The sequence below is a fragment of the Metopolophium dirhodum genome, chromosome 6, assembly GCF_019925205.1.
Source record: "Metopolophium dirhodum isolate CAU chromosome 6, ASM1992520v1, whole genome shotgun sequence".
Lineage (NCBI taxonomy): Eukaryota > Metazoa > Arthropoda > Insecta > Hemiptera > Aphididae > Metopolophium > Metopolophium dirhodum.
In genome coordinates, this window is record NC_083565.1 from 27,096,789 (window position 1) to 27,168,877 (window position 72,089).

At 30.5% G+C, this 72,089-nt stretch overlaps 2 protein-coding genes across 2 annotated transcripts; one reads left to right on the forward strand and one right to left on the reverse strand.

Moving 5' to 3' along the window:
* Positions 1 to 21,780: 21,780 nt before the first annotated feature.
* Positions 21,781 to 27,714, reverse strand: LOC132947917 (uncharacterized). The gene is made up of 5 exons (XM_061018178.1): positions 27,501 to 27,714; positions 24,045 to 24,230; positions 23,103 to 23,965; positions 22,589 to 22,699; positions 21,781 to 22,047 (listed from the first exon to the last, which is right to left on the reverse strand). The coding sequence occupies exons 1-5, from the start codon at positions 27,532 to 27,534 to the stop codon at positions 21,880 to 21,882; spliced, it is 1,362 nt and encodes a 453-aa protein (XP_060874161.1). The 5' UTR covers positions 27,535 to 27,714; the 3' UTR covers positions 21,781 to 21,879.
* On the forward strand, positions 27,635 to 35,406 carry LOC132947609 (H/ACA ribonucleoprotein complex subunit DKC1-like). Its single transcript, XM_061017895.1, has 11 exons — positions 27,635 to 27,698; positions 31,290 to 31,435; positions 31,931 to 32,147; positions 32,936 to 33,051; positions 33,118 to 33,367; positions 33,442 to 33,602; positions 33,668 to 33,788; positions 34,030 to 34,148; positions 34,576 to 34,679; positions 34,745 to 34,790; positions 35,138 to 35,406. Exons 1-11 carry the CDS (start codon positions 27,635 to 27,637, stop codon positions 35,267 to 35,269), a joined length of 1,476 nt encoding a protein of 491 aa, XP_060873878.1. The 3' UTR covers positions 35,270 to 35,406.
* Positions 35,407 to 72,089: the final 36,683 nt, after the last annotated feature.

The following is a 72,089-nucleotide window of genomic DNA, read 5'->3' on the forward strand; positions in this document are numbered from 1 at the left end:
TGTTATTCCCATATTAAAACCGTTTGAAGTAATGACTACAGGGTTATCAGCTAGGAGAAGACTACCCGGCATTGGCAATGGTTATTCCATTAGTGAGAGGTAAGTAAGAAATACAAAGTTTGTATGAATCAATAAATAATTAAACATTTTTTTTTAGGTTTACAACTAGTTCTGATATCAAAATAAATGAGAACACATTTAGATAAGCTACTTCAGAAAAAATTGCTGGAAAACTTAAACAGTCTGTGGTAATGTGAAAATAGGATGTGCATGCAATATATACGTATTTACTATTTATCTCTTTTTACTTGTATATTATTTACTAGTTATATATATATAATTGCGCACACATTCTAAATTACCACCTTCTCATAATATATATATATATTATGTGTGTACACGGATAAGGATATTTATTTATATATATATATATATAGTATATACATATAATGATTTAATTATACAATGAATTAACTTACTCTAATTCGACTACAGGCTTGTTAGGTGTTCGATGAGCGAAGGAAGAATAAATAGGTTTAAGGTTGATTTAATTATAATTATTAGTATTAATCAAGAACACAATTTATTAATATATTAAAGATATTTAAAAAGTACATTTATTATTTAAGACACACATATATTAGGTATACTGAACACATATTATTTCCCTCATCACGTATGACTACCACGGAGGCCATTCGCGGGGAGAGTCCTGTTCTGTGGATCGGATCAATGGTCGATAGGTATCGTCCGAGCTGATGAAACAGTTTATTTTACAAAGAAAAAGGGTATAATAGTATATGAAAACATATTATAATATGAACATCTGTGTGGCTGTATATACATAATACAATATTATAATATAGGTTTATGTTAGGGTTATGATGATGGCACTCTTTTTAGAATAGTATATTTATGAAGAGTGGCTATCACTACAAAACCTGCATACGCACGAATGCGTATCGACAACGATGATTTCACTAATAAATCAATAAATCAAAACACTGATTGCAGCCGGAATAGGAACACAAGATGTTGACACTACTGTCCCCGAGGTACAAGGCTGATTTACAAAAACAAAGATGATAGGAATTTTGGCGGCACGGTACGTGAAGTAGATACGCGTGCGGAAAACGGCGTGCACCAACATGTGCAAACGCGGGAGCGAAAAACAACGGTCGGACGGCCGAACAATAATATTACAAGCTTTATGGTGGGGCGGTCAGTGGCGGTAGGGGAGAGGTCGAAAACTTGATGAACATGACTCTACGTCTCCGAAGGTTTGACAGAAGCAAACCCTGCGTACTACGTTCACCAATGACTTCCAAGCGAACCGTTTGGTACTCTTCCAGGTAGACCTCCGCCGACTAACAGACCGTGGTGCTGCCGGGTTTTCCGGGAATTCTGCAGGTATCGGCGGGACAGTTTTCACGCTGCCGTACTTTGGTGACTGGATTCGCAGTTCGGAAGATGACCGGAAATGTTCGCTCCGCGACTAGGTAGCTGCTGCAGGACAGCCGCGATGGTGATCCTACGGTTATCTTCTGTGCAGCGTGTCCGCGGTGCAGTAGCAGTGACCCGACCGCAGCCGTGATCTTTAGGTTCAATGCCAAATCTAGAGCGTCAACTATGGATCAACCCTCGTTATTGGCGTACAACTGTTGGAATTGTTCAGCTCCCACTGTGGCGTCCATATCTGTGTACGACGCGATAAACGGAAAACGGCGAACAGATAACTATGGACGAGAGCTAAACTCTTTATGACGGGTTTCAAAAAATTATTTGTTTCCTACAATAAATAAACAGCTACGGTAGTAGTATTATTTGGTGGCCAGCATAGTTGCCTTGAAGCCAACTTATAAATTAATAGTAAATAGTTAAAATTAAATCATTTCATATACTTTAACAATAATTTTGATGAATGAAAACTACGAATGTTCTTAAAATGATTCCGATTTCAGCGCAATCGGATTCATATCACATTGTCACGTGAATACATGGTTTAGATTAAATAATAAAGTCTAGATAGTAGATTTAAAATCTACAAATTTTTTTTACTCAATTATATATTGGTTATTTCTAGATTTGAAAGCATATTTACGAGTTATTTTAATACAATATTGCGTTAATTTTAAGTACGCACCTATCTCATCATGTTGAAGTGGAGTGGTCATTTTTAGTTCTAAAATATATAATTGTTGAACCGTCGTATGACTTTTAAATTAGAAAGAAAAAAATTGCAATTCGATGTAATTTTGATATTTACTAAAATCTAAAAAAACATTTTGAAAATATCGATTTAGGTAGGTGGTAATTAAAACTATATATAATTAATAATTACCCGTTTGATGAGGATACGATAGAAAAGGGAGGAGAACTAATGAATTTACTAACTGACGTGATAAGGAAACGTTGGTGTGACCTACTAACAGAAGTATATATGAAAAGGAGTAGTAAGAAAGCATGGAATCTCATTAAGTGCTTAGACAGTAACCCCAGAGAAAAACCAAAGGTACCATCAATAACACCAAACCAAATAGCACACCATCTTCTAATTAATAGTGAAAATAAAATTACGAAACCCAGACCTTGTAAACTGATGATTATACGAACGGAAAACAATGAAACGCATAAACTTGGAAACTCGATCCTAATTACGGAAGTTGAAGATGCTATAGAGACATTAAAGAATGGGAAAGCCGCCAGGTTAGATAACATGTTCTCAGAACAGATAAAACACTTCGGTAGAACCACAAGACTATGGCTGTTAAATCTTTTTAGTAATATCAGAGTTATCCGAAGATTTGGAGGAAGGCGAAAGTAAAAGCTCTGCTGAAGCAGGAAAGGAACCTGATACTCCATCTAGCTACCGGCCAGTCTCCCTATGACATAATATATGTCACACATACAGATTATTTGAAAGAATTCTCCTAAATAGACTATGCCCTGCCATTGACGACCAACTCATAAAGGAACAGGCAGGTTTCCAACCAGGGAAATTATGTACAGAGCAGGTATAAACCTTCCCCGGGTTTGAAGAGAAGAAAGTTACCGGGATATCCTTTATTGATCTTTTGTCCACGTACGACACGGTTAACCATCGCTTATTGCTTTCTAAAGTATATCGGATAACCGGAGACTACAAATTTACGCAAATCATTCAAGCATTATTGAGAAACCGAACATTCTTTGTAACACTAGCCGGGAAAAACAGCAGATGGAGAAACATAAGAAATGGGCCTGCCACAGGGAAGCGTTTTGGCTCTCACGCTTTTTAATATCTATACCCATGGTCAACCTAAGTCAACGGATAAAAAAGAATATAAGGAATACGGCATAAGTCATAAAGAAATATTTACATTATAGGTATTTACAAAGTGTAGAATAAAATAAGTTAGGTAATAGGTATAAAATTAATGTAAGTAGATATTATGTACAATGATAAATTATTAAATATTATTAAGGTCCACATTTTTTGACTTCATCGACTAAATGTAACAACCCATATACATTATAACTAATATTATGACTTCCATAAAAAGACTTAAATGATGTTACAAAATGTGATAGTAATTTCCTAGCATAATTAATGAATTGTGCATTTTTGCAACATATTTCAGTACTTAAAATTGTCATAACGATGTTAAGAGTTAAAAAATTGTTATACACATCTGAACGCAGTAAATTTTGAAATACTACAGGTCTATTATAATTGAGCAAAAGTCGAAATTCTGTGCCTTCCCATTGCCTAAAATATAATAATGATCGTGGTTTTCTTTGGCATTCTAAGAAAACATTATATCTGATGTTTTCAAGGGTGTCCGATATTTGTTTAATACTGTAAAGATAGTAATCAATATCGTACATTACTCCCTACGTTGAGCACGGCTAATATGCTGAGTGTTAGTAATAGTAAATATGTACATCTATGTATGCAATATATATTATGGTGACGCGACGATTAGCACGTGTCGTGTAAATAACCGACCGGAATCCCTGGCAAGGAGATGGTTATGTGGTCGAGAGATATATAGTTGATGAGGTTATGGTGGGCAGTCAATAGTCACAGTGGATAGTCGATGGGAGAGTTTATGATCGGCAGTCAAGAGTCATAGTGGACGGTCGATAGTAGAACTTGAGGGCTGACAACGACCTGAAGAGGACCTGCGGACGACCAACTCAACCCACTTTTGGACATCGGCACCCACGACACACCATGGCCCAATCGGTAACCCGGAGTTATAATTTATAAGTATTGTAGAGTTTTGGAAAGATCTACGTGCCAGACTCGGTCGAAGGCTTTCTCTACGTCAAGAAAGATGGAAGTGGTGTTAACGTTGTTGTTAAAGTTCTGGCTGAGTTGGTGAGTAAATTTGGTCAGTTGAAGAGTGGTAGAGTGTTCTGGCCTGAAGGCAAATTGTTCTGGGCGGATTTTGTCACGGAGATTGTTTTGCAGGTGAGAGAGGATGATTCGTTCGTAAATTTTGGATAGGGAGGAGAGCAAAGCGATTGGTTGGTAGCTTTCAGGTAGTTTGTGGTCTTTGCCTGGCTTGGGAATGGAAATTATTATTGCTTTTTTCCAAGCACGTGGAAAGTAACAAATTCTGAGGGAGCAGTTGATAATTTGTGTTAGGGATTGCCGAATCGATTGACGGTCTGTTGTTGGTCGGACGTTCGGTTAGGTTAGGCAAGTTTGAGAGGAGTGTTTTGTATTTTATCCAGTTTATGAAGCGGTTAGTAATTGGAGGGGATGATGATACCGGAGTACACATGGTCTCAAGAAGAATAGGGTTGTGGTCAGAAGATAGTTCGTTGAGGTTGTCGATTTGGGTAGGGTATGGTAAACGAACGAGAGCGATGTCGAATATGTCGGGTCTGTATCGAGAGTTTGTCGGGAAGTGTGTGGGGGATGAGGGAGCTGTAATGGTATAGTCTGATTGTTGAACGTGGTCAAAGAGGACGCGGCCGGCAGCGTTTGTCGAGTGGCTAAACCACAGAGGGTGTTTGGCGTTGAAATCACCTGCTGAAATTTGCCATTCAGCACTTTGGGTTAGCAAGTCTAAGTCGTGAGTTGTGAGTGTGGCCCCGGGTGGTTTGTATACCGCTGATATAAGTACTTCGTGGCCATTTATTTGGATAAGGACGGAAGAGGTTTGAATGAGTGTGTTAAGGTTGGTAGGTTGGTGAATGATGCGTTGGTGAATTAGGACTGCCGTTCCACCGTGAGCAGGCGAGCCGCGGATGGGTGGCAGATCGTTCCTGTAAGTGAAATAGTTAGGGATATGAAGTTTGGTAGAAGGGGATGGACGAGTTTCGTTAAGTAAGATTATGTCGGATTTGAGTAGAAGTGCGAGGGAACGTAATTCGTTGAGTTTGTGTTTAATACCGTTGGAGTTCCAAAATAGTATTTTTAAGTTATTCATCTTGAGGTGAGAGTATGGACAGGAATGTTTTGATTGTAGTTTCTATAAGTGTTTTCGGATCTTGATTGTTAGATAGTGCAGTCAGTAGGTTGGTGAGCCGGTTGAGAATCATTGGTAAGTTAAATTGGGGGACTGGAGAAACTAAAGAAGTGTGCGCTGATTTAGATGTTGCTGCGGGGTAAGTCGTTGCAGAATTTTGTTGATGGGAAGGTGGTGGTGGTGGAGTGGTCGGGATTGGTTGTGAGGCTTGTTGTTGGACGGAGTTTTGGTTCGGTGATGGAGATACCTGCTGTTTTTGGGCCAAAAATTGTGGGCAGCCTCGAAAGTTTGCCGTGTGTGGACCATCACAGTTGCAGCAAGTCGGAGCTTGTTCGAGGGTTTTGGGGCAGACGTTGGCAGTGTGGTTTCCAGCGCATTTAACACATCGCGGCGGGTGACCACAGTTTCGGGAACCATGGCCAAAGCGTTGACACGAGAAGCACTGGGCAGGGCCGGAGGGTTTCAGAGGTTCAACCGAGATTCCCACGTAAAATAAATTGGTAAGGAGAAAAATGTCTTTAGCAGTAGGGTTGGCGGCGATATGCACAAGACATATTGGCATAGGCTTTTCTGGGGTGCCAAAGCGGCGGACGAATTTGACGGAATAACCCAGGGACTCAAGTTCATTCTTGAGTTCGTCCGGAGTTATGTCGTTCGGAATTCCCTTCAGAACAACCTTGAGGGATCGTTCCTCGGGGAGAGAAAAAGTGTGGAACTCGGTCCCATGTTTCAGTAGGGTGCTTTGGATTAGGCGGAATTGGGTCGCATCGGCGGCCTTTAAGGTTACCCGTTCGCCGGAGGACTTGGCCGACAGGGAGCCCGGTTGCAGGTTGGGTAGGGAGAAGATTGTGGGCGTGACCTTGCGCCAGGAAACGGAACTCAAGATGATCGGTGGTGGTCTTGAGATTGGTAGGGTTTTTAAAGGAGTTTGGGTGTTGGTTACCGCAGAAAGCAATGTGTCTGTTGAGTGCACGGAAGTTAGCGAGGACCGTGAGCGTTGAGTCAAAGCGCTCGAGTCAGAGAAAGAGTCTAAGGTTTCAGAGTCGGATGTTTTTGATAGAGTTGGATAGGGGGGAGCAGAACGTTGACGTGCAATTTTAAGTAGGTGGTTGGTAGGGCGGTTACCCCCTTTGCGTTTTTTGCCTATGTGTTATTGGCGTGGGTGTGTTTTTTGGGAGGTGATGCTGTGGCTATGTGAGGCCCCACGACAGCTAAAATGGAGGGACGTCGCTTCCGCGACGGCTTACTTATGGGCGCTGGTGCCCTGTTGGAGAGTGGTGAAAACGGCTGTTTGAGTAGAAGGTTCGTGGTGTGAACCGTGGGCGCTGTTGCCCTGTTGAAAGCGGTGAGAACGGCTGTTTATGTGGACGGGTTCCCTGGTGTGAGCCGGGGGTGCTGATGCCCTGTTGAGAGCGGTGAGAACGGCTGAATGAAGGAGCTGCTAACGAACGCTGGTTGCGGAGTAGTAGTTGGCAGTAGTAGTTGGCATCTGAATGATGAAAATGATGAAAATGAGAATGATGACTGGTGCATTGGCGTTGGTCGTGCGGCCTTTTATATGCTGTCTATCGGTGATTATTTCAGCCGGTCTCGTGTTCTGTGACGGACTGGCGAGTTACTGGTGCCGTGTTCTGTGACAGAAACCCGAAACCGCAAAAGTGCAATCGCCGATAGACGCATAAATAATAATTATACAATTAGAAAAGGGCGTACTAATACTAATGATAATTTTAATTAGAGTCAAATATAAAAATAAGGTACGATAAGCGTGAGGTGGACAGGAGGGCATTGGTGTGCGTTTTCTTCGCCGTAACTCTGTGTGTGAACAAGTATACTTTCGATGTTGTAACTTGTAGTGGATAATAATAATACATTAATATTCAATAACAGATATACATATATATATATTACGTTGAATACTTTGCTTCACATAAGGTAACCCTGATCCTAGTAATAATATCATACACCGAGGTCGAGTCTCCGAGACCTCGATAATATGAATAGAACGACACCTGAACGGGTAAGAGTTCAGGTGAAGAGGATGCGTTACAATACTATGAGATGACAGTCAAATATTCAGTTCATCAGTATGCCATAAATTTATCATTTTTTTTAACATGCTCTAAGAAATCTATGTCAGTCTTTTTATTACCATTAAGATCGGGAAAACACACTCTATTTCTTATATATTCACCCTCAACATGACATTTAGATCAGCTAGAATAACCACTGTGATGTTTGACATTCATGATAAAAGCTTTTGCAGACGCACTAATTATATATATATATAATTATTCTAGGAACTATAGTATGATAGTTAATGATCTCGTATACTAAGTCTTGCATGCTCTTGTAGTTCATATCGTCATGACGGGTTTAGTTGGTTTCGAATATTTTAAATTAAACATTACGTATATTTCGTTCCCAAAAATTTGCTGAAAAGAAGTTCATTTTAAGACAGCACGAGGGAAATTTTAATTTCCCAATGTTTAAACTCGACCATGTTTATGGAATAATGAACATCCCCAATACAAAGATAGTAAAAAAAAATAAAAATATGGGAAGAAATTGGAAAAGTGATTGAAATGACAGGTATATCAATATATTATGTAATTATAATGTTATATACATATAATATAATAAGGGCTGGACTTAGATATGACCGACGCGTGTAACAGCACAGCATAGATAATATAAGAATACTATGTTAAAATATATTTTACAATTGTCAATTTGTGTTTGTATTTGTATTTGCACTGTTATTTTAAATAGTTTTTAATCATTAATCATTATTATTTATTATAATTTATCATATTAATATTTGCCCCATATAATCTAAAAAATGTATTATTGAATTATCTTTTGATACATCCATATGTCCTACCCATTCTTATAATATTATCTATGCGACACACCCATCTCAGGGAGGTTACCAGAATTAGTATTTTTTTTACGAAAAATCAAGCACACTCACACAGTATTGTGAAGACCAACATTTACAAAACCTTTTGCAATATACTGGACCAATAATTTATTTACCACAAATAATTTAAATGATTTTTGCATAAAAATGAAACATTTTAAATTTTAAACTAATCAAGTAATAGTTTAGAAGCACTTCTTAATGGTGTATTTAAAGCTAAAATCTGTGGTCAATATTTCCAAGTTTCAGGCTTAGAATAAATAATATTGATTATAATAACATGTATAAATTATTTATTAACAAATCTAAATTAGGTATCCATTGCTTACTTTTAATATAAAAAGCTTTATGTAAAAGAACAAAATTTAATTTACAACATAACAATATTATACATTTTTAATATTTAATATTTGTTACAATCAAAACTTAATATTATGTACCGAAGTACAGAAAAAATACAATGAAACAAAAATGTGATTATGTACTGTAAATTGTAATATAATGACTATAATATGATAAAGAAATGTACTTTATCGTGGATTATAACTTATGGATTGAATGTATATACTAAAATATCTACATTCTACATTCTACATTTTATAAATTTCTAAAATAATAAGAACCCGGTTGTCTATTTGATATCTTGAACTATAAAAATAAATTAGATAAAAAACAATTTGTAATAAAAAAACTAACCAAATGAATATAAATGTCCTTTTAAATTATTTTAATATAATATGTAAAACATTATTTTCAATCTGACTCAGGCTGCATATTAATAGGAAATTATTTTTGTTTTAATTATTTAATTATGTTGTACTTTTATACTATCAAGTTTATCAAGAAAATTAAACCAAAAACAAATAATAAATTATATTCCATTGTATGTTCTTTTTCATTTATCTAGTGGCCATGCTGCCATGGTGATATTTATAAAAAAGTTCAGTTTATAAGAAGGTATTTGTTAAATATTAAGACTTTTATAAACCTACGAACCTAAAAATGTAAATAATCTGAAAACAATTAAATCAGTAGTACCTAAGTTTCATTTTATTTAGTACATAATTTTATGCAGTACTTATTTGAAAAATATATAGTTATTAATTTAAAATTATATAACAATGAATAATTTTAATAATAGACACCTTGTGCTCTTTGTTCTATTGACTTATCTTGTAGTTTTCTAAATTCATTGTTTCCCCTTTTCGGAATAAAAAATCATGTATCTTGTAACGTCACGGAATTTTTAGCCTCCTTAATAAATTATAATATTCCCGAGCATACATATTCTAACGTTGTTGACGAGTCAACGCACCTTTATTCTTCCCACCATGGGTAATAAAACTAGATATCACGTGCTAGTGCACTAATGACCGCAGTGTTATGTAATAGTCTATTTCGTCTAAACCTCAATTAATTTATAGTTCAAAACTTATAACATTTTAAATGTCATAACTAAGGCTAGACAATTTAATACACGGTCTTTCATACAAGTAGTTCATACTTTTACCGAAAAATTACAGATAATTTTAGGAAAATTGGTATGCAAATACAATATTTTTTCAAAAATGAATTCATTCTTATAAGAAGTATATGAAATGTACGTTATGCTTACTATAGTTGACAGTTGAAACTTGAAAAATATTTTTTTCTTAAGTAATAATAATGCGGTCGATAGGGGGGGGGGAACTTCAGCCCGTAAGCACCCCCCCCCCATGCGTACGCCCCTGGAGCTCCATTTCGACGGCACCCCCACCTCAGCATTTTGAAATTCAAAGAGAGCTATTCATTTGTGCTTTGTTTGTGCTTGTTTGTGATCTTCATCCCGACGTTTGTGCTTTCACTGTTCCCGAGATATTGAACTTTTCAAGTGGTGGTGCTGGGGACATGTTAAACACCCCCACCTCAATTTTTGAAATTCTAAGTGCGCATTTCTTTTGTGCTTCGTTTGTGCTTGTTTGTGCTTGTTTGTGCTCTTTATCCCGACGTTTGTGCTTTTACAGTTCCCGAGAAATTGAACTTTCCAAGTGGGGATGCCGGGGACATTTTAAGCACTCCTCAGATTATGTTCGGTGAGGTGATGAAAAAAAAGGTTGGTTCGGGGAGAGTAGATTTTTTGGTGGGTTCGGGTGTAGAATTTTCAGTGGGTTTTTTGGGGATTAGGTTAGGTGATGGTAAAAAATTTGGGGGATAGGTTTCTTTTGTGGGGGTAGAGGAAGAACAAAATTTCGGAGTCAGTGGTAGGTGTAGGGGGATAGGTTAGTAGTAAAGGGGCCTTTATTTTTTATAAATAAAATTTCAACAAAGAAAATTTGATAAAAAAATCTATATTCATTAAAAAAAGTATTTAGGAAAAAAAGTATTATTGATAAAAAAAAAGCTAGGTACCTATATTTAATTAAATGTCCTTATTTTATAAATATTTGATATTCAATAAAAAGTATAACGGCCAAAATCCTACGGCAGGCCTGGCCAGTGCTCGCGGGGAACATTACACACGCGTTCAACAACTGCCTTCGTGCAAAAAGGTTCCCGTGCACATGGAAGACGGCCAAGCTGGTCGTGATCAGAAAATCACCGGGCAAGGACCCTTCTGAAGCCAAGTCTTACCGTCCCATAAACCTCCTAGTTAGTAGTCCTCCTAGTACTCTCTAAGGCGCTAGAGCACGTTATAGTAGAGAGAATCCGACGCGACACAGACTCGCACATGTCGAAAAGACAGTTCGGGTTCACTAGGAACCTCTCAACCGTCGACGCTATCCAACACGTACTCGACTGGTCAAAGGCAAGAACGGAAAAGTACGTCCACGCAATCTTCCTGGACATTTCGGGCGCGTTCGACTGCCTTTGGTGGCCGCAACTGGTGATGGACATGAAGGCTGCAGGCTGTTGTGACGGCCTCATAGAGCTCACCAAGAGTTACCTCGATGGTCGCCAAACGGAAATGAAAATTGGCGACCAAGTCATACGGAAAACCCTCACCAAGGGGTGCCCGCAGGGCAGCGAGTACGGCCCTGACCTGTGGAAATACGCAGTAAATCCACTCCTGTCAGAGGTGCTGCCCATAGGTACTGAACTAGTCGCGTACACAGATGATCTCGCACTGCTAATCTCGGGCAAAAATAGAGCCGAACTAACCGCAAGGGCAAACACCTTTCTCGAGAGAGCATCGTTAAGGGCAAATCAGCGCAAACTTACCTTCTCAGCAGCCAAATCACAGACGCTGTGGATAAAAGGCTCACTCTCCAAGCCGCTGGTCCTCCGTCTCGGTAATGATAGAATAAAGCCTACCGAGTCGGCGAAGTACCTCGGCATAACGTTTGACAAAGGCCGAAAGTTCAGCGCCCACCTGACGGAAAAAGCGAAAAACACGAAGGCACTGTTTGGTCACCTGCACGGAGTCGCAAAGACCACCTGGGGACTGAGATCTGGAGCGCCGCTCCAGATCTACAAAACAGTATTCATACCGCAAATGAGCTACGCGGCCTCGGTGTGGGCCATGGACTGCATGTCTCTGGCGCACCATCGGGGCAGAGCGAACTCAACCCAGAGACTACCGTTGCGGGCGATAACAGGTGCTTACAACATGACGTCGACGGTGGCGCTGCAAGTACTAGCGGGGACACCCCCCCCCTGGACTTGAAACTAAAGGAGATGGCTAAGGTTGAGAAGGACAGGATCCTGGTAAGGAAAGGCGCGATGACGGCTGTAGAGGCTGGCCGCAATCTGTCATATTATACAAATGAGACCATCGACCTCTGGCAGCAACGATGGGTCGCTGTAGATAAGGGAAGGTGGACTTACGCCTGGTTCCCAAGCATCCGTCATCGGTTGGAGCGCACTTGGTGCGTCACGGACTATTACACATCGCAACTGATGACGGGACACGGGGACTTCAACGCGAAACTCCACATGTTCAACCTGAGAGGCGATGCAGCTTGCGGGTGCGGGTCTCCGAACCAGACCGCCGAGCATCTGCTGTATGAATGCCCACTTGCTGACCAGGAAAGAAACAAACTCGAGCTCACGGTGCGAGCGGCCGGTGCGGACTGGCCGTGTGAGCCCGAGTTCATGACCAAATCCGAGGTCTTGTTCCAGGCGGTGAAACAGTTTGCACACGCAACACTGAGCCGCTCTGAGGAAGGACGAGCCTGTTAGACGCGACTCGGCGTTAAAGTAAGATTCCGACGAGGGGCCCCTGGCATCACAGTGGACAGAGGCCAGAGGGAAGAGGGATACCTCTCTAATCCGCACGGGGCTCACTCGTCCGAGTGACATATCAGCGTTACGGAAAGTGACGTGGAAAAATGTTGCGACACACCGGTGGAGGCAATTAAGCGGGGGATGTAATGGAAGGGCTGGACCAAAGCAACCGCGGGCAGGCACCTAGAATTTTACCTGCCCGCGGACCTCCAGCCACATGCCGGTACATTCCCCGCCCAACTCCGGCCGAGAGTTCACGGGCCCGGCCAACTCGTGAACGAACACGTGCAAGGCGGAAGTCCGGCTGGGGTACACCCACCGACAAGCACTCAAACCCGAGCATTCGGTACGGACACGGCACCCGGCAAAAGAAAACCGTACCACTCATAAAAGGTCGCACCGAGGCGGCGTAATAACCGCCCCGATGCAGATGCTAGTGGGAAAAGAGTCGTTGTGAGTACTCTGGATAACGGATCCTTAAATCTCATTCCGTGGGTCGATGTGGCGAGCCCTACTGAAAACCCGACATTGCTATAACGCCCGAACGGTATCAGTGCCCATCGAGCTTTGTGGCGTGCGTCCGGCCGTCGCGCGCGGGTTTCCTTCGCGTGCTCGCGCTCGCCGGCCGCGCGCCCGTGACTTATATGGATGGCCTCGCGGAGACTGTGGAAGTAGCGCTTTAGTAGAAAGGGAGAAATTTGACTGGGTCGAATCCAGCGCTCGCCGACGCGGATCAGCGAGACCCAACCAAGGCGTGAAGTAGCCGCCCTCGAGAGAAATGGTTAAAGGTGTAACAACCCCCGGTGGAATGGTCTTATACTCCCCGTCACACAGTGGTTTACAATTCAATAAAAAGTCTGAATCTTAAGAGAAAAATAAAATTTAAATTAAAAAAAAATATTTTAAAACTGATTTTTTATGAAATGAATATTTTGTGAAAATTGTTTTTTATATAATATAGATTTTATTAAACACTGATTCTTTTTATTAATTTAAGTGTTTTTTATACACATTATTTCTTCAAAAATATTATATCTATTAAAAAATGATTATTTATTAACTATGAATGTTTTTTAATCATGGATTTATTTATTAAATTTAGATATTTTATACACATCTTTTATACAATATAGGATATAGAATATCAGTGTTTTGCACCTTAAGAATTTTAAATCAATGGAAGGGGTCAAGATCCAAAACCCTCCTCCCCCTTGGGTATGCCCCTGATATATAGTATTATAATATAATGTGGTTGTACAAAATGTCGATTATATATGACAAAAAAAAATTAATATTTATGACTTAAGATTAGGGCTCAAAATGCCGAAAAAATTCGGGAAAATTTCAGAAAAAAACCATTTTTTTCTCAGAGCCTCGGAAAACGTGAAAAAATTGGAAAATATTAAAATAATACATTTTCAAAAAAAAACCTAAGTTTTCTTAAAATTATAAAAAAACCAAATTTTGGGAAAATTAAAATAATCAATGTAAAAAAAAGCCATTTTAAAAAATAGATAAGGAGACCAGTCATTGTCATTTCACATTTGCCAATATGGTTATCAATATATTAATGTATTACTATTAAAAATATTAATACGGATATTTCAATATGTATTCTAAAAATAATATATAGTTACATATCAAATAGGTATTTATGTGGGAGAGTGTATTTCGCCGAAAATAAATTACCTGTATTTTTAAACTTTGGTAAAAATTAAATAATATTAATAACTATTAAGAAATAACTACATAGTAAATACGTAATAGTTAGTACTTTAGTAGTTAATATTACAAATTATAATTATTTATAAATCAAGTGTAGAATCCTCTAGATTTATCCACTACAGACTTTAAGTTAGGAATATGGTATATTTTATAATGATTATCAACTATCATTATTTATTAGATTGTTTCCACAATACATTTGTAACGTGCCCCAGTCAATGAATAGAAGGATGAAGGTAGAAATGTAGAACTTGAGTTAAAGTATAATATAGTTACGTTTATTTAATTTATTTAACTGTTGTTGATATATAAAAATTATTCTAAGTCCAATTATACGACTAAAATCTAGCGAGATGTGACTATATAGTTCCTGATGACTGTTCCTAAGCTCGTCGGTTGCTCGTCTAATGAAAGCTTGTCCATCAGCTCTCCTCGATGGTTCAGTCCCTGTCCCTACTTTACTCTGGATAACCATATATGGTCATCTCGTTGGATTGGCACGCGCTTCGCCCACGGCAGGAAGTTGAACCTATATATATGTGGTTGTACATGTGTGGCGTTTTTATTCCATACCACACACGATCTATATGGACATTTTATGCGAGTTATTTATATAAGTAGTCATATATATATTGACGCACGCTGTTCATGGTCACGCTCGATATTCGTTGTACTACTACACACGCAACGCATACGCTATTATTATTATAATTATTAATGTTACGCGGAGCGTACTATACACGATTACGTATACACTTTGATCTACTCTTTGATCAACTGCCTAGAAAGGTGTTATATTTTAGGTAATTGGTTAAATAGTCACAGCTCGCTACACATTCCTTTTTTAGTTGTTTAGAAAAAAAACCATTTTTTCATTCAATTTTTCAGGAAAAACACCAGTTTATTTCGTCAAAACCATTTTTTCCGGAAATTTTAAATGAAACCAAATTTTCCCAATTTTTTCGAAAAAACGGGAAAAAACCACGGATTTTTCGGAAAACCTTTTTTTTGGTAATGTTGATCCCTACTTAAGACTAAGGTTAGAGGTTGTTGATCATTGATAACCACTGTGTGGCGGGGAGTATAAGACCATTCCCTCGGAGGTTTTTACACCTTTAGCCATATTATGTCGCGAGGGCGGCTACTTCACGCCTTTGGCGACAAGGTCACATCCCTCCGACGGGTTTTGTCAGGTCCACCGCCGGCTGCTCTCGTTCGAGATAGATCGGTGGGTTTCGTATAACCGCGTAAGCGAGCGCTGGATTCGACCCAGTAAAATTCCTCCCCTTCTACTAAGGCGCTACTCCCGACAGTCTCCGCGAGTCCATCCACATAAGTCGCGAACGCGCGGTCGGACGCACGCCACAAAGCTAGACGGGCACTGATACCGCTCGGGCGTTAGCAATGTCGGGTTTTCAGTGGGGCTTTCCCACTGCCCGTGAAATGAGATTGAAGGATCCGTTATCCGTTAAGTTGTTGATCAATAATATAATACCTGGGCCAACTATGAATAAAAATTGCAATGAGTTCGAGTGCACATCCTGCCACCCCCGATAATATTTTAATTGAACAAATTCTGGTCACTAAATTTGAACTTTTGCGGAACCGTCAATAACTGAACCTTATAACCATCATAACACCGGATTTTCATTTTTGTGGAACTCGGTGCACTCTTATGTTAAATCTGGTATGCAAATCACTGATTTAACCGTGTTTGGAACGGGAATTAAATGCAGTGCAGCAGCGCAATTTTATAAATGATTGTAAATCAAACCAGACTTAAAAAACATCGATTATTACTTATAAATGACATGTATTATACAGTCATCACCGATAATTCGGACCTCAACAGTTCGAAAAATTCCATAAATCAAACTAATATCTTTGTCCCTTGAGTAAACCTCTATAGTTGGAAGAAATACATGTATTTCGGTCCCCTCGACAATTCGAAATGTCTGTCGTTGGTTTTCAACTTGTATCGTATATTTTTACCAACATAATAACCTCTGCAATAATAACCTACAGGCGTTTTTGGTAATCACTACACTTCGATAATCTTTATTCATTCGTTACAAAAGTAAAACAAACTTAATAAACACAATAGAAAAACGTAAATACTAAATACACAAGTTTACAATGCACTGTCTCTTTTCTCACTACCTACTACTATTGCTACTACTATTTCTGACTGCTGCTTCATCTAACACATACTACACACACACTTTACGTATCAAGGTGACATCTAGAATTGTAACCCCACATATATATTAACAAAAAATAATAATACAAATCAACAAACATGCCTGGTTAACCAATAGCAACCAAAATATTATAATACACTATTATTTTTATCAGCAAAAATAATTAAAATAATTAATTATTTTGTTTCTTTTTTTCAGCACCAATGTTGTATTTTTAGTATCTAGATTTCCTACTTTTTCAGTAGATTTTCCTAAAATTGTCTTTCATAAGAATCTTGTCCCGACAGTTACGAACACAATAAAAAAAAAATCAGCCAAATCGGACCAGTCATTCTCGCAATAATTACTATACATTTTTCACACCATTTTTATATATATAGATTATACGATAGTAGGCAGTAAATTTTTCTTTTTTTAATGCCCTGGGGCTTTATTATTTAAACGACCCAAAGGTACATACTAGATATAAATTATATTTATTTTTACACGTTAATGGACTCACTTCCAGTGAGGTGGCTCCTGCCCTAATCTAAAATCTTAAACTAATTTGAATGGTTTCCAAGCCCGGATTAAGGGAGGGGCAAGAGGGCACGGTCCCGGGGATCATTGATTTTCGGGGCCCTTCTTTATCCCCAAAATATATTTTTTCCAATACAGTCCAAACAGTCATACAGTCCAATACAGTTTTGGAAAAAAAAGAATTATTTAAGTAGGTAGGTATAGTAGGTAAATTATTATTAATAATTATAAAATAAAATTGTTCTCAATTTTATATCACGAAAAATTACTATAAATAATCAACTATGTTTGCCAACAATTTTGTTTATGTTTTTTTTTTTCAGCATTTTAGATTACTGATATACCTATTTAAGTATATAAAAAGGTAGCCATAAGAAAAAATTATTAAGCTCTTGTAAATTAGGGATTTTGGTTAAAAGTATTAATGCATATTATACTAAACTTTAGAGGATCATAGTTAATAGCCTAGCGAACCAAAGTTGATCATTTGACAGTCAAAATGTTCAGAAAAAAAGCTTTACCAGAATCCATCAAAAAATATAGTGGTAACCATTTGAAAAATAAAATCGATTTTATAATTGGTATACAACTACGTGTTTAAAAATGTTATAAAAAAATGTCCTGTTAAAAATAAAGAAACGCATCTTTTTTTTGTTTCAACGAAATCCTATATTATCCATCAATAATTGTTAAAAAAACCCTATGTACAATGACATATTATGTAAAAATTTATCTTAATATTTTGGTTATGACCTTATGTCCACTACTCGGTACTCCATTATTAGCATCTATTATAGCCCGCAATTATTGGTTGGTTTATTGAAAAATAAAAATGAATCAGCGTAAGGTATTTATTTTTAGGTAAATAGTAAATACGATGAACTACCACGCTACAACGGGTATTATTTACACCGACGGGCCAAGTTATCGCTGTGATTCTATGAATAAATAAAAATATAATAATAAGAAATAATATTAATAACAATTAGGTATAGGTTAGATTATATGTCAATGGTGAACCCAGGTGGGTGGACCCCCCTTGGCTTATGTCATAGTTTTATTTATATTTTACTATTTTCCCTGAAATGTTCATCGAAACGTATTGATTAAATTGATTATTATATAATATTTACATATCAGATTAATATGAGACAATATGACTATACTATAATTTAATTGGCATAATAATGATAATTAATTGACATTTTAATTTTCAATATTTAGCTATAAAATTTGAACATTTTATACTTTTTTAACTACACAATAACTATTAAATTTTAAATTTGATAAACTTTGTCAAAATTTGAAATATAAATGCTTATAAAAAAAAATTGTGCGTATGTATTTTTAATATTTTTCAACTGCTATCGTAACAATATATCAGGAGCCTTGCATTAAATTTTCACACGTTTCTACGCAACAAATAAAATGTTATTAATATTTATAGAAAAAAAAATAAAAAATTGAAAACTCACAATGCCTATAAACAGCTCAAAAAGTCAAAATATTTTCAAAATTTTACGGTGTATATAAAATGAAAATATAAACATTCAGTAAAATTTCTATGTATCTACAGTCATTCGTTTTTGAATAACATCAAAATAGCAAAATCGCTAAAAGAGAAATCGAGTAAAAAATATCTAATATTGTAAAAATATGAACTTCAAACGCTCATAAAAATGTAATTTGAATTGCTTGTGGACATTCTTTTTTTGTTAAAGGTACCCAACTTATGGATAATATAGTATTTTATTTTCAAATCTTAGATTTTTCTAACAAATAAAATTATGTTAATATCTATAGAAAAAAAACTAAAAAAATTGAAAACTAAAAATGTTCCTAAACAGTTCAAAAAAAAATCAAAATATTTTAAAATTTAATCGTGTATAGAAAATGTGAATATAGAAAACCTGTCAAAATTTAATGTATATACGTTTTTTGGTTTTAGAGTTGTACCAAAAACCAAATTCTATTTTGTCAAAAACCGATATATTGCGTAAAAATTCCCGTTTTTCCTTAATTTTTATGTTATTTTTCCCAGCGGTTTTTTTTTTTATTGGCCTTAAACCCAGTAAATTTTGTTTGTTAAGAAATAACAAAGTATATACTCAGGAAAAGAACAGAAAAACAGTAGTTAAATACATTTTTTTGGACCTTGAATTAATCCTGGTTGCGCAACTGTTATGTGTCGTGTGTGGGATAGGTATACCTACTGAGTAAATTGTTATATTTTTCTTTTATTAATGACGCGGTTACCGCTATAACATTTCCGTCTATAATATAGTTAATAATAATATAGTATTTTCTTTTAATATGCAATATAATAACTTACTATTATTATAAATTATTATTTACTAAAATATATTTAATATTTCGTGTTTTTTCGAGCTTGTCCGATTTTGATCAAATTTTCTGTGTATATTTGGTAGATCTGAGAATACGTTTTAGGCTAATTTAAAAAGGGAATTGATCGACCCCAAAGAGGTGCTTCAAACAGGAATTTTGAGATTAACGATAGAAATTTTTGTTTATCAATGGTTGCTATTAATTATAGGATTTGAGAATAATATTTATTTTATTTATTATTATTACTGTTTATTTATTATCTATTTATTTATGAAATCAAATAAATGCGCGTTCAAATGCTTCAATATCCGTCCGCTGAAACATTCTCAAAACAACTGTTAGATATCGGCGATGGAAAAGTAGTTTTACATGAAAATACTGGATGCATAAAATTGCCAAACAATTTCGGAACAATCATTAATTCACAAAATGATCTCATTGACCTGATATTTCCCTATTTACACACACAATACTTGAACCATCAATGGCTGGCAGAAAAAGCAACTTTAGCAGTAAAAAATGTGGATGTCAATGATTTGAATCTCAAGATCCAACAGTTGTTGCCAGGGGACTTGGTGTCATACAAATCTATTGATTCAGTTTGCGATACCAATGAAACTGTAAATTATCCAGCAGAGTTTTTGAACTCATTGGATTTGCCAGGCATGCCACCACACCATTTACAACTGAAGGTTGGATTTTGTGTTATTACTTCGTAATTTGAACCCACCAAGGCTCTGCAATGGCACATGATTAGTCATTAAAAAATTGATGAAAGACGTTATCGTTACCACCATTTTGAATGGCAAGTTCCGAGGAGAAGATATATTTCTACCGTGAATCCCTTATTATTACCACAGAAGTCCCAATTGATTAATTGAATTCAAACGGGTTCAATTTCCAATTAAATTGGCATTTGTAATGACAATCAATAAGTCTCAAGGCCAAACGATGTCTGTTTGTGGCTTGGATTTATGTACACCGTGTTTTTCACACGGACAATACGTGACATGTTCTCGATGGGGTAAACCATCCAGTTTGTTTGTGTTGGCTAAAGATGGACTCACTAAAAATATCGTACACTCCATTGCACTAAGACACTGATAGTTTTTTTTTAATTTTCATGATATTGTGTAATAGAGATGTAATTTGAAATTTATTAGTTAAGATAATAAAAGTAAAATTAATTCAAAAAAATGAACATTTGGTGTTTTGTTATTGTTCACAGTGCTGCAGTGATCCATTACTCTTTCAGTCATTTACCAGTATAACACATCAACACAAAATTACAATACTTTAGTTATTTTTTATTTGACTACCAAAATATTAATTAGAAATAATTTATACGGAAAAACAATGTTTGTCGGGTCAGCTAGTATAATAGTATATATATTTATATATATTATATATTAAAGGTATATTACTTATTTATTAAATACAAACGAACATAAGTTTATTAAATACATAATATTATAAATAATTTTAAAAAAAATTATTCAGTATTTTATATACCAAATACCCAAGTCTAAATAGTAGTTTATTGTGTTAATACTACTCTGCATTTAATTTAATAACATACAGCCCTGTTATTTATTGCATTATTGATATTGATCAAATAATGAATATTGAAACAATTATTGTAAGGAGTTGAAAATTATTCCACAAATAATAAGTTAAAAAAAAAATAATGTTATTACCAAGTAGGTACTAATTATAAATTCTTTACACACATTTAATTAAAAGAAAAACTACACAAATTTAAATCATCAGCCTACAGAAACTAATATCTAATATAATGGTCAGTAACATTTAAATACAAAACAATTATGTAAAACATAGTCAATACAATTATAATATTATTAATTTAAAGTTTGATCCATAGTATCTTATGTTTATTTATTGGACATTATCTACTTATCTATGTTATACAAACGAACATAAGTATTATACACATAATATTATAAATAATTAAAAAAAAAAAATTATTCTGTATTTTATATACCAAATACCCAAGTCTAAATAGTAATTTATTGTGTTAATACTACTCTGTATTTCTTTTAATAACATACAGCCCCGTTATTTATTGCATTATTGATATTGATCAAATAATAAATATTGAAACAATTATTGTAAGGAGTTGAAAATTATTCCACAAATATTAAGTTAAAAAAAATTAATGTTATTACCAAGTAGGTACTAATTATAAATTCTTTACACACATTTATTTAAAAGAAAAACTACACAAATTTAAATCATCAGCCTACAGATACTAATATCTAATATAATGGTCAGTAACATTTAAATACAAAACAATTATGTAAAACATAGTCAATAAAATTATCGTATTATTAATTTAAAGTTTGATCCATAGTATCTTATGTTTATTTATTGGACATTATTAACTTATCTATGTTATACAAAATTGGCTGAAGTGATGCACATGCTATTTTTGTGAATAAATATAATATACTTGTTTTAAATATAAAGGTACTTATCAATATCAATCAAGACCTGTCAAGTCAATTATTTCATTTGGTGGAGCAATTACAATTGGCCCAACATTATTCAATACTGGTGCCGTATTGGTATGTACGGCAGAACGGACTAAAAGCGATGGTGCAACATGACTCGCAACGTTTCGCAAACTACTACCTTGAGACATAGAACCCTGAAAATCCAATAAAAAAGTAATATACAAAACTGTTGATTTACCAATATTTATTATATAACCCTTAAAGCAGTATTAATAGCAAAGGGGAGCAATTTTATAGTAATAATTAACTCATCTTAAGTTAATTTAAGGTTGGCATTAACTTGTCAAACAATTAAAGTTAAGTTAAAAAGTAATTTTTTGTTTTTAACTTATTTAGTTCAAATTTTTATTGTTGTAACTTAACTTTTTATGGTTAAGTATAATTATCATGCAGTTAAGTTAATTTTATTTTCATATCATACGGAACAATACATGTAATATAAAGAAAATGTAAAAAAAAAACGTTTAATTGTTAAATTATCAACTGAGGAATGAAAAATAGATTGTTTTTATTAAATAAAAATATAAAAAGGTTTTTTCTTTAATGTTGACAGAAATATAAAATCAAAAATAGTTTACAGTGTGAGCTTTGAACTACAGATAATCGGTTAAGTATTTCTATTTGAGGTGTGTAGAGAAAGGAGATAAAAAGTTAAAAAAGTTAAAAAATAAGTACCGTATTATAGCACTGGGGAACAATACTTCGATTTCTTCTTGCAACATAGTAGATACGAACTGCTGATGGAGGCTGAGTCTGAGTCTGAGGCTGATTGGTATATGAATTAATCTATAAAAACATTATTTATTAATTGAGATTACAGGTTTACATATCATAGAAAAAAAATTGGTTTATTGAAATGTAAGTATGACACCATCACCATTGTGAAGTATAATTAAATTAAACAAATAAAAGAAAATTATATTAAATTATATTATATTTTAAAATCCGTTAAACCACTTTCCCTTTTTATATATTATTGTGTAAGGAACAAAATATATAATTATCAATTGATAGAAACTTTTATTTATAGATCCAGTATTTATTAATATTTAATATTTTTATGTACTAAGAACAATTGTAAACATAAAATAAACGATAAATTAGAATACATTGTGAAAGCCCAAGCAAACATTTATTTATAAAACCAAAAATATAAATCAATTTAATATACCAAGTACATAATTCATACCATTTGGTTCACTGGCCTTTTCTTTTGATAGGTGTTCTTGTTCTCTGGAATAGTATGTGGTACTGGTGGTGCTACTTCTATTAATGTACAAGGAATAGTATTTTCAGAAGGTACTACTTCAGGGGGTGCTCTAAACCAGGCACGAGGTGTATTGACACGATTAGATAACTGATTAATATCGGGTTGTATATTAACAAAAGTTGGCCAAAATTCTATAAAATTTGTTTCTGGCGAATAAAAATTCTTAATATCATCAAGATTGAGCATTTCACAAGAGTCACTATCAAGAAACTCATTTTTGATACCCTGAACAACATTACAACAGAACTTGACATAGGCCAAGTTCCAATTTTCTATTTTTACAGCTAGAGACATGAAATGTTTAGTTTGGCCCTCAAAGTAAAATATTGGAACAAATTTTTTACCATCTATAGTACAATATGGTACAACCTCGGGTACAACCGAATCAGAGTTAATATATATAAATCCGCATTTTTCATTATTGTCTGGAGTAATATTGCCCACTATTTTTTTATAACATATGTCCATGAATGTATTAAATTCTTGAACATCTTCTAAAGTGACGATAAAATCTTTTCCTGCGACAAATATTTCTTTTCCATATCCACAGTCAGCATGTTTTTGGTTGATCTCATTTAATAACTTAGCTTCATAATCAGAGATAAAATAACTTTTTATTGCTGTACATTTATACATATTATCTGCATGCAAATAATTTATATATTGGCTGAGTAGCTGAGTTTCAGCCATACGTACGGATACAAACTTCAAATGTTTACCATTAATTATTCGAAAGATATAGGGTATGTAGAATCCTCCAATTTTCATCCAAGCAAAGACACCTATATATTTATAAAAGATCATATTATTTAGTGTTTTCATAGGACATTCCAAAACATGAATTAATTCCTAATAACTTACCTTTTATGCTCTCAATGTATACACAATCTTCAGTTAATATTTCTTGCTTATTTGTTTTATTGATAGCTGGAGGAGCAGCCTTCTGTTTTGCTGCAGCTGTTGCGTTTTGCTTATATTTTTCTTTCAATTTACGAGCCATAGCATCAATTTCAGAATCTTCGTCATCTTCGGTTTTAATAACTACCACTGTAATTTAATTATAAAATTATGTTTTAATATAATACAATTATAGGATATATAATATTTTAGAAAATAGATGACAAGAAAATATTTCTTTTTTTTTTCATACAATTTTGCTGAAATCCATGCTTACTAAAAATCAATAAATATTGAATAAATTGAAAATATCAGTAAACAGCTCAATACGAGTCAAAATATTTTGAAAGTCTAATCAATTATAGAAAATTATAAAATAAACATATTATGCTATAAATTTCATGTATCTTCAGTTATTCTTTTTTGAATAACAACCTTGTATTACATTTTTTGACCTCTAATTAAGTAATTAGGTATCGAGTACTTATCTTGTACACATACATGCTTGTCTATATAAAGTAGTTAGCAATCTAGTTTATTATCAATATAATAAGGGCATGATAAATGTAACCACATGGCATCGTGATAAAGAATACGTATATTTTTGAAAAATAATTATTAATAACTCTTTATCTCGGTACCGATTCAAAGTTAATAACAATAATGCTATAGGTATGCGAGCTGAGCACGGTTCATCGATAGTAAAAACATGGATTGGACATAATATAATATATTATTATAACGACAGATAACAGTTATTGTACGCAATAACCTTGGATAAAATTTTTCTATGGATAGTTGCGGAACACCTAACCTAACCGTCCGGAACTACATTACGGGTCTCGTCAATTTGCTCAACAACATGCACGAACTGCGCCAAAAATCTTATATAGCGTGACTGTCGATCGCTATGTTTGTCAGTCTTTGTCGTAAACATGTACAACAAAGGCTTGTGGTCGGTACAGAGAGTAGTGATCCTGCCCTCGATAGTGTGAAAAAAATGCTTGACTGCTTGGTAGGCCGCATGTAGTTTCCGGTCATAGGTGCTGTAGCGAGTTTGCGTGGGTAATAATTTGCGTGAGAAAAATCCCAACGGTTGCCAGATACTGTCCGAAAGTTGTTCCAAAACCGCTCCCGTCGCCGTACTGGATGCGTCGGTACTTAATCTCAACGGTGTGCTGTGCCTCGGATGTGCAAACGTAACCGTGTCTGCAAGAGCTTTTTTGCACCTCTCGAACGCTTCGCGAGTGTCTTTGTTCCAAACTAGCGGGCCGTCCTTATTTCGTACAGTAGACACGAGCGCGTACAACGGGGCTTGTGCGTGGCGTGCGGAATGAACCGGTGATAAAAGTTGACTGAACCTAACAACTTTTGTAGTCCCTTTTTGGTTGACGGTAGTGGCCACTTATGAATGTCGGACACCAGTTCTGGAAGTGGCTTGTATCCGTGTTGGTTAACCAAGTGACTGAGAAAAGTGAGCTGCGAAACACCAAACACGTACTTGCCCGGATTTATAGTAACACCGGCGCGCTGCAAGCGTTGAAGCGTTTCACGCACGTTGGTCATATGTTCGTCGGCGGTGGCGGAAGCGATTAATACATCGTCGATGTAGGCAAATGCGAAATCCAAACCTTGGATAACGCCATTTATGAAACGCTGGAAAGTTTGTGCCGCGTTTTTGAGTCCAAAACACATTACTGGAAACTCATACAAACCGAACAGCGTCGTGACCGCGGTTTTTGGAATATCGTCCTTAGCAATGGGAATTTGGTTATAAGCGCGTAAAAGGTCTAGTTTTGAAAAAATAGTTCGACCCGCTAAGTTGGTGGCAAAATCGTGAATGTGAAAGTACCTGTCTGGTTTCGTGACCGCGTTCACCCGCCGATAATCGCCACATGGGCGAAAAGTACCGTCCTTCTTGGCCATGAGCAGCAAGGGACTGGCCCAAGGGCGACGGCCGGCATATGCATTTCTGGCACATGTATGCGAACTCATTTTTCGCGATGTTATACTGGTGTGGCGGCAGGCGGCGTGGACGTGCGAATAACGGTGGTCCGGTGGTGTACAACGTCTGCTCCGTAGTGTGAACTTACTCGGGACCGGTGATTCACGCGGAACTGCCGGGAACTCGGCGATAATGTACGTCCAGCGCCGTGGGTGAACTATCGAACAAATATCTGAACCTTGTACATTTGTGATGCTGGTTTTGATAGCAGTGGACGAATCTTGGTCGACTAGACGGCGGTTGCGTACGTCAAGTAACAGACCGTAATACTTTAAAAAATCGGCACCAATAATAGAACGGGAGACGTCCACCATCTCAAAACGCCACGGGAAAGAACGTGCGAGGCCGATGTTGAGACGATGTCGAGACGTAGATTTTAGGGTCCGTATGTGCGGATCCGAATGCCGTTAGCGGCGGTGAGAACCAAATCTGACGAGGCGCGATGACCAGCGATAGGTGGGATAACCGAGATGTCGGCTCCGGAGTCAATCAAAAACTGTCGGCCGGAGCGTGTGTCGGTGACGAACACGCGACAGCTGTGGTTCGCGGCGGTGGACGTGGTTGTGACCGTCGTGCTTGCTAGTTTTCTGACCTAAGTGAACACGGCGACTTGCAATGCCTAGCGTCCGCGCCGATTATGATAGCTACACCATTTAGGGTTGTTTTGAGTGTGCGATTTCTTCTGTATCCGGAATTGTTACGGGGCTGCTGGGCGGTGAGTAGATTGGAGATTTGGGTGGTCAATGAGAGTATTGCAGCCTCCATGGCGTGGAGACGTTCGTCCGAGCTGCTCGATTGTACTGCGAACGGTGCGTAACTGTGGGCGAACGCCGTGAGACTGTGGGTGAGTGGGCATAGTGACGCCATACGACAGTGGGAGTAAGTGTTGTGGGACAATAGTCGCCACAATATTATTATAACAACAGATAACAATTATCGTACGCAATAACCTTAGATAAAATTATACTATGGATAGTGCTACCACATTATAAGAGTGTAGGTACTAAGTGTTGAATACACCATTATTGTCGAGTTGCGGGACTGATTTCTATTGCGCATGCGTGTCAGTACTCGTCGCATAAATATCATATATACTATATAACTTTACTAGCGATGACATAAATTGCGCATGATAACGTTTGTACCAATCGTGTACGTGAATACGTGATATATATTGCCCACATATGTTGGATTCAAATATTTAAGCAGGAGCTCTATGAATTTTAATTTATAAATGATCTAAGGCAACAATATGTATAAGCCAACGTAGAGAAAAGACAATGCAACAACAACAATATTACTCAGTCACCACGTCAACAGCTAGCCTCGCTTCGGACCAACGTATTAGATATTGTGTTTCACATCAAACATTGAAAAAAAATTACGTTACCTTATAATTTATTTATAATCGTTACCTTGTTCCGCTGGTTCGTTGACAACAGAAGCCATTATTAAAATGGAGTTTTGTTGAATTGAAGTGACAGTCGCCGGTCGCTTGACGGTTGGCGGGAGAGGGAGACGACAAATTACGTTATTCGATAAAAATATAATGCCGTTGGCGGTGGCGGGAAATAATAATCGACGAAAAACCGGCGGCGGCGTCAACTTTGCGTGTAAATATTATACAACAATAATATTATGTCGATAATATTATTCGATGAATGGATGCCCGACGCGTCATGCAATGGCAGCGGTGGGTAATTCAGGAATGACGGGAACCGTGGAGCGATGCTGACGTATCAGAAAACTAGCTACAGCAGGCGGTGTCCAGTCACAAATGAATGAATAAACTCGATGTGTCAGTGACTGCCTGTTCGTAGGATGCGGCGGCACGGTGGTCGGTCGTCGGGTTGCGGAAATCACTCGACATAATATCAGGCGCCTGTAGTGCGTGTGCGTGAGTGTGCTTGTGTATACGAGCGTCAATGTGCGAGTTTGCGTGCCACAGTATGCGCGCTGGCGAGTTTGCGGTGTTTAGGTGTGTGTGTGTTTGTGTGTGTGTGTTGGTTAGGCGTAGACACTGTGCGCGTGCGTGAGCGATGTGATATCGTCCGGACAAGTACGGAACCAGTCAGCGGCTAGATAGCCTCTCAGCGAGGTACGATCCGTACTTCCCCCGACCCACCTTTCAGGTGACTCTCTTTGGCGGTGTGTGGCGGGATCCAACGGCCGATTGGTATAATCTTTTAAGTAACAATTTGTAACCACAAAACAAATGTTGTAACCAAACCGGTGCCCCGGAAAATCGCGATCCAAATTCTGTGCCAGGGTAATTGCATCCCAGCACCCGAAACATTAAATAATTAAAATTTCGACTTGAAAACTGATTGGTATTATGTCATCTTTTATGTAACAATTTGTAACCATAATAAAAAAAATTGTAACGAAACCAGTGCCCCTGAAAACCACGATCGAAATTCGAAATTTTAATTATTTGATGTTTCAGGTGCTGAGGTAACGTTACCCTTACACGGAATTCGGATCGCAGTTTTCCGGGGCACTGGTTTGGTTACAACATTTTTTTGTGGTTACAAATTGTTACATAAAAAATTATATAATATCAATCGGTTTTCAAGTTGAAATTTTAATTATTTAATGTTTCGGGTGCTGGGTTAACGTTACCCTGGCACCCGGAATCTAGATCACGGTTTTCTGGGGCATCGGTATAGTTACAATTTTTTTTATAAATTTTTAAAAAATTATTTAAAAATATTTGGTAAAAATTTCAGTGGTCTAAGGCTATTAATTAATAATTTTTGAGTTACACCAAAAAAATAAAAAAGATTTACTCAAAAATTGGTTTTGCGTAAAAATGATCACATTTCTTTCACTTTGTTTTGATTTTCTTGACGCTTTCTATAACTACTTGGAATTTTCAAATTTTACCTCCCAAAAGTACCAACTAGGTTCAATTTTCTATCAAAAAAGATGCTGATCTCAAAAATCGAAGCTTATTATAGCCTATATTATTAAATTGTTGCTTGTGTTATTATTGTCAATACTGAATAAATAGTAAATAGTAGTTATAAACATTAATATATTATGAAGTGTAATATTGTTTAATAAATATAATTTTTATTCGTGGAATATTAATTAAAGGAATCAATTACTTGTGAACATCAAATACACAAACTTCGTGTACCTACACGTATATTTTAAAAACAAGTCTAAAGTCGTTTCCTCTAATTTTAGATTCTGATCGGAGCGATGAATGTATTGATTTTACAATAATCTGTGTTTTTTTAAAAATTTTGTTTTTGTCTGTCATCACTCATCACTTTTTAGGACAGTAAAAGTGCTTGGATTTTCTTCAACAACTTTTCTGATAAGAAAGTGAATCTAGTTGGTAATTTTGGGGGATCAAAAATAATTGTCCAGTAGTTTTCAAAAGCGCCGTGCTATCGTAGACTACGACTTACGATACTATGGTAAAATAAACGACAGCATTATGTAATTGTGATTTATAGAAAGAACTTAAAACTGTTTGAGGTTTAGAAAATACTACATTTCATAATTAAACACAACACAATAATTATAATAAAGAAGTTGTTGTTTATTTTGTCGTACTAACACGCTAATTCACCGAACCAGACGACGAGAGCAAACACGAACAGGTTCCGCATATTCCGTCATAAGGATAACTTGACGTGGGAGTACTTTGGTCGTGCCTGAACGCGATCCACGAACAAACGACGCACGGTGTTAATATTTTAGAAACCGATTGATAACAAAAATCTTTATTATCAATGTGGAATTGCTTGAATAATTTATTATTGTATCGATCAAATTGTTCACTGCACAGTGCACGACTACTGTTCGTTGCTTATTATTTACTATTTAGTGCAATTCAGATCTTCATTCTTCATAAGGTTTTTAGACTATACCGAGTTTAATCTAAAAACCTTGTAGTCTTCAGACGTCGTGGTCGTTGTACCACTTTCCCGCTTATCCATCGACTTTTGTTTACCGACTACCGTTCTCCGATATAAATTGCAATTCAAATACCATTTTTTAAAATAGACGGCACCTGTAAGTACCAAAAATATTCTTTTTGGTCAATTATTTGACGGTATCGGACTTGTACCGAATAATCGTCCCGTCAAAATTTTTGGTACGCAACTACGTGATTTCCGTACTGTGTTTTAATTTCCTCACCAACATAATATTTTAATGCACCGAATACTTCACCGGTGTTCTTGAAAGTGGCGTACCCAGAATTTTTAAAAGGGGGAGGAGTATAAAAACACTTCTAAAAATTAAATTTGGATTGTTTTCACTATAAGAAAAATGGAAACAATTTGTATTATAATATGATCACGTTTAATACTAAATACATCCTGCTGAAATGAATAAAATATATAATAACTTTTTATTTATAATAAATTATCAATAACAACTTAAGGAATATAAGGTAAATATTTTTATTATTAGGTATTGTTATGTCCAATCTACAACTTTCATCCTCCTAAGAGATTTTTTTTAATAAAAAGTAGTCTGTATTATCGCGAGTGAACATCGTACAACAGTTTAGTATAAAATATCTCTAACTTGGACGGCTTGCAATCGGCATGAATAGTTAAAGAGTAGCTGATGATTATCACAGATATGTTCAATATTTATAGGTACATTTTTTTATTATACACAATATTATAATATGTGAAGATTACAATAATTATTTTACTATTAAAAGATAGTTTATAGTGTTTAAACTTATCTACTATCTATGCCATCTATATTATATTATATACCTACTTATATACTTATTCTTTATATTCTATGGACATACTGATATAAAATCAATATTATAAAAAAAATATGAATGATGGGAGGGGAGGCCATTGGTTGTTGATATTAATATTTATTATTGTAATAATACAATAATATGTTATTATTGAAATTAAAAGTTTGAGTGTGTTGCATAGGCGCAAAGTGGTTTTTAAATTTTAAAGGCGCTACAATTTTTTTAAAGTTAATCTGTCGTTTATTACATATTTTTTATAATCTTTATTCTGCATTTTTGGGAGGCCACAGCTGATTTAGTGCAATTCACAAATTTGTGTCAGTGATAATTTTTTTTAAATATATATTATTTGTAATTTACACTAGCAATACAGACCATGTTTTTCATTTGATCATTAAATAATTGATTTTTTATACATAATTTAAAGTATAACTTTTATTTTTTTTTTTATGTGTGTTACCAGTTGTTATAAAAAAGATAAATAGAAAATCTAAAGGATTGGCATATGAAAAATCCTTGGGCAAACTCCAGGCTGAAATCCCCTTTTTTATAAAACCTTCTGTAAAGGCTGCTACGATTGATTCTTCAAAATGGCCTTTGCTTTTGAAGGTAGATATTAGCACTAATTACGTAATATTTATTAAAATATTGTACTAAATTGAATGTTATTTTAAGAATGGTAATCATTAATCAATTGTTAACTATATTTATTTTTTGATATAAATCCTTATCTAAATAATTTGGAACTTCTATATTACCAAATGATTTTCATGTGAAGTTGGTAATATTCAAATGTTACAATCTTAGTTTTAAATATTTCACATGTATTTGACAATAAATATTTTTAACTAAAATTTCTTTAGTTGATTAGTTTGTTGAATTTTATATTAAAAACTTTTTATACCTGTATATTAAGAGGACTAACCTTTTTGTTTCATGATATTTTCCATTTTTTTTTGGTGTTACAATAACATAAGTAACTTTTTATTTTATGTAGAAGAATTGTTATAAGTTTAGAGACAGGAAAGTTTTTGTTCCATGCATTAAACCATTCAAAAATATTATTTAAACAATCACTATTTTATAATATAACTTTTTTTGCAGCATTTTGATAATATGAATGTCCGCACAAATCATTACACTCCGTTGCCATTTGGATCAAATCCCCTGCAAAGAGAAATTAGAGAATACGTTAAAGCTGGTTATATTAACTTGGATAAACCATCCAATCCAAGTTCACATGAGGTAGTTGCTTGGATTAAGCGAATGTTAAAAGTTGAGAAAACTGGTCATTCTGGAACATTAGATCCAAAAACTTCAGGTATCTAATCAATTTTTTATTTTTTAAAACCTTTTAGTTTTCTCTGCATTTACTTTATAATTTAATTGATTAAATAAATAATTAAATTGTATAATATCATAATTGTTTTTATCATGATAAAGTATCATGGTATTATCACATTTATGTGATACATTGCACCATTATGATGTATCGTAGCATTTGTTTCTATACATTATTATATATTTATAAATAATATACTTTTGAGTGACCAATTAAAAGCCGTGTGTAATTCATCAAATACATATCATACCATTTTACTTTAGCATGGTCTTTATTAAAACTTATTTCACAATATCTTTATCGCCATATTTAATTCACTATTTAACATTATTTCTATAGTTTCATTGTTTTTTAAAGTATTTTCGTTATTAGCTTCACCTATTACATCATTTAATAAACATTTTTTTTCATATATTTTATAGAAACTATTTTATACACCAACATAATCATATTGTGTTAGATAAGATAAGATTCATGGATCAAGTCCACGCCTTAATGGATAAAATATATTACAACATTTTAATAGAATGCTCTAAATAATAACATAATTTAAAAATGCAAGTACCTAACTGAATAATAATTATACTTGCAAAATGTTTTTATTCTTTAAAATTGTAATGTTTCAAAAGTACAAGAGAAATAATTAATAACATTTAATAGAAGTTTAACAAATTTTAAAAAAATTTTTCAGTTTTTTAAGTATCTATTTTGTATTAAAATTATAACTTATAATGATTTATGAACAATTTTTTTTTATTATTCTACAGGTGTATTGGTTGTTTGTATTGAAAGAGCAACACGGCTTGTTAAATCACAACAATCAAGTGGAAAAGAATATATTTCTGTATTTAATCTGCATAGTCCAATTGAAAGCATTTTTCAGGTTGGTATTATTATTATATTATTATTTCTGAAAAATGAGTAAATTACATTATTGTTTGTAATTTAGATTACTAAAACACTGGAATCTTTGCGCGGAGCTCTTTTCCAGCGCCCCCCTTTAATTACAGCTGTAAAACGTCAATTGCGTATTCGTACTATATATGAAAATAAACTATTGAATTATGACATGGAAGCAAATATAGGAGTATTTTGGATAAAATGTGAAGCTGGTACTTATGTAAGAACACTATGTATTCATATGGGTCTAATGTTGGGAACTGGAGGCCAAATGATAGAACTTAGAAGAAACCGTTCTGGTAAATTTTAAATTAAATAATCAGACATTTTTATTTCAGAAGTCCAATTTTATTTGTTTGTTGTATTTCCTAAGGTATTACAAGCGAAGAAGAAGGCCTTGCAACATTACATGATGTTTTGGATGCACAGTGGATGTTTGAGAATAATAAAGATGAATCTTATTTAAGAAGAGTAGTTAGACCCCTTGAAGGCATACTAACAAATTACAAACGTGTATTTTTTAAAGATAGTGCCGTAAGTACTAAAAAAACCACAAATATTCAATTATGTTTTCATAATTTAATTTAAACTCATTGTAGATAAATGCAATTTGTTATGGAGCTAAAATTATGTTGCCTGGATTATTACGGTATGATGATGGTATTGAACTAAATATGGAAATTGTCATTGTTTCCTCTAAAGGAGAAGCTGTGGCTTTAGGTAATTGAGTAGTTTCATTAAATATTATTTAAGTTAGTTATTTAAAAAAATATATTGTGTAAGTAAATTATAACTTAATTATTTTAAATAATTGTACTTGTACTTATAAATTAATATAAAATACGTAATATATTATTGACTAATGTTTAACAGTTAATTTTATATTGCATATTTTTTTTATTGAGTCTTATATACTAAGTTTAAAAATATTTATTTATTATCTTTTGTTGCTACTAAATAGGTGTTGCATTGATGACAACAGCTACAATTTCAAGTTGTGATCATGGTATTATTGCCAAAATCAAAAGAGTATTAATGGATCGAGATACCTATCCTCGTAAATGGGGACTGGGATTAATGGTACAATATTAATATTATTCGTATTATAATAATCACACAAATTATTTGATTCATTAATGTTTGAGTGATGTGGTGTTGTGTGAAGTGATATGTTGTACACAAACAGGAAACTACAGTCAATCATCTTCTATCCTACTTATATAACTTGATATGTTAGGGTTTCATAAATTACAGTTCTCCCAATTTTGAAGCCTATACATTTCTTAAAGGAACAATTATAAAGTTATGAAGTATTATTATCTGCCACTTCTATTTAATGCTTTTACATTAATTGGTATTGTCTAAGTTGTCTTATGTCAAATTGTGTAACAATTTATAAATTTTGACCCTTGCAAAAAAAAATGTTCTTATAATCATTATAATATAATGTATAATATTTTGTATACAATCATTTTCCAATATCTATTACAGTTTTGGTCTTTTTTAGGCTAGTACTAAAAAGAGCATGATAAAAGATGGCTTATTCGATAAATACGGTAAACCAAATGAGAATACTCCAGACAATTGGAATCAAACATTTTACAAGGAGCCGTAAGTTATAAACAAGTTGGTTTATTTGTATGCTTATAAAATGCATTGTATTTTGTGTGTTATAGAATTGAAAAACTGAAGACTGAAGATGAAAGTGAAGAAAGTAGAAAAGTAATTAAAATTAATATATATATATAAATTTATGGTTGAAGATGGTACAATTATTTGTTATGGTTTTCGTTAAAATGATACTATTGAAAGTAGAAAACATTTTTGTTTTGCATATTATAATAGATAATAAATACTTATCCTCAAATGTGCATTACATAGTATTTCACTGTAAATATTATTTTGTTCAGATAATTGAATGATATTTTTTTTTCATTCTGAACTTGCTGCTAAGTTTATCCGATTTGCATGTGAAAATTACTGGGTGGATACGGGACTGTATACATATTTATAATATTATAATGATATCATTATACCTAGCTAACGTATTGTATTCTTTACATGTTCAGAGAAAACGACAGAGTACATCACTAGATGATGCGTCTCCAATAACGGATGCAATAAAAGTAAAAAAAGACAAGAAATCAAAGAAAGAAATGACAATTAAGAAAGACAAATTGGATTTTGAAGAAAAAAATTGAATGTATAAAATTGGACAACTGAAGATTGACAAAAAAATAAAAAAATAAGTTTTAATGTAATTTGTTGTTTTAAAAAATAGTTATAATCGAGTTTGTTGACGAAGAAATGTATAATATAAGTAGTATATAAATGTATGTCCTGGGACAGTTTTCAATTTTCATATTATATCAATAAAAGATCACAAAGAAAGCAATATGCAAAAAGATCAGAAAATTGAAATGCAATAATAATTAAAATATTTTTCGCAAAACTTATGAAATTAATTAATTAAATTCCAAATGAAATATTTCTTAAAATATTTTTTAAGAAAATCTAAATGCAATAATAATTAAAATATTTTTTAATAGAATTGTTCTATTTAAAATAAAAATCTAAATGCAAAAATGTATAAAAAACTTATATATTTAAACGCGGCCGGAAATTCCGACCACGTTAAATATCAAATATTTTTTAAGAAAATCTAAATACAATAATAATTAAAATATTTTTTAATATAATTGTTCTATTAAAAATAAAAATGTATTAAAAAGAAATTGATATTTAACGCGCACCCAAATAGGGGACGCGTTATTATTATCTATTTTTCTAATCTTTTTGATTTTGATTTCTAATTAGTGTATTGAGATGGTTTACAAAATCATTTCTATCTATATTTATTTTATAATGTCCCCAAGCTAATGTATCAATACAATTTTCCAAAATAAATCTTTTATCATCATAAACACTTAAAGCTTTTTTGTTTTGTTCTACAGTAAAAATATCATGTTTCTTAGTTCCAAATAAATTTTGTTTAATATATTTTGATTTTTTTGTTAGTAAACAATTTTCAAAATCATTAAAACATATTTTATTTTCTACAACATTTTTTTTAACACCTTTAGCTTTTTTAATTTCTTTTTCAGTATCTAAGATTCGATGTGAATATAATTTAGATCTTAAACCTATAAATTCAGTCATAATTTTTCCATTCAATTCATCTTTGAACTTGCCTAAGACTTTTTTGTTAACTAAAGGTAAACCATAAATATTATCTTTTGGATAATCTGAAGTGTCAAAATGATCTAACATAATTTTCATATCTTGATAAAAATCATTAGTTTTTATTTCTAATATAAGTGAATCTGTATCTGTATATAACAATCTAACTCTATTTCCATATTTTTTCTTTATAATATTATAATAAAATTCATACATTAACATTTTAGATAAATCTAAAATACACATTCCTACATATATTGGTTGTTCGAAAGTTATTTTACATCTTTTCATATGTACTGCAGCTAAATTTTCTGTAAAAATTGTTCTTCGATCAAAATTTGGTTTTGCAATTAATTTTTCTAGTTGGACTGCATTAGAACATAATCTTATATCAACATGATTTCGAACATTCATCATAGTACGTCCATAAACACTGTTGTTCATTAATTTGAAATATTCTTTTTCAAACTCATTCTTAGCTTCTGATCTGAGATTAGTATTAAAATTAATATGCACTTTTAACCAAGGAGATTGACTAAATTCTAACACTGTGAATTTTCTCTATTTTTAAACCTAAATTAATATATAATTTTAGTGTTTCATAATGTATTATATATTTTTTCTTGTCATACAAAGTTGTTAATAATTTTGGGAGTTTTTTGTCATCAAAACGCCTTTCCGGTGCTAAAGGGAAATCTGAATGTAGATCATGAAGATCTTTAGGGTAAGTTAAATCGACTTCTAAAATATAACCTTTACATGATTCATCAGAAATATTCATTACATTAAAATCATTCAGATTATCAACCCATTTGAAATCTCCAGTAGGTAAATCTTTACTCATTGCCCACCCATAAAGATTATTTGCATCCAAGTATTCTAAAAATATTGATTCCTCTTTTTTTTTAAATATATCTCCCATGTATTTATTGTTTGCTTTTGAATACCTTTGACTACATTGAGATAAACCACCTCTTATTCCATTTTCAAACATCAACAATTGATCGACATCTGTTAATAAATCTAATTTTACTTTTGTCATTCTTAACATACTATTCCACGCAAATCCTGGTGTTGTAAAATACCACATAGGATCTAATTTATAATTTTTTAAAGAAATATCTCTAAAATTTTCTATTAAATCTGTTAACAATAAAACATCAATCATATTATATAAACTTGTGAATTCACGCATATTTTGTATATTAAACACTTTCCAAATTTTTTGTGAGTTTTCATATTCCTTTTTAGTTATATTTTTATCAGTGAGAGAACTATAAAATTTTTCAATAGGAGGTAAACATGTTTCATTAAATTTTTCTTTACTATCCATATACTCATAGGGATAAGCTAACTTTCTAGTAACTAAATCTAAATGTTCTTTAGGAAAATATTTACTAAGTTCTTTAAATTTATTTTTTAAATTTAATTTCGAATCATTTCTTAAATTATTTGTTAATTTGTCTAAAGAACTAGGTAAAAATTTGAATGAATCTATAAATCTTAATTCTGTAGATAATTTTATGTCTTTACCATTCCTAGTTACTACACGTGATATCACTTTTGAAAAAGAAATATATTTTTCCTCATTATTTGCGAGCAATTTTATTTTTTCAGTATTGTTCCCAAATTCTTTTATAAATAGATGGGCATCATAGCCTGAAAGATTATGAAAAACAATTGGAATAAAACGAGGATTTTGGTAATTAAGATTACATATAGAATGTGCTGCTCCTCTATATTCTCCAGTTAAGTGGCCATGATCCCGAACTTTTCTCATATTTTTATTTTTATTTTCTATTTCATTTTTAAGTTTATCTTCATAAAATTTAAATTTTTTAACATCATCAGTATTTTTATAAGATTCAATATCGTCTTTAATTATTTTAAGTTTATCTTCATACAATTTAAATTTTTTAACATCATCAGTATTTTTATAATATTTAATAGTGTCTTTAATTATTTTAAATTTTTTCTCTAACATTGGAGGTAAATCTGATAAATATCTTTCACAAATATGACATTTATTAGATTTATTATAATTATTTAATTGTTCTACATTCAATGATTTCATAGGAACTATTTTATCATATATTTCAGAAATAAGTATTTCTTCATTTTTCATACATTCATAAAATTCTTTAGCTACGTTTGGACCAGAATATTTTACAGGTGGTTTATAATCACCATTACTATATTTAATATAATAACAAAAATTATTAGGTATATGTTTCTGATAACATTTTGTAAAAGACTCTGTATCATTTGGTTGACAAGTATATATTGGTTGAAGTGTACATTCAAAGTCAGCATAAATCACAAAAGGGACTCTTAATGAATGATTATAATTTTCAAATTCTAAAGTTTTATTATAGGGTTCTGGTAGAATTATTTTAGCTGCTTTATTATTTGTACAATAATGTTTATGTTCATTTAACATATTTTCTGTACCAAAACTATTTAAACACATTTTACAGTAAAATCTTTTTTTAGTATTTTTAGTGTTTTGTCTTCCTACTAGTTTCCCTAAATCTTTAATCCAACAATAATGTCCTTTATTATCCTTATCATCCACTGTCAAATATAATAAATCAATATGATTAGTTTTTTCGATTTCATTCATTTCTAAAGGTACAATTACTTTGTTATCTAAACAAAACATATTAATAGAAATATCTTTTGTTCTTTTAACAAATTTCGGAACGTCTGTGATTTTTACTGGAAATTCAATATCTTTAAATTCTTTATCAAATTCATGTTCCCATTTTTTATATTTAGTTACTCTTTCTCCATGTTCTTCAACAGGATGTAAGGCAGAGAGTATTGCCCAAAGAAAACATTTATCATCTTTATTTTTAACATTTATAATAGCTTTTTTATTTCCAATGTTTTTAGGTAATGGAATATATGAAGAACCCTTAAAAGGAACATATTTATTTATATTTATTCCCAAACTTAAAATTTCATGAAGTCTCCATTGAGATTTTTTCATTATAAAATCTTCTTCTTCTTTTACAATTTTAATTTTTGTATTTGTATAAAAATCATTTAAGTTAGAATTTTTTGTTAAAATTTTATTTGGTGTTTTAAAACTTTTTTCCTCATATTCCATATTTTCTTTATTAGTACCTCTCTTATATATAGCATACAACCAAATATTTACTTTTAAATTTGTTTGTTTTATTTTTTTTATTTTTAATTCTTGTTTAAGTTGTCCTATAACTGGATTATCTAAACGATTTAAAAATGTTTGTATATCTTTAATACCCATATTATTTTTGATAATATAAGTTTTTAATCTACTTTGAAATGCTGTTTCTTCATTTTTTAAAATAGGTCGAATCGTGTTGTTTATTTCAAATATTTCTTCATTAAAATTAAAAACTCTATGTGATTTAGGTATTATCTCTCTTGATATTCTTGGTCTTATACCATTATTTTGATGACGAATAGACTGTAAATGTTTAGACCAACTGTTGTATTTAACTGTTAGCTTACAAATATCACAAGTTTTATCTGTTTTTGGTATTCTCTCTTGTTTTGTTCTTACATTTTTTGTTGTTGTACCTCTGTATGTTCCTCTAAATCGAGGTATAATTGTTTGATCTGGATCATTGTTTTGATGACGAATAGATTTCAAATGTCTAGACCAATTTTTGTAACTAACTGTTAAGTTACATTTTTCACAAGTTTTGTTAACCATTTTATTATTGTTAACATTTCTTTTAACTAAAGGTTCAATTTTATTTATATATTCCATTTATTATATAGAATATTATTTTTTTTTACATTCAATATTTTAATAAAAATAATTTTTATTAAAAATAACATTTAAATAATATTAAGATCCCATACTAAATTCACATATTTTAATATTTCCTAAATCTTGAATAAACTTAATATCATCTAGAAAAAGGTGAGTATAATCACCTGTTGTAATAATTTGCTCATTAGCTATTTTACAAAGTTCTAACCAAGTTGGTGAATGTAATAGTTTAGAAACATAAGGCTTTCCATTTCCAAAATCAACATCTCCTTGACTAATAATGAAAATATTTCCATCAATTGGAATTTTATTTAGATTATATTTAACATTCACAGAATTTTCATAGTATTCAAAAGCACAAAATTTCACATAACATTTATTTTTTGTTATACTTCTTTTTATATTATTTCGCATTAATTTCAAATAATTAAAATTTTTTAGTCTATATTGATTAATTGATATACCCTTGTATGTTTTATTAAATCTAAAAGGTAAAACTGTTTGATCTATATCATTTTTTTGATGATTATAAGATTTTAAATGAGTAGACCAACTGCTGTATTTAACTGTTAAATTACATTTATCACAAGTTTTAGCAGGATATTTTTTTTTATTATTGTTATCATTTTCTTTAACTAAAGATTCAATTTTATTTAATACATCCATTTTATTATTGATATCAATTTCTTTAACTAAAGGTTCAATTTTATTTAATCCATCCATTCTTTATTATATAAAATATTATTTTTTTTTTACATTCAATTTTTTAATAGAATAATTTCTATTAAAAAATATCATTTAAAATTTTGTTTTTTGTAACTCTTGGTTATAAAAACTCCCTATAATCTCTTCATTGTTTAAATCTATAATTTTATAAGTAATAGGATTTGTGTATAAAATTTCATTAACTATAAATATTTCTTTTGTCCAATTATTACTATATTTATTACCAAATGTTTTTTTAGAAGCTGTTATTCTTACTCTATCACCTACACTAAATTTAATTTTTGGTTTAGGTTTGTTTTTTGTAGAAAATAATTTATGAAAAACATCATCTTCGTTAGATTTATTTACTTCACAAGGTCTCATACCAATAGATCGATGTATGTCTTTGAAATTATATTCATATATTAAACTTTTTAAAATTTTAATCCATTTTTTAGAATTTGTAACTTCAAAATGTAATCTCATTTTACTGTTTAATGTTCTGTTAAATCTTTCAATAATTGACGATTTTTCTTCATTTTGGGTGTGATACATTTTAATTCCATATTCTTGCAAAACTTTCTTAAAATGTTTATTTTCAAATTCCAAACCTTTATCTGCGTGGAGTAATTTTGGTGCTTGATGATTTTGTGATATAGCTTGTTTTATTATTTTTTGAAATGTTTCTGAAACATTAATTCCATCTTTCTTTTTGAGTTCTAAAGCCCAAGAAAATTTTGAAAACGTATCTATAACAGTTATTATATAAGAATAACCCTCATTTTCATCAGAATAATTTCTCATTATAACTAAATCAGCAGCCCATAAATCATCAATACCATTAGTAATTATTCTTCGTTTAGGAAATTTTTTTCTAACTGGTTTATGAAGTTCTTTAGCTAATATCATTCTATCTGTGTCATTTAATTTTTTATTGGAAATATTATGTCCAATTGTAGGATTTTTTATAAATTTACTTTTATTTGTGTTACATTTAAAACATATTGATGAAATTCTCCATCTACCATTAACTGTTTGAATTTTATTTGCATTAATATTTTTTGTTTGAATTTTACATTTAAGACAATATATAGTTTCGTTCATTTTTTATATTTATATTGAAAAAAATTTTTTAAATAGAAAATTTTTAAAAAAATTATTGAAAATAAAAAAAATTTATATTTTCTAATATAAATAAGAAATGGAAATGGAAAACTTTAAAGATGCTTTAAATAAAATGAACAATGGATATACATTTATAAAATTTAATGATTTGGAACAAGGAAAACCATACAAAGTAAATAAGTTCATAATGATTTATACAAAGTTTGGAAAAAGAATAAGTGTTGTATTAAACGATGAATATATTTTAAATTTACCAGAAAGATATACAAATGAATTTTCAAAAAACAAAATAACATGGTATAATACATGTTCGGAAACAAAATTGAATCTTATTTATAATTGTGAAAAAATTTTAAAGAATGGGAAAACAAGACATGATTTTGATTTTAAATAAAAAAATAAATTTACTTTTATAAATGGTATTTATAAAAGTTAAAAAGGGTTGTATTCATTTAAACAAACCTATTCACAATAATGATAGTGATCATTTTTTAGGTCTCTATTCATTAGTTTTGAAAGGCAACAATTTTATTAATATTGAATCAGAGTGTTGTATAACAATTAAACAGAATATAATAGATATAAAAACAGGTAGATATAGTATTGAACAATTGAACAAAGAAATAGAACCACTTATTATATCATTCTCTGATGAAACTAATATAATTACAATTAAATCTCCTTGTTATTATAATTTAGATGAAAAATTAAAAAAATATTTAGGTTTCGAAAACAGTGAATTTGATTTTTCAATGGTTAGTAGTAAACCAATAATTTATCATCCTAATTCTAATGAAAATTATATAAATATAGAACAAGATTGTAGATTTAGATTAGGTAGAAATGGTGAAATACCAATGGACACAATTTTTAAAGGAATATACACAATAAATGAAATTGAAAATTTAATGAATTGTTACGATTTTCCTAAAATAACTCTTGAATTAATTGATGGTTTTATAAATATTTCAGCCTCAATCGGTCTATGTTTTGATGAATATTTATCAAAATGTTTAGGTATTGATTATATTGGAGATTTTATAATAAATGCAATCCCTATAAATAAAAGATGGCCTGCTTCATTCGAAGTAGCACCAGATATTTTTTATAAAATAATAGGTACAAAGAAAGTAATGATTTATACACAAGGTTTTATAAAAAATATTAAAGGTATTATTTCTACTAAAAATAGTAAAACTGAATTAAAAGGAAATAATTCAATTGAGCATTTAAATATCTTATTCAATTCGATTATGAAGTTGGAAAATAATGATAACTATATTAAAATAACAACAAAAGATTATTTTCATTTGATAAAGATTTAAATTTAAGTTTAGGAGGGATTGATACAATATATACACATTATGGAGAAAATTCATCATTAAATAATAACAACAACATATTAGAAGTACATTGTAATATAATTGAAGAATCTATTACACATGACATTGATGAGCTATCTCATTATGATGAAGTTTTATTTTTATTTCAATATAATTCTAATAGTGCTTTGATTAAACCTCATAAAATGATATATAGACTAGTGAGTAAAAATCGGTTTCAAAAAATAGAAATTTATATTTTAGATTTGAAAGGTAATATTGTTAATTTTGATGAAGAATTTATTGGTGTTCTTGATCTAATCAAAAAATAAATACGAAAAACTTTTTTTCAAGATAAAATATCTTGATAAATTAAAGTATGGAACGATTTTTTTTTAAAAACTTTCATCAACTATTCCTCTTTCAATATCAAACGTATACACTGACCTAGAAATTAAACAAATATAACAAATTGTTTTATCAGGTAAATTTTGACTGAAATCTACGTTTAAAATTACTGTACAGTTGGAGATCGCAATTTGACTTTGGTGTCTACTCATGTTAACAACAAAAAATGGTCTCTTTCTAAACATTTTTTTATCTAAATACATTAATGGATTTTCTTCATGTGATTTATAATAGGTTTTTTTATAACTCATATGATCTTCATATGCTTGACAAAATTTCATATCATTAAAATCAAGATTTTGCAATTCATTAGGATATTTTTTTCCATTAACTTTAAAAGAATAATTTACAACATTACAATCATCAAAAAAAGCAGCATTACTATCTTGATTGTCTAATCTGTTTTTTTGAAAAAAAACAACACCAAACAATGGATGTTCATTATTTCGATAATTAGGTGATAAATCGCATCTTATATTTTTTCCAGTAAGATTTCTGAATTCAATACATTGCCATTTTTTAAAAGCTAAAACAAATGGATTCTTAATTAATTCATCAACTATTTGAATTTTTGTTATTTCATCATATTCTATTGTTTGCATTTGAACTTTTAATTCTAAAATATTAACTTTACCACGTTTTGCTTTAACATTTTTTGACTCTGCTGTAGCTTCAGTGTTTGTTTCTAGAATCAATGCATTATCATCAGTGTTTCTTGTAAAAATTATTTCAAATCTAGCATTGTAAAGAGGATTTTTTATATCTTTCATTGATCCTAAACCTAAGTGTGATAAAGGAATGATGAGTTCGACACTTCCTCCCCCTTCAGATGTAGATTGAAATCCTGAATTTTGTGTAGGACCATTTCCATCAACAGCATAACTCATATAACCTTTTACTGTACTTAGTCTTCCAGTATTCTCACTTTCATCTATAATTTTATTATTTAATTTAATTGTAACTTTTTGAAACGGAAATGCTCCACCATTATCAGATAACATAACATTAGATTTTGTGGTATAATTAGTACCATCTTCTTGTACATATTCAAGTAATAAATAAAGTTTTGAATTTTTAATATTAAGAAATTTATCTTTACCATCTACTATAACTATTGTTTTTCGGTTTGGTTTATTTAATTCTGTTGTGATTTGAGGTATATAACTTTCATATTGGCTATTTATTATATAATTATCATATTTATTTAAAATATTTTCCATTTTCTTATTTATATTACCAAATATATATTTTTTTTTTAAATAAATGGATAAAGTAAAAGTAAAATTTTTTATTGAAGATGAAAATAAAAAAAAATCTTTATTTGAATTATCTTCACGTGTTTTAATTATAGGACCATCTGGTTGTGGTAAAACAACCTTGTTGTATAATCTGATTATAAATTATTGGATTCCTTATTTCAATCTATATATTTTTACAAAAAATATTGAGCAACCCGTCTATAAAAAAATAAAAAAAATATTTGATGATATACCTTCTATAAACACACATTTTTCTAATGATGAAATAATATCTGTAGATGATTGTGAACCAAATAGTTTAGTGATTTTTGATGATTTTCTAAAAGAAAAACAAGACATGATAATTGAATATTTTATAAGATCAAGATCAAAGAATATTAGTGTTATTTATTTAACACAAAGTTATACTTCAGTAGATATAAAAACAATAAGAAATAATTTGAATGTTTTAATTGTTTTTAATCAATCAAATTATTATATTGAAAAAATATGGTCCGATTTGATTAGTGAAGATGTAGCTTTAGAAAAATTTAAAGAAATTAATAGAACTTATTGTAAAAAATATGATAAAAAAACTAAAATAAAATCATATGGTTTCATAACAATAGACTTGATAAATAATTTAATCTATGACAATAAAGGTAATAAGATTTTATATATCGATGAATGATTATGTTTTATTTTTATTTTGTTTAATAAATGGATATTAAACAAATTCAAAAAGAATTAAAAAAAAAAAATTAAAAAAAATGTTACATTTGAAGATCAAACACAAAACAATTCCAAGGTAGGAAATAGTTTAAAAAACACATCAGATGTAAAGATTCAGACAATAATTAATACTAAAAAAAAATTACAAAATAGGTTTAAAGATAAATTTTTTAAACCTAATGAAAAAGAGACTGTTATTATAAAAAAAGATGATGAAGATGAAGATAATATTAAAAAAGAAAAAAAACAACATAAATCTACAGATGTAAATAAAATAATTAATATTCAAAAAAATTTACAGGATAGATTTAGAAATACAATTGTAAAACAAAAACATGTAATTGAAGAACAACAAAAAAAGTATGGACCAATAATAAACGCATTAACAAATGTTAATACAACAATGAATGCAGTTAAAGATGTTGCTATTAAAACTGAAGGAGATATTCAAAAATTAAATAAACCATATTATTATCAACCTAGAAAGCCAGAATTAAAACGATTAACAAGTTCAGAAGAGACTTTTGAAACTCCAAAAAATTCTAGTCAAAAATCAACAAATAATTCTAATCAAAAATCAACAAATAATTCTAGTCAAAAATCAACAAATAATTCTCCATTACCTACAAATAATTCTACATTACTTAAAAATATTATATAAATTGGTCCTATTGCATCAAAATATATACCAACTGTAGACAAGTCTAATTCTTTTGGAATATATTATATTAGGAAAGAAAATGAGGATTGTATTCCTATGATTGGAAAAGATGAAGTCAAATTTGATAAAGATGATATAATTTTAAATGGAAATAGATATAAAGGAACTAAAGGTTTGTGGAGATTATTAACTCATCAAAAAACTACCCCAAGAGAATTGTATACAGATGGTGATTTTAATATTTATAAAGATATATTATTTGAAACTGCTTCTATATATCAAAATAATGATATTTCAACGGGAAGAGCTAAATCAAGTGGTGGTGAAAAATATAAGAATATGATTAGTGATATTTGGAGAGAATTGAATGGAATTAAAACGAATGAAAATGATGAAGAAACTACGGATAATAAAAAGAAAGAAACTACTGATAATAAAAAAAATAATAAAAAAATTAATAAAAAGAAAGAAAATAATGATGATAATGAAATTATGGAAAAGAAAGAAAATAATGAAATATTAGCTGAAGATAATCAAATAGGGGAGGGTTTAAAGAAATACACAGAAAATCGTATTGAATATCGTTATATTAGTAATGTAAACCAAGTTATAGATAATTTACAGTTTATTTCTGCAGAGGAAAGAGCTGGAAATAATAATTTTAAAAACGAAAAACTTGGTATTCTTCATTTGTTTAAAATAATTATGGAAAACCATATTGATACTCCTGAAGGTATTGAATATTTACTAAAATATGTAACTTGTTTACCAAAGGAAGTGAAAATATCAAAAGAAAAAATAACTAAACGTATACATTATATATCAATTGAAGAAAGTACAGGAAATAATATTTACCATGATGAAAAACTTGATATTCTTAATATTTGTATTAGAGAAATGGAAAAATTAATTGATATACCTATTATTGGTGCAGATTATTTATCATCATATGTTTCATGTTTACCAAAGAAAATTATTACAGGTTCAGGAATTGTTAATTTTCTTTTGAATTGTTCATGTTTACCTCAAATACATTGGCCTGGTTATAATTATTTAGGACCGGGAACAAAGTTAGAAAAAAATAAAAAACCTATAAACAAATTAGATGAAGCTGCGAGCGAACATGATTATTTTTATAAAGATAATAAAGATACTAAAACAAGACATATTGCTGATAAAATTTTAGAACAAAAAGCAATGGAAAGATTTTATGATCCTCATAGTTCTATAGGTGAAAAAACTGCAGCCATTTTTACAGCAAATGTAATGAATGTTAAAAGACGATTTGGAATGAATTTAATTTAATTTATTTTTTTTGTATTATAAAATGAATCTAAATTTAAATAAAAAACAATTTAATAAAATATTGGAAGCTCATAAAAATAATAAAGATGTATCATTATTTATGAAAACATAAATTTATTCTTGAGCCAGAACAAATAAGAAAATTAAAAAACGCTAAAAAAAATAATACCAGATCAAGATTAGAACTTAAACATGTTCAAATTAAAAAGGTGGATTTTTACCAATAGCTATTGCTGTGATTGAAGGCGTAAGTGCTTTGGCTGCAGGTGCAAGTGCAGTTTATACAGCAATAACTGATGCTAAACATAAAAAAAAATTGGAAGAAGAAACAATTCGACATAATAAAGAGATGGAAAAAATTAGATCACAAGATTCTGGTTTGAAAAAAAAAAAAAATATTGAAAAAAAAATTAAAAAAATGAATAAATTTGAAATAAAAACATTTTGAAATAATATTGAAAAATTTGAAGGTATTTATACACGGTTTTGGATTAAAGAAAATAATATAAACATTGACCCATTGAGTAATATAGATATAAATTACTTTGGAAATAAAATAAAAAATTATAGAGGGTGTTTTATGTTAAATGAATTACCTACAACACCATGGGAAAATGAATGTGGAGTATTTAATTTAAATGATTCTACTCAAAATGGTTCTCATTGGGTTGCATGGAAAAAAATAAACAATACATTTAAAATATATTTTGACCCATTTGGTCATATAGTTGGTGAGCCACCAAAAGAACTTTTAAAATATTTGGGTAAAGATAATCTTTTTTGTACTGTTTCCCAATTTCAATATTATAATGATCCACCTATATGTGGTCATTTATGTTTAGAATTTATTGAAAATTATAAAAAATTTATTTAAATATCATAATTTTTTAATAGAAATATTTCTATTAAAAAATAACAACTCGTTTAATATGTTTTAAATTATATTTATTTCTAAATAACATAACAATATATATTTAACAACGAGTCAACGAGTTGTTGTTTTATTTTTACGTTAACGTTAGCGTTTACGTTAACGTTTTTTATGTTAACGTTTTTTAAGTTAACGTTTTCTTACGTTAACGTTTTTTTTATGTTAACGAGTCGTTGTTATGTTAACGAGTCGTTGTTTTTTTACGTTGACGTTGACGTTGACGAACTAGACTGATTATTTTTCTCAAAATCGAAAATTTAAATCGAATATAATACTTACGAAGTATTATATATTTATATATTATAATACCTATACAGTGTTGTATAATAATAATAATATATATATATCAACGTTAGACTGATTATTTTTTAACATCCGGTATTGAATATCTTATCATAATATATATGTATAGTTTATATTGTGATGTTTTTTTTATCGAATTATTTAAATAGTGTTTAAATAATCATTATACATGCCCAAGTGTTGTAGCTCAGTGGGTTAACGCGTTTGATTTAAATGTGTTCTTGGTCGGATTGAAACTAGTGGGAGAATGTGTGGCGCCCATATTCACCTACTAATTTCATCAGGCTTTGAAGACGTTTACGGTAGATTGTATAGGTGGCACACACCTATGCAATCTACTGAAAAACTGTCGTTGACCTGCGAATAAAACACTTGGGTAATTTCACTGCCCCACGATAGCTTTGCAGATATCTGTAAAAGAGTTCCGGCCTCCTTTTTCCTAACGGGTATCTGTAAAGCTGGGAATGATTTTGTAGATTTTTTACATTTTAGATTCTGAGTGAAACGATGAATGTATTGATTTTACAATGATGTGTGTTTTTTTTTTTATTTTTTTTTTTATTTTTTTATTTTTGTGTCTGTGTACACGATAAGTAGTCGAAATAATGCTTTGATTTTCGACTTCAGTATCTTGTTCGATGGGAAAGTGAATATCGTTGGTGCATTGGGGAGGTCAAAATTTTAATTTCCCAGTAGTTTTCAAAAGCGATGTGAAAAACAAAAGAAAAATTAAGGAAAAACGGGAATTTTTACGCAAAATCGATTTTTAACAAAATCGATTTTGGTTATTGGTGTAACTCTAAAACAAATGACCGTAGATGCATGAAATTTTCACTGGTTGTTTATATTTGCATTTTCTATACACAATACAATTTTGAAAATAATTTGACTTTTTTTGAACTGTTTACGGACATTGTCAGTTTTCAGTTTTTTTAAATTTTTTTTCTATAAATATCAATAAAATTTTATTTGTTGGGTAAAAAAGCTTGAAAATTTAATAGAAGGCTCCTAGGTTATTGTTTCAAAGGCAGATGAAAAAAATTAAAAATCCTTAGTCACAGTTTTTTTTTATACACGTTTAAAGTTCAAATCTTGAAAAAATACGGAAAAATCACGAAAAATAGCAAATTATTTTGAGTTGAAATTCATAAAAATTTTTCTTTTTAAATCTAAGATTTGAAAATGTAATATAAGATTACTCATAAGTTTGTCTACCTTTATCAAAAAAAAAATGTCTAGAAGAAACTTAAATTAAATTTTTATGAGCGTCTGAAATTTATATTTTTACAACATTTGATATTTACTCGATTTCTCATGTAACAATTTTCTTATTTTATTGTAATTAAAAAACAAATGACTGTAGATACTTGAAAATTTCACTGAATGTTCATATTAGCATTTTCTATACACCATAAAATGTTGAAAATATTTTGACTCTTTTTGAGCTGTTTACGGACATTGTCAGTTTTCAATTTTTTTAGTTTTTTTTTCTATAAATAACAATAAATTTATATTTGTTGGGTAAAAAAGCGTGAAAATGTAATATAAGGCTCCTGATATATCGTTCTAATAGCAGTTGAAAAATATTAAAAATACTTAGGCACAATTTTTTTTTATAAGCATTTAAAGTTCAAATTTTGACAACATTTATCAAATTTATAATTTATTAATTATTTTGTGGTTAAAAATGTATAAAATGTTTAACTTTTATGGCTAAGGATTTAAAATTTAAAACAAGGCTCCACGTAAATAGGTTATATATAAATTACTTTATTCACAATAATATCATCAAATATACTTGGTAATATCATAGGCTGACTGACCGTTTTCGCTCAGAATCGTTTTTCTTATACAATGATATTATATCATTGAATTCAAATTTAACACCATCCATTACAGTGACCCACTTGTAACCTACTGTACAGCAGAGCGACATCCACTTAACCACCTTTTTTTTCCATATTTCTATTAAAAATATTAAAAAATAACACGATCGTATAAGAACTATATTTCATTTAATATTTGATATTATCAAGTCGGATCAACACAGATATGTTTTATATGCTTATCTACACTACATATTAAAAGTTTACCCCCCGCTTCATATTTTTCATTTAAGTATAATTCCGTCGCTATTTATGTTAGAATCTTCATTTTTACATTAAACATTTTTGATTTTAATTCTTTATAAGTCCCCCTCATAGTATCATAGTGTAAAATCGTTTTCAAAGATTTTTGGATTTTAATTAATTAATTTCATAAGTTTTACGAAAAATATTCTTGAAGGATTAATATAAGTGAATAAACTCCTGATCCACTTATATGAATATCCACTTATATTGGAATTTAATAACACGCGCCCCATTTGGGTGAGCGTTAAATATTGAACATTTTTTTAATAGAACAATTCTATTAAAAATTTAATTAATTATATTATTATATTCTAAGCATTTTGTGATCGGAATCTGTACCTCCCATGCTAAGACAACATATTTTAATATTTCCGAAATTTTGAACAACACAAATATCATGGAGATATTTGAAAAAATAAGTACCGGTTGTATTTATTAAATGATTAGCTATTTTACAAATTTCAAACCATGTTGGCGATTCTAGTATTTTAGAAGCATAAGGTTTTCCATTTCCAGAAATATTGTGTCCATGATCGACAATTAAAATATTTCCTTTAATTGGAATTTTATTTAGATTATATTTCATAATTTTAATATTTTTATTATTATTAGTATTATAGTATTCGTATTTACAAAACTTAACAAAGATTTCATTATTTAATATTGAGTTCTCTATTTCGTTTTGCATTTCTTTTTCTTGTAATTTATAAAAATCTTTGATAGTTGTTTCCATTATTTTATTATTTATTATATTTTTAATTTTTAAATTAATTTTTTCAATTTCTTTTTAATAAATTTTTGCAATTAAATATGTTATTTCGATTTTTATTTTAAATAGAACAATTCTATTAAAAAATATTTTAATTATTATTGCATTTAGATTTTCTTAAAAAATATTTTAAGAAATATTTCATTTGGAATTTAATTAATTAATTTCATAAGTTTTGCGAAAAATATTTTAATTATTATTGCATTTCAATTTTCTGATCTTTTTGCACATTGCTTTCTTTGTGATCTTTTATTGATATAATATGAAAATTGAAAACTGTCCCAGGACATACATTTATATACTACTAATATATTTATACATGATGCAATATTGTTATTGCATTTGAATTGATAACTTATTTTTATGCAATAATTATTTTGAACATTTTTTCATTTGTTCTTAATTGTCTAACTAATTTAAATTTAAATGTTGGTAAACATAAATAAACATCATCAATCTGACAAATTAAATAAAATTGAAATCACAATATTTATGAATAGAGCACTCATGTATCTTTTAGTATTTAGAAGTATAGTACAGTGGTTCATAACCGGTGTGCCGCGTATTACCGTGACTAGTGCCATCAAATAATTGTTAATATTTATTGCATCTACGTGGCTACATGTTCAAAGCAAGCCTGGGCAAGTAAATTATATTTTTTAGCTCAGCTCAGTTAAGTTAATTGCTATTTTTTCAATTAAATTACAAATTAAGTTAATAGACATTTTTAATACATCAATAATATTACTTGGTTTAGGTACCTAGTTAGTAGTTTACTTTGGCTGACCTGTCCAAGACTTGCAAAGTTACATCAAAAAAATTATTTACCACCCCGCCGACACAAAAACATTTCCATAATATTGTTAAAAAGTTATAAATCATTGAAGTAGGTACATACAACTATTTCGGATCCGTGTTCTGTTTAAAAAAAAAGCCTTTGTTCATTGAAAACTGTGTTGATTGTTGATTTGTGGATCTATGAATTACAATTATGTAATGGTTTTATATTGAAATTAAAATGAATAATTATTCCTTCACACACCAAAAGATAGTCAGGAAAGTTAAAAAGAACTTTGGAATACTATGAAATTACAAATTAAAACAGCAAACGGAAATATATAATATGTTGAAAGTGACGCTTGACGGACTAATGACTTTAGTATTAGTATAAATGAATAATAACTCGACAATATGATCATGTATAAGTATAATATATAATAACGTACAACTAAACTATTCAACTGTGACAGTACACACACACCGTATACGCACTGTACGACGGCGCCTGTGCAAGTGTGTATTACATACTTCAAAGGCCCTATATATATATCCCCATAGAGGTCATGTTACATCCGTAAAGAGAGTCGTATACTCGTATGTTATAAACTAGCAATTGGATTAATTACTTAGCTTATAAGTTGCAGGTAGCAAGACCGTTGGTAGAGGATTTCTCAGGTAGGTTGACAAAATAATTAGACTTTGTTGAAAAGTTAAGTTGTATATTTAAAATTCTTCTTCATAAAATACTCCAAGTCCAAATTGACAAAATTGTTATACTGTCTCTCGCGAAGGTGCTCGTATGTACGATGGTAAATCACGTCTAATATACAGGCCGTTTCGGGTCTGGTTTTATAGGGCCTCCTGCTCTCCTACTTCCACCTAGTCTATCGATATATCCGTGGACTTCACAGGATGTTGTTTAATTTATTATCGACACATTCCCACGCCTGGTTATTCCAAGAATTGTATCCCATTATCATAAATTCAGGGCTTGCAAACGTTATAATAACGTTATGATTATAACGTTATATTTTACAAATAACGATTGAAATTTGTAAACGTAATTATAACGGAAAACGATAATCAAAAATAATTAAATACCGCAAAACAAAACATAACGATTAACAATATATATAATATATCATTAAACAAAAAATATCGCAAAACGTAATTTATAGAATATCATTACGAAAAATAACGCAAAACAAAATTATTTGAAAATTTAAAATCCATTTATTTAAAGGTATTTAAGGTATATTGGTTTCGTAGAAATATATTATTTTATTTCATGCTATTTATTTTTGTCTTAGAAAAAAATCTAAGAATTGATTATATTATATTGCGTATCTGGGACATTACCTACCCGCATTTTTTTGGAGTTATTGATAACTTTTAAACTGAATTGTCAATAGCTAATACCTAGTATAATAATAATAATAATAATTATTATTATTATTAATAATGAGTAATAATGCCCCGATAATTGCGCTGTAGAAGTATAGAGTTTAGACTTATTTTGTATTCACTATTCACTCTGTACTTTGTCTACTCTGTAGTCTGTACTATTGCGATCCTCTTAGTATACTGTTATTAAAACATCCGTTTTATTTATATTACCTAGCTAAATATTAAAACAAAAACGGTATCCTGTGTAGTATTATATATATACTTGAATACATTACTATTTACTAACATATTGGTGTTAGTATTTATTCCATCATTTGTGTATATAGTAATAGGAATACTATAATATTATAGTCTATACTCAATATTTCTATAATTTATTAGGCAATTGTAGCAAGGTATAAATACATTTCAGGTAATGTATTTCATGTACATTTCAGGTATATGTCAAACTAATCAGTGCAAATGTGTAAAACATAAATTACTGTCTAATTTTAAATGATATTTACATAATATGAAATGTTGTAAAAATGACTATATAATTCTAACACTCATAAAACTATAAATAAATAATAATGATTGATGATCAATCGGTATAAATGTATAATACATTTAAAACAATAATAATTAATGGTTTTATTTTTGCTATTATAGGTAATATAATGTGTAGTGATTTTATATAATTCCTAGGTAATTTATTAAATTAAAATATTAAATAATAATTGGTATAGTATAGGTACCAACGTAATTATATAAAATACCTAGGTGTTTGGTATATAGAATACCATTTATACCAATATTGAATATTAATAAAATAATAAATTATAATTTTCTGGTAACGATGTTGAAAAAAATTAAGTAGTAAATTGTTTACTGGATTGTTGGAAAATGTTGGGTAAAATAACGTTTTTATTCTTAATAATGATAAATTCAAAACTTGGATAACGTTTTAATTCTGAATAACAATAAACGCAAAAATTGTGTAACGTTTTAATTCTGAATAACGATAAACGCAAACATTGTGTAACGTTTTAATTCTGAATAACGATAAACGAAAAAATTGTGTAACGTTTTAATTGTAAATAACGTAAAACGGAATTTTTTTTTCAAATGCAAGCCCTGATCATAATATTTTCAATATAATATGCTATACGCCATCCGTTAATATTTAGATACCGTGCATTATTTAAAGACCATAAAATTTACCATAGACATAATGTACTTTTTGTACATATATGTTGCGATAAGTGTTATACTTTAAAAAAATATAAAAAATAAAAATTTTTTATCTTTTTTTTATTGTGTTTGAGCAAAAACCGTCAATGATACGCTGAAATGACCTATGACAAAAGTTAACGAGCAGATAATTTTACATAATAATATAACGTTAAATTATTTAAAAAATTTCAATTACCGTAAGTAATAGTGTTTTTTATAACAGTAGTTGCGATATAATTGAACTATTTGTCGACAATTACAAAATACAAGAATCAGAAATTTAATTACAATCTACTAAAAAAAAATTGCCGAAAGCTAAATTTTTGTGTGTGAGTAGTTTATACCTTACTTATAAATATACAAAAAGTCTTGACACCTGCCCCCTGTGCGTAGCTCTCCACCCCTCTTCAAAGGGTGGCGCGACCCTTTCACTGTTTACGCTTATAACTCGTCAGCTTTTCAATTTACAATAAAAATACCTATGACCAACATTAAAGACCATAAAATTTACAATAAGAATACATTATTTTATTTGACATACATATCTATAGAAGTGAAATATAAAGAAAAATTGAATTATGAAATAACTATTAATTACAATCATTTTTAAAATAAATACAAAAATTGATAATTATACATTAATTTTTATTTTTTCAGACTATAAGTTATGAAACTAAATTTAAAAAAATGGTGTAGGTCCTGGAATGGTGTAATGGGGTTGTAGTTCCTGAAACAAAATGAATTAATATACTTAATATTTTCATATTAATATTGTATTATGTATTGAATTATTAAAATCATACTGTACCTTATTAATTAAATTATGTGGGTCGAGTTTTTTTTATTGTCGGTGTGTTGGTTTCTTCTTTTTGATTTTCAATTAGATTTATTTCGTCAATATAGTCCTCAAAATTGTCCTCTTCTTCATCATCTATGATCGGTTGCTGATTCAAACACGAACCTCCTTGACAATGCTTGCATATGACTGAACATAGCAATCCTGCTTTTCGACAGCTACAATTTTGTTCACATGTTTTTGTGCAGGCACAACTAATCACATTCAAAAGAGTATCCGGTGCTGGTGACTTTTTCGTGAAAACTGGATTTAGTTTACCATTATATTCTTTTCAGCCCCAATTCTGTGGATCTAATTTATTGCCACGCCACAACTGTATTTGCAAATAAACTCGATGTAAATGTTCTCTTGCCGCATCGACAGTAGGTGGAAGTCTAGCTAGTTGAACTTGTTTTTTGTTAAAGGCTGCGGTTTTTTGAAAAATATCATGTCTTAATTTATTCAAAGACGTAAAGTGGGCTGGAGCTTTATATAATGTTAAAAGATATTTTTCTCCGGCACGTTCAATTTCTTCCGCCGATGAAGATTCATTATTAAATATTAATAATGAATTGTGTAATTCCGGGTGTTTTTGAACTGTTTTCAGGTGTTTTATTTTACCTTGTTGAAATAATGCCGAAGTAGTATCACATCCACCAATCGCATGGATAAACATAAAATATTGAATCTCATTTTTAAAATGTTCTTGTAGACTTCCAACAGCATAAGATCTTGTTTCTATTTTTCCTCTACCCGGTTTTTCAAATATTATTGTGTTTTTTGGAGGACTTAATGTTAATAACAGTATAAGTAAATCAATATCCTCACCTATGACCACTACTTGTATATTATCGTCGGTGTTTCGTACAGCTGTATTGACAATAAGTAAATCTGTGTCATCTTCGGCTTGGCGAACAAGAATGCCAGTTAAAAACTTTTCGGTCAACATTGTGATAAGCCTCATTTTATTCTCAGTATTGGATAAAAATTTTTCTTGGGTAGTTAGTACATCCATCGACTCTTCAAAAATTATGGTTGTACTCGTATACATATTTTTTCGTCGCTGCCTCTCTGAATTTTTAATATTTAGTTCGGTATTTGCGTATCCATCAAAGACAACTACGCAATTAGATCCATAGTGTCTTTTCACGTAGTTTACATAATTTTCTATGATATTACCATACGTCGAAGTTGATGGCCATACAACGCGATGCAATAAGAAACCTCCATCGATTACTACAACAACATTTTTGTCCAAAACATTATATGTGTTTGTTGTAGTTAGAAACACATCATATAAAATCGATTTTTTTGTTTTCCGCATTTGACCTGATTCGTCTACGACTTACAGTAATTAAAATTGTTAAAATAATTTAACGTTATATTATGTAAAATTATCTGCTCGTTAACTTTTGTCATAAGTCATTTCAGCGTATCGTTGACGGTTTTTGCTCAAACACAATAAAAAAAAGATAAAAAAAATTTATTTTTTATATTTTTTTAAAGTATAACACTTATCGCAACATATATCTACAAAAAGTACATTATGTCTATGGTAAATTTTATGGTTTTTAATTTTGGTCATAGGTATTTTTATTTTAAATTGAAAATTTGACGAGTTATAAACGAAAATAGTGAAAGGGTCGCGCCACCCTTTGAAGAGGGGTGGAGAGCTACGCACAGGGGGTAGGTGTCAGGACTTTTAGTATGTTCATCAGTGAGGTATAAACTAAAAAAAAAACCAAAATCCTGCTTTCGTGGAATTAGTTTCGAACTTTTTTCTAATTTGACTGGACTAACTACTATGTGTATTTATGTTATAATTAATAACCATATATCATATCATATTCATATAATTACGGTTATATTTTTTCTGTAGGCTTTTTTCAATGGTTGTTCCGAAAATCAGAAATATGTACTACGTTTTGATTACTGTATTTAAATATTAACTCTGAGTATTTCGCCCTGTGGTTACTATTTCCTTAACCTATTCAGGTGAGATTGTAGGACCTATTGGAATGTGGTTTCCTAGATCCCAACGCCCTCTCGTTTTTTTCTCACAGCGTATTTAAATAGAATGTATGACATTGATTTATATATCTAAATTACTATATGCTATCCCTTAAGGCGAAACGATCACAATAATATGGTATGTATATTATTGGGTTTGTTACACGTATAACTAGATACTACATTTTACACACGTGTCAAGGTTGACTACTAATTTTAATTGTATATTTAAACAAATATTATTGCTATTTTCATATCGACTAGAAAAATATTTAGAGAAAGCATTGACAATATCGTTCGGAGAATCAAATTTTTCGTTGTACAAGTACATGTAATTTGGTAAAAAGTTTACTTAACGTTGATTATTTATAAATTTCCAAAATTTATTAGATTAGACCTTTAAGATTTTCGGAGATTATTAATTTAAAATTGATAATCAGCTTTTGACTAAAACTTACATTTGGCACGAAGTTCTAAAAAAGATTTGTAATCGCTCACCAAACCGGAACTGTTATATTGTTTATGGGAAATTTTTTTTGTACCTATAAATTAAGTCTTTTAAATTTGTTGTAAACCAAATAGGGTAATTTGAATGACGCTTAATTATTTTAAGAACATATATATAAAAAATTTCGTAAATAATCCATTAAAAATTATTTACAGTCTCATTAATAGTTCAATTACTAAATAGATTACACCAGAGCCTGATTTCCAAATTTTGAAGCCAGGGACTTATATAAAATATTCAAAAATGTATATTTTATTTTATTTATGTATAGAATATATGTTACACTACTTAAACTTAAACTTAATTATGATGATTTTTTCTTAAGTCTCTCGAAAAGTCGAAAACTTATCAATGATATCATCATATTATGATAATTGTTTTGTTATTTTGTGTTCTACTGTTGATAGAGTCATATTATCAAGCCTATCATGAGATAGGTAAACATGATCTCAGTCGAGTTTTTACGCGTTTTAATACTGAGAAAGATCGTTTGCTGCTATAATTCATACGAGGCATGGTCAAATAGTTAGATTTGTAACACAGTTTTCAATAACAATAATTAAAATTATTACAAATTAGGTACCTACCTAGTAGTTACTATTATTTACAGGAACAAATACTTAATAGGTACCGGAGGTACAACACATGTTTTACAGTTACTATTTAAACTATTTTCTATTATTTCACTTGTTAAGGTTTCTATCGTTTCTGATGTAATTAAATTGTTCGTTACATACTTGTCAAGATAACCTTTCAATTTTTCAATTTTTTTTTTCACTTTAATTCGAAGTTTTTCCACATGACCACACCAGTGCACCACCCATATATTTTCTTTTTAATCCAGGCATATTTTGAATGTGATAAAAGCGTGAAACAGCACTCACAAAATCACATTCACAGTCTTTACAGAAATATTCTTGTCTATAATGACAACTGACAAGTTGATCATGCCTAATGCACGTACGTTTATTCATCGAATTTTATTTGAATATGGTAACACACAGAACGTAATAGAATCATTGAACTATAGTTTAATTTATTTAGTTATATGATATAATATGTTATCAATGTTATTATATAGGTACCTAATTCAATAAATACTAAATAGAATATACAGTAAAACAGCTCATCGATTCGTTTACATTTTTAGTATTTATTGGCTTATTGCAATGGTTTTTACCAAGAAACAGTAGAGGATGTCGATGATTGTTGTTGATAATAATATTATGACAATTTTTATCATTCTTTTTTTATATTTTATGATTTAAAAAAAAATATTTTACGTTGCTTTTAAATAATTAGAACATTTTGGTATTCAAAAAAATTACAAACTAGTAAAAAATATGAGGGCACTAATACATAAGTACATAAATTATAATTGATAGATTTATTTATAGTAATGGGGAAAGAAATAAGTAAGCTCAGATGATAACTATCACGAGGAAGAAACGGACAATCTGACTGATACATTCGTTAAATCAGTTAAAATTAAATATAAAATTGGGCCATTATTATTTACAATATGATTAAATTGAAAAATATTTTAAAGAGATTGACAACAATTCCACCGCTATTAAACTTAAGTTGAATAGACCGGGGTAAAAATCTATAGAGCTAGGGAGCCAATGTAACTTGGGAAGATTGTAATCACCAATTATAATTATATTTTTACATATTATAGCTACACTAGGCAGTAGGTTACTAATGATATCAAAATGAATATTATAACTATCGATATCAGAACGAGATGGAAAATAAACATTAAGGTGAAGAAAATATTTCGAAAAATACAAGTACAGAAACAGCGGAATAAGTAAAAATGAGACTATGTGATATTCCACAAATTTTAATTTATAATTCATTGACCTATGAGCTAAGAGTCGTTATAAGTTTTCCCCCTGGCAAATTTAAACTTCGAATCACCATTGGTGATTATAATGGATACGCTGAAAGAGGTACCGGAAGTTGGGAACTCTTCGATGACTTGAAAAAAAACCAATACCAACCAAGGTGAGTTCCAGTTGAAACACTAATGTATATGATTTAATTTAATTGTGTAATAAAAAATTTAATTACCTAATAGGTACTTTTAAGATGAAAAAAAAAATTGCAACATTTTTGAGTAAATTTTTTTATAGAAGATTGAATTTTTTTTATTAAATATAGATTTTATATTCTACATGTGGTTTTTATTTAAATTTGATTTTTATAATTCAAATTACAATAATTATTGGGGAAGAAGAACTCTGGGGCGGTGCTAACGAAACGCCCAAATTTATGGGGACGATATTGCACGGAAGTGACGATCAAGTTAGGCCTGTAAGTAAAACCGCGATTGATTTTAGCCTGTATTATTAACGATGATTTATAATACCTACATTTCGCCAGCCCCTAATTAAAATTTTCGAAATTTTTCTTTTGCTAAACATTAGTGCGCCATTATTGTGAATTAGTATGACCATTTTCAGAATTGTTGCGATATTGGTTTAACCGTAAATTCAAAAATATTGAAGAGGGGCTGGAGAAATGTTCGCCAGCCTCCCTCATGGAAAAAATTACAAATTTAAAAATTTTCCTATGCCAAACATTAGTGTGGAAATTTACGACACCCGTTGTACACGTGTGTGAAGTTGGCCCCCCTATTATGTTTTAATAAAGCCAGCATGATTGTAAGTTCAAAAGATCAATTTGTAAGTAATTGTAAGTTTAATTTTTGAATTAGTAAGTTTTTTGATTTGATGAAATTACCAAAAATAACTTGAGGGACGAACTTCACACTAGCCGCCCCATTCTTACAAATTACTTAGAACAAATTGTAAGTTGTGTAGCTTAATTTGTAAATAATTGTAAGTAGGTTTTTGGAATTTGTAAGTTACTCGGAGCAAAGTTGTGACCGAAATAAACTTAGAGGGGGGGGGGGGCTATCTTCACACTAGCCTCCCACTCTTACCAAATTACTTTAAACAAATTGTAAGTTGTGTAGCTTAATTTGTAAGTAATTGTAAGTGGGTTTTTAGAATTATTAGGTTTATTGATAATTGCGTATTCGTGTATTATAAAAATAAGGAACGTAACAGCTACCTAGTAAAATAGTTTAAATAAGTTAAATGGTTAACATTATTGACTTGTTCAATAAACAAGGCTTTAAAATTGTAAATTGTTGATTAATCAATTTAATCAATATAACAATGTGTATACCGGGTGTGAGTTCAGATGCTAGTGTTCATATTTTTTTTGTGTATATTATGGATCCTGAAATAGTGTCAGTAATTAAGCTTGTGTTTTCTGCCGTAGAGATGCTAAAAATCCACACACCGTCCTGTAATTATGTGAAGAAAATATTTCGAAAAATACAAGTACAGAAAGTAACCTCGGTTGTGCATATATATAGAGTCATTGAAGTATGTAATACTCACTTGCACAGGCGTTGTCGTACAGTGCGTATACGGTGTGTGTGTGTACTGTCACAGTTAAATAGTCCAGTTGTACGTTATTATATATTATACTTATACATAGGTTTCTAAATTTGAAATATTTCAATGATATTATGAAAAATATTTTTTTTTCTTTTAAACGTGTTCGGTTATAGATGATTAGAAACAATAAATTGATTACACACTTAGAATTTTAAAAAAAAACACATTATTTTTGTTGATTTATTATTTCATTTTTGTATATTCTATATTATATAGTGCTGAAAAATATTCCTGGAATTATTTTGAGAATAAAAACATTTTTTTACATGAGTTTTAAAATATTGTTGTATATCAGCGATCCAAAAGATAATGGTTTGTTATAAAATTGAAGTCAATTCCAACAATTAATGAAATAATAGTGTATTTTCAGTAATTATAAAGTGTACAAAATTCGTATAATATTTGTGTATATGTGGCTGAGTGGCTAACCCTACATATACATAATCATATTAACGTGTTATTATTCATTTATACTAATACTGAATTCATTAGTCCGTCCAGCGTCACATTCAACAGTACAGCCAAGCGACATCCACTTACCTGATTTTTACTCATGGATATCATATCACAGATGAAAAAAAAGATATTCAAAACCGACAAAACCACCTTGAAACTTAATACACTTGGTAGGCAGTGTTAGGAACAGATAACAAAAATATCATCTAGATAAAGATAAATATAGCAACACTAAATTTTATCTAAGATACAGATAAAAGATAAACAAATCAAATTTATCTAACAAAAAGATAAAAATATTTTATCTAGATAATTATCTAAATATTTAAATACCAGATAATTTTAGAAATTAAAATTAAAATTACTTATTTAAAAAAATATATGTACCGTCATTTAAGTACACAAAATAATACACACACGAGAAAACCAATGGGTAACGGCCGTTCTTGCAGGTGATGGGGTCACCGGCCACTTTTCGTGTCACGTACTATTATAAATTAACAACATTGAAAAGATATTTACGAGTATTGTGTATACGAAATAATGTTTATTATTATTATACGTCATGTGCAATTAAAATTCGTTTAGACATTGTTTATAGTCCATAGATTTATAATATAAAGCATAAGACCCGAAATATATAAATAGCATCTCATGTATTGCTCGTCAGACTTATCAATTGTCATTAATTTCAGATGCATTGCAAATACGGAAAAAGTAGACGGCTGGTTTATCTTTATTTCTCAATGAATAATATTATATTCTATGGAATTTTGTTTGGGACGGCGGTGGGGCCATCTTTTCTATTCTGGTTGTAGTAGTGGCTAAGCTCGGTCATGAGACAGAGTTCGGGTCTCGTATTTGGTATGCTGGTCGACTCGTATCCTGCGTATGGGCGTTGGCTTTCCTGGAAAGATACGTATGTGACGGCACCTTCTATAGTTTAATTGTTTTCTCTACGCTTTTGCAACGACCTCCGCATGTTATACTATACTAATTGCCTTATTAGTTATAGTGTCAAATATTATTAGAAACGTGCGGCGCGCTGTACATAGTTAATATATGACTACTTAATACGTGGGTACGTAACAATATACTAATATAGGCTAATTACATAAATTAATTAGTATATTATATTATATATTATTAACTGAATACAAAATGTTAATAACTAATAAGTAATAAGTATTAAATAGGAATAATTTATAGTCTTTTCAGAATAACGTCATATACTTTTAGCCCTGGATGTTATTTTATGTACAAGTTGTGCCTCAGATAATGAGAATAAAAATGAAACAATTTCGAACAGATCTAGCTAATTTTCACCAAAAAATGTATCTTGTAAATTTATCTAGATAAGTCCTAACACTGTTGGTAGGTAATCGATGAAAATCAGTTTTAAAAATTGAAATCCGTCTAAACAAATTCCTTCAGTTTTGTCTGGCTCTTTAGTCTAAAAGCCACTTTTTTCATGGATTGCATTCCACTGCAGCCCCCTTAAGATTTATTTTATTATACGGAATTTAAATATATTTAAAAGTATTAAAATAAAGGAAATATATGTTTAGATTGGGCAAATCTACATAAGTTTTGAATTTTTACAAAACTGACTGGAGCCCCCTTAAGTATAAATAAAGGCGTTTGTGTAAGAACTCGCACTCACTTACATTTATAAATGATATAAAAAATTATTATAATTACGATATAATTTAAAATTTAAATATAATTGTTTTGAATAAATAAAAGTTATTTTTAAGCAAAACTATTTATTATTATTAAGCTAAAAGTATTATAGAATATAAACAAAACCTAGCTGTTGGGCCATTTTAATACCAACTAATAATTGTTGAACTAGCTATTAAGATTAACATATTAATTATTTTTTTTTTCATCTGAAATAATAAGGTTATAACTAATTTTAAATTCCCTATTTATTAAAATTATTTAATTTCTTCACAAACAAAGAATGTGAAATTGAAAATTTACTTTCAAAAGTATCTAAAAGTCAGATGCATACATTTTATATACATGTTGAAGCTTTTGTACATTTTAAATTCTGTATTATAATATTTTAATACATTTTTTTGATATTTATTTTCAATACAGAGGTAAGAAAGAATTTTTTTATAAAAATAATATATTTTAAAATAGGTAATAATTTCTTTGATTGAATATATTTTTCATTATTTATAGTATGAAGCCCTAACAAATATTTCCCGGTAGGCCAAAAATTGCCTATCCGTCCATGGTACTCAGACATTCGGTAGGTTAGGCGTAGGTTCCCCAAACGTCGTAGGTTGTAACTTGTTAGGCAGATCCAAGTTCGAATTCATCGTACGCTCTCCGGGCGGCGCTGTATGATTTAGCACGGTCGCCCGTCGTCTCAGATTTACAAATTTCCGATCTTTTATTATTATTATTATTATTATTTTATTAGATACAACTTATACATTTACCTTGTGTATGTATAGTTAATTTATATTTAAATTTTTCAAGCCTATTTAATTTGTATGTATTATACATTGATTTTTTTACGTAGGTAAACATTTTTCAAATTCTTATTTAACAAAAATAAAACATAACAATAATAAGCGTTTAATGATATTATGTTGGTTAATATTGTTAACATGAAATTATATGAATTTATATAATATGTATCTACTGACTACCTTTTATTCAATGTCTTATAAATTATCTATACTAATATTATAAAGAGGAAAGATTTGATTGTTTGTATTGAATAGGCTCCGAAACTACAGAACCGATTTAAATGAAATTTGGTACATAGATAGTTTAGACACTGAGAAAAAAACATAGGCTACTTTTTATTACTAAAAAAGGGCTGTAAGGGGCTTAAGTGGGCTTAAAGGGGCTGTAAGGGGCTATACTGGTTCGAATTGAAAAATTATTTTTTTGTTGGATAGTCCATTCATTGAGGAAGGTTAATATAACATTACGCTACATTCAATTAATAGAAGTGCTCAAACAGAGATTTTGAGATTTATGATAGAAATATTTGTTTATAAATGATTGCTATTGGTTATAGGAAAAATAATTAATAGAAATAGTATTTATTTATTATTGGTTGCTATTGGTTAATCGGGCAGATCAGGTACAAGCATGCATCAAATCTAATTTTCACCCATTGCCTACCAGGGTGGCTGAGTTGCACTTATTGTAGTGAGTTACACCAAAAAGGAGTTGAACAATCACAATTTGTTTAAGAGTTGTCATTTTTTACGGACCACAAAGTGTGCAGGATCAGCTATAGCCTATATTAAAATATATACGTTTGACTGCTAGATGGTTTTTATTCGTCAGAATTTAGAACGTTTAGGTTAGGTTAGGACTATGTATTAATTGAATACATTAATCCGCCGTATTATATCAAAATAAACTTGGTATAACTTTGATACTTAAGAGTTAAATCATACACTTACGTACAAACCGCACCGGGTCCGCGATCTACCGCAGGTAGATTCCCTACCTGATAATATACTGCTGCGAACTAGAATTTTTATTCCAGGCATCAGAAAAGTTAAGATAAATTTTGAACACCGTACACCGAATATTAAATAACGAATTGAACAAAGTTTGAGTCACATAGAGTTGGTACATTGAACGGGCAACGAAGTGCATAGGATCAGCTAGTATATACATATATGAATGAATAAGAGTTAGTTAGTAAATGTTTAATTTAGTTCAATATAGGCACACTAAGAGTACAATACTTTTGATAGACTGATAGAGAGACAATAACAGAAAAAATTAGTAATTACCATTAATCTTTAGTGTTTTAGAATTATATAATTATATGTAGATGGGAAAATAGTTATTTATTTTTAATATAATATAATGTAGCTACGACCTACCTGTAATAATAGTAATATATAACTTCTACAGAAATTATATTTTGTATATACGTAATAATGTAGAATGCATCAATAGGGAAGTCAGTAAGTTAAGGTGGTTTGATGTAGCGGCATGGGCATACCAGAAGTAAATAATATTGGCAATAAGACGATGACCCGGCTAAGTTGTGCGCATTGGAAAATATTATTTTACTCACCTTTATAATATTATTTACACGTAATTTTATAAAATCAATTTAAATTGTTTAGTTGGTACCTAATAAAATACAGTATAATATATATATTTAATATGGTCAAGATCCGTAATACTGATAACTTTAATATAACATGTATAAATGTAATATAAAGCTTATATATTATATTTATGATGACATTTTAGTTGATCAGTCTTCTACAGGTAACTATTTAAAAAAAGACAAAATACTTTTTGTGTCTACTTGATTAATATATTTTTTTAATTATTACTTAGATTTGTATGGTGGTGTTATGGATTTGTTAAATCTTCAGGAAGATTTTCCAACTGACAAAGCATTATTTCCAGAACTAATTACAAATAAAAATCTTAAGCAAAATATATTACTTATTGGACCATGTAACCAGATATAAATTTCCCAATTAACAGTGATGGAAAACGTTTTTCAACTAGTTACTATTATTTGACGACCAAGTCTGGTACGAAAATACCTCGATTATGGTTATGTTAGGCCCTCCGCACACGGTAAAACTGTTTTGCAACGAGAATCTCAAATCAGTTGCGTGAGCGATTGTTGTGCAATTGGTTTGCAATCAATTTATGTATTACTCCGCACACGAGTTCGATCGAATTTCGACCAGTGTATGCAGTTGTATGCAAATTGATGTTGGGAAAGAACGTGCGTTTTTTTAAAGTTTTTCAAAGTTTTTTTATAGTTAAACATTAAACTTTTGCAATATGTCGAGTAGTTCTGATGAAGATGATATAATTGACTACTATCAGTACCGTAGACAACGAAAATTAGTACGAAGGAAATATTGGACCCATCCATATATAGAGAAAAATATGAAATGCAGGCTGTTTATAGCAGCAGAACAACTTAATCAAACTGATACCAAGTTTATAGCGTTCTACAGAATGTCAAAAGATTCATACCGGGAATTGTTAAAGTTGGTTACTCCTAATATACATAAAATGAACACAAATATGAGAGAATGTGTGTCTGCCGAAGAAAGAATATTGATAACTCTGAGGTAAGTTATAATAATATAATATCAACAAATAACTAAATTAAGAAATTAATAATGATTATTAAAATAACTATAATGGTGTGAAACTGGACTCGCACTCCTTATCGTAGTTTTCGACTGTCCCAGAAAAGTTGCTGTAATACTCAAGTGCATTTGATGGTGTACTCTCAGATGTATACGACGTGGTAGATTGCGAAGTGTATGTTGACGGAAATGAAGTAGTAAATGGCGACGAGTATGTTGACGATGATTGGGATGATATTTCATCTATAACGCTGAAAATTTTTCGTTTAAATAATTTAATCTGATCCTTACTAAAATGTTCAACTTCAGGCATCAAACTTAATAAAAACATCTTGAGAGCTTCTTTGTTTTCACTGTTGTAAGAATTAGCAACTAAATTTGCTTCCAATCTCGCCTTTTTAGCTTTAAAGTATTCAGCCACACAATTATCTGCTTCCACTGCCGATTTATTTTTGAACTTCAGGTTTTTCTTATTTCTAGACGAGAACTGTTCTTCAGGATGGTTAATTTGTTGCGATAATACTGGTGATGCTGGTGATGCGGAAGGTGATAGGAATGGTGCTTCTAACGTTGGTGATGTTGGAAGTGGTGGCGGTTGTAGTTCTGAAGACTGATCTGAGTACGATGAGTTTGTCAGACCATCACATATTTCTGTATTTTCTATCGTTTCATCAGTCGTTTCGTCTTGCGGTTTCTCCGGAAGATTACCAGTGGACGGCGGAACCAACGTTTTTATAAATGGGATAGAAAACTGCATGGCATCTGCTAAATAGTATGCTTTTTTATTTCTACCAGACCCACTTGCCGGAGTTTTCATTTTCCGTGTAAAAACAGTACGAAGATTACGCCATTTTTCTTTACACTCGGACGCTAAAATCATAGTTATAAAAATAATAAATAATAAATATAAAAAAAGGTGGGCAAGTGGATGTCGCTCTGCTGTACTGTAGGTTACAAGTGGGTCACTGTATAATGGATGGTATTAAATTTGAATTCAATGATATAATATCATTGTATAAGAAAAACGATTCTGAGTGGAGACGGTATGTCAGTCTAGTTATAAGACATAATATATACTTATCTATAGTATTAAAAAAAAAATTGACCTATAATAAATTCCAAATTAATCATATCAAAATATCCATTTTAGGTACTTATAACGCGTAATAGATCAACTACAAACCCTGATACTATCATAGATATATTATAATAGTGTACTTTAGAAGTTTCAAGTACCCACGAATAATATTATACACTCACGACAAAATAACTAAAATACCTAATTATTCTAGGTTTTTTATTATGTAATTTCGTCCAAATTTGAACTTAAAAATACTATAAAAATAAACTGTGCTTCTGTATTTTTTAGATTTTTTGGTAACAGAATCAACTACTTACGTGAAATCTTGTTTTAAATTTTCAGTCCTTAGATATAAAAGTTGAACAGTTTATACATTTTTAACTACAAAATAATTATTCAATTTTAAATTTGATAAAATTTGTCAAAATTCAATCTTTAAATGATAATAAAAAAAAATTGTGCCTATGTATTTTTAATTTTTTTCAACTGATATTGTATTAATATATCAGGAGCCTTGTATTAAATTTTTACACTTTTTGGCCCAACAGATAAAACTTTATTGATATTTATTGAAAAAAAAACTAAAAAAATTGAAAACTGATAATGTCCCTAAACAGTTCAAAATAAATCAAAATATTTTGAAAATGTTATAGTGTATAGAAAATGCAAATATAAACAACCAGTGAAAATTTCAAGTATCTACGGTCATTTGTTTTAAAGTTACACCAAAAACCAAATTCAATTTTGTGAAAAATCAATTTTGTGTAAAAATTCCCGTTTTTCCTTAATTTTTACTTTGTTTTTCCGGGCGCTTGTGAAAACTATTGGGAAATTTTAACTTTTGACCCCCCAAAGTACCAACTAGATTCACTTTCCTATCAGAAAAGTTACTATTAAAGAAAATCGAAGCATTTTTACTGTCCTAAAAGGTGATGACAGACACAAAAAAAAATAAAAAAAAAATTAAAAAATTAAAAAAAAAACACACATCATTGTAAAATCAATACATTCATTGTTTCACTCAGAATCTAAAAAACCAGGAACTCGTTGTGCTGTTTAGTAGCTATCGAGTGAATCTCGTAAATGAGTAGTGTAAGTAGGATTTTTGACCACTGTCGACCACTGGGACTCACTGTCCCTTAGGATTTGGTGTGGTAGGCCGTGGTTACTGGTTAGGTAGTCGCTCCGGTCGCCTAACTAAATTACGAGTATTCACAGTGACTACACAGTTTGCACAGTTTCATATAGGTAATAAATGATGTAATAATATTTACTTATATTTTAACAGATACTTGGCTACAGGATGTACATTTGTGTCTCTTTCATTATACTTTGCAAGAGGGGAAACTACAGTTGGAACTATTGTGCACGAAACAACTAAAATAATCTGGGACACGTTATATGAAATATATATGCCGGTACCAACTAGAGAGCATTGGAAATTGATAGCCGATCGTTTTGAGTCAATTTGGAATCTCCCAAACTGCATTGGAGCTCTGGACGGGAAGCATGTACGAATAGAGAAATTTCCCAACACAGGTTCACAAAATTATAACTATAAATCATACCATTCTGTCGTTTTAATGGCATGCTGCGATGCAGATGGATTATTCACGATGATAGAATCGGGATACGCGGGAAGAAACAGTGATGGAGGCATTTTTAAAGCTAGTGCAATGAAGTATTGGATTACCCACGGAGGTTTCGACATCCCTTCACCTTCTCCGTTAACATATGATGAGACAAATAGTCCATTTCCATACTACTTTGCAGCTGATGAAGCATTCCCGTTATCGCAGTATTTATTGAGGCCTTATTCCAAAAGGACATTAGACAATGTTAAAAGAATATTCAACTATAGGTTAAGCCGTGGACGGAAAACTATTGAATGCGCCTTTGGCATGGCGGCAGAAAAGTTTCAAGTACTAAATGGTCCCATACGATGTCGAAAAGTAGAATCAGTGAATGACATTATTAAAGCGGTTTGCATTCTACACAATTATGTACGTAAACGAGAGGGTATCGTCTATAGGCCCACAGACACGCAAGAAGATCATGAAATAGCCGCAGTAGGTATAGACACAATATTACCAAGACAGGTAACAATAAATGAAAGATCTTCAGCGAATACTATTAGAAATTATATATCTAATTATTTTCTTTCTCCTCGTGCATCTCTACCATGGCAATGGAAATACACTGTACCAGAAATAAGAAATACGATACGATATGATACGACAACATGATTATTATTATATTATTATTATGTAATTATACTTATAATTATAATTTATAAATAAAATCAAAGTACAATGTAGTACAATAGTACATAAACAGCTAGTATATCATGTTATTTTTTTTATGGTATTTTTAGACACTTTATTATTAATATAGCTTGGATAAAGATAAATACAATTCGTATAGGGAAATATTATTTTTAGAACAGCTGAAACGTAATAATTCATATTGAAATATTATTCTAAATACTGCATTCGTTTATTTGGCCCTTCTTTAAAAGACTTGTTTTTAATATAATCCGTGTATATTAAATGTATATAGGTACATAATATATTAATTACACTTTTTACATACCTGTCATGTTTACTTTGGCTGCTATCTCGTGCCATGCTTTTTCTGTCAGGTCTTTTCTTGAGTATCCAGAAAGATTATAATTATATAAAAGTTCGTGTTTTTCTACCTCCTCGACAAATTTAATGTTTGCCAACTGCTCATTCATTGTGAATGAATTATCAATTTATCAAAATATAATATTCAGGTATTATATAATAATTATAATAATAAAATAATAATTTTAATACATTTTAAGTAATAAATTATAATATAATCATTTATTACAATGCAATCACGCAACTGAAACCGAAATTCGACCTGCAAGCACAGTTGCACGCGACCAGTTGGAAACTGATTACAAACCGATTTGGTTTTGGTCGACAAGTGTGCAGTTTCCTATTACGCTAGACAAGCAAAATCGCCAAACGGTTGCTCGCGCAACTGATTTGAGATTCTCGTTGCAAAACAGTTTTACCGTGTGCGGAGGGCCTTACTCTGTTCGTTTGGATAAATCATATTGTGAAACTTGTTGGCTATTTGCTGACAGAGGTTATAGTAAATTCAAGTCAGATTGGATTGATGGTATTAATGATTGGAACCATTTATTTCAATGTATACAAAGGCATGAATGTTCCATTCAACACTTAGATGCTACTAAACTTCGTTCAATATGTGCCAAAACTCATACTATTGATGCTGAATTAGAAAAACAGTATTCTGATGAAGCGATGAAGTGGAGAAATATATTAAAACGCTTAATTAAAATAATACTTTATTTAACTGCTGGTAATTCAGCTTTAAGAGGCAATGAAGATAATAAACAACTCAATAATCCTACTGAAGGCAATTTTTTAAGGACGGTTTATTTACTTGCTGAATTTGATCCCTTCTTAAAAAGATAAAAACCAGAAAATCAAATACTTAAGTGCCTCGATTCAAAATGAACTAATAGACATTTTGTCAACAGACTTACGTCGTACAATTT

Coding starts and splice junctions, on each gene's coding strand:
- LOC132947917 (XM_061018178.1), bottom strand. CDS start 27,534: ATGGCTTCTGTTGTCAACGAACCAGCGGAACAAG. Junction 24,231..27,500: donor CAACGAACCAGCGGAACAAG/GTAACGATTATA, acceptor ATTAAATTACAG/TGGTAGTTATTAAAACCGAA. Junction 22,048..22,588: donor TTCCCCAGTGCTATAATACG/GTACTTATTTTT, acceptor TTGGATTTTCAG/GGTTCTATGTCTCAAGGTAG.
- LOC132947609 (XM_061017895.1), top strand. CDS start 27,635: ATGCCGTTGGCGGTGGCGGGAAATAATAATCGACGAAAAACCGGCGGC. Junction 27,699..31,289: donor CGGCGGCGTCAACTTTGCGT/GTAAATATTATA, acceptor GTGTGTTACCAG/TTGTTATAAAAAAGATAAAT. Junction 34,680..34,744: donor CAAACATTTTACAAGGAGCC/GTAAGTTATAAA, acceptor TGTGTGTTATAG/AATTGAAAAACTGAAGACTG.